At 42.4% G+C, this 72,089-nt stretch overlaps 1 protein-coding gene across 1 annotated transcript; it reads right to left on the bottom strand.

Moving 5' to 3' along the window:
• Positions 1-21,082: 21,082 nt before the first annotated feature.
• LOC131248770 (tubby-like F-box protein 8) lies at positions 21,083-63,665 on the bottom strand. The gene is made up of 4 exons (XM_058249217.1): positions 63,069-63,665; positions 47,726-47,813; positions 23,451-23,571; positions 21,083-22,060 (listed from the first exon to the last, which is right to left on the bottom strand). The coding sequence occupies exons 1-4, from the start codon at positions 63,417-63,419 to the stop codon at positions 21,334-21,336; spliced, it is 1,287 nt and encodes a 428-aa protein (XP_058105200.1). The 5' UTR covers positions 63,420-63,665; the 3' UTR covers positions 21,083-21,333.
• Between the last annotated feature and the right edge of the window lie 8,424 nt (positions 63,666-72,089).

The following is a 72,089-nucleotide window of genomic DNA, read 5'->3' as shown; positions in this document are numbered from 1 at the left end:
ATGTAAATGGGTTAGCACGAAGACTAAACAAACTGAAATCAAAATATCCTAATCCTAAATTCTATGAAAGCAATAAACCTAACTACACATCCATCAGACTAGGAGGTCAATCCTAGTACACGGGATCAGTCAGAGGCATGGACATGTCCTCTGAATCAAACTTCTCAACAAATGGCTTGAGACGATGTCCATTCACTTTGAAAACATTGTCATTTGTCAGATTCTTTTTCTCGATAGCCACATGAGGATAGACATTAGTAACAGAAAAAGGGTCAGTCCAACGAGATTGAAGTTTTTCTGAAAAAAGATGTAACTGAGAATTGTGTAGAAGGACTTTTTTACCGGTTATAAATGATTTTCTAAGGATGTTCCTGTCATGGAACACCTTCATCCATTCCTTTTAAATTCTCGAGTTCTCATAAGCGTTGTTCTAGATTTCCTCAAGTTCATTTATTTGGAGCTTGCACAGCGAGCCAGCATTGTCCAAGTTAAAGTTTAGATTTTTGATAACCCAGTAGGCTCTATGCTCCAGCTCCACAGGCAAGTGGCAAGCTTTCCCATAAACGAGTCTAAAGGAAGATATTCCAATGAGGATCTTAGAAGTTGTATGGTAAGCCCATAAGGAATCAATCAAGCGAATTGACCAATTCTTATGGTTAGGGTTAACCATTTTTTTTCAGAATTTGTTTAATTTTCCTGTTGGAAATCTCAGCTTGCCTGCTTCTCTGCGGGTGGTATGGAGTGCTCACTTTATGAGAGATGTCATATTTCTTCATTAAGTTCTCAAATGGCCTATTACAAAAGTGTGAACCTCCATCACTAATGACGAGGCGTTCCAAACAGGGAAATGATATTTTCTTTTAAGAATCGAATGACCGTTTTATGATCATTGTTCCAACAAGAGATCGCTTCAACCCATTTAGTGACATAGTTTACTACTAACAAAATGTAAATATTCTTAAAGGATTAGAGGAATGGTCCCATGAAATCGATGCCCCAGCAATCAAATGTCTCAATGATAAGAATGGGGTTCAAAGGCATCATATTTCGATGGGACAACCCTCCCAATTTCTAACAACGCTCATGAGCTTTGCAAAACTCATGAGTATCTCTGAACATAGTGGGCCAGTAAAAGCCACACTGCATAATTTTGATCGTGGCCTTTTTAGTAGAAAAGTGACCACCACAGGCCCGAAGCAATAAAAGGAGATGACACTTGATGTTCATTGTTTGGCACACATCTCCTTAAAATTTGGTTTGGACAATATTTAAACAGATAAGGATCATCCCATAAAAACTTACATACCTCGACGAAGAATTTTTTTCTTATCTTGCACAATGCAATATGTCGACGTGAAACCAGTGGCAAGATAATTCGTAATGTTAGCAAACCAAGGTAATTGGGAGAGTTTAAACAATTGTTCATTAGGGAACATATCATATATAGGAGTTGGCTCAAGGGAATCGGAGAGGTCAAGCCTAACGAGGTGGTCAGTCACTACGTTCTTTACTCCTTTTTTGTCTTGTATTTCTATATCAAATTCCTATAGTAGTAGGATTCATCTTATCAAGCGAGGCTTAGCATCCTTCTTAGAAAGAAGGTACTTTAACACTGCATGGTCTGTATAATAATGATCTTAGATCCGATCAAGTAGGACCTACATTTGTTCAAAGCGAACACTACGGCTAAGAGTTCTTTCTCCGTGGTAGAATAGTTCACTTGGGCAAAATTTAGATTTCTACTCGCATAGTGAATCATGTAGGGCTTCTTCTCTTTTCTCTGGCCTAACACCACCCTAATAGCATAGTGAGACGCATCACACATAATCTCAAAAGATATGCTCCAGTCGGGTGGCTGCATGATGGGTGCGGTAGTCAACATGCTCCTGAGCTTAGTGAAAGCTTCTTGGCATTGTTCAGTCCACTCGAATGGAGTGTCCTTTTGAAGTAAACTACATAAAGGATGAGATAGGTGACTAAAGTCCTTTATAAATCGTCTGTAAAATTCAGAGTGTAGGGTCACAAAGTAATAATAACTCGGTAAGGCCGAGGTCGAACTCACAGGGACTAAACTTATACGTATTCTGAAAATAACTAGAATTAGAAAAAGATCTAAATTGAAATATGAATAATTAAGAGTAATGGTGAATAATGTTGATTAAAACTTATGAATTTAAAGGTGAAAACTAGGGTGCCAAGGATCCACTTGTAGCTATCAAGATGTTACCTTTCTTGATTCAATAAACACAATTGGAATTGGAGTCTTATCTTATCCAATTGGAAGATAAAATAATTTAAATCAAATCTGAGCTTTTCATTAACATAATTCTCAATGAAAGAGAATTGTAAAGATTGGAAGGGATTCCATCACCCTACTGTGAGACTCGTATCCTAACCCGTACCGTTCTGTAGGCTTTTGCAGTCCTTCCAGTCGAATTCCGGTGACTCGTGACGCGTAGATAGCAGTTGCGCGTAATCCTGAGTTGTATCCCGTATTCTAAAGTCAGCTCGACCTGAGACTTGTACCTTTACGACCATGCCGTCACCACGGTTCTGACGCCACATCTCGCACGTTGATGTGATATCCTAGCTAGAAAATGTGGGCCCGCATTCAGTTTGAGGAAATGTCACACATTTGCAAACCTAAGAAAACATGTCCCATCAATCACATCAGTCATGTCAAGTACATATCTCATCCTCAAGTACAAGCAACCCCTAAAGTCAACTCTCTCTCTCTCTTACACAACCCATACATGTCAAGTACACCCATCACTCACCATCCCTCTCCCTCTCTTACATCATCTCTCTCTCTCTCTCTCTCTCTCTCTCTCTCTCTCTTTCTTAAACCTATCTCCCAAGTAACACCCATGAGAGAGGTGGACGTCCAAGCTTCCATGGAGAAAGAAGCTTTGTGTGGCCCACCTTCCTACCACCCAATCCCACCCTCAAGCTTCATCTCAACAATTGAAATTCATCCCTTGGAGCTCTAGAACGTATGGGTGGAAAGAGGAGTTCAAGATCTAACGGTGGGTGTTCATAAACATTTAGTTTTGATGATTTGAGGGCCCACTTATGGTGGGACCCATCTTGATGTTTGATTTGTATCAAAGAGGGGCCCATAGTGGCGGGGTCCCTCCACCATCTGACGTCTCTCTCTCTCTCTCTCTCTCTCTCTCTCTCTCTCTCTCTCTCTCTCTCTCTCTCTCTCCCTCCTTCTCTCTCCCTCTTGTGATGCCGTCTGGCCCACCTGATTTATGTGTTTCATCCAGCCGTCCAGCTGGGACGGTGGATCCCACCTGATGCATGTATTTTATCTAGTCGTCCAACTGGGACAGCAGGCCCCACTATGATGTATGCCTTCCATCCACATCACTCACAGATTTTGGACGGTGATGGACACCATTCTGAACGGTGTTGTGGCCCCCACTATGACGTATGTGCAGCATCCACACTGTCCAGATAGCTGGACAGTGGCTCACACCAAGATGTATATGTTTTATATTCAAACCGTCCATCCATTTTGATGGTGGGCCCTTAGTGGGACCCACCTGACGAGGAAGCTGATTGGCTGATGTACCTCACATCAGCCATATAGCTGATGTACTGACGTCTGCATGGCCGTAGGGTCCACACCTAATATATGTGTTGTTCATCAGCACCGTCTATTGTTGGACGGTGCTGTATAGGGCCACCATGATGCAACATCCAGGCCGTCTGGGGCATGGACGTTGTTGTCCTCATAAAAAAATAATAAGATAATGATAATAATAAAATATGTAAATATTATATCAATATAATATATTATATTTGATGATGGGACCCACCTTGTTTGGAAACAAATTGGCTGGTGTGCGCTGACAGCAACTATATTGCTGTTATCATGACGTCAGCAAGTTCTATGGGTCCCACCTATATTGACGTCAGCAGATTCTGTGGGACCCCACCGTGATAAATGTGTTGTATCTGGGCCGTCCATCTACTGGACGGCTAGCAGCCACGACTATTGCGTCACGGTAGCAAGTTCTGTGGGTCCCATCTGGACCATGGACACCACCATGATGTATTTATTTCATCCACACCGTCCAGATTGTGTTGGACGGTGCTGGACAATGTTTAGATAATGTTGATTTACATGTCCAATGTGGATAGTGCTGATCTACATGGACAATGTTTGGACAATGCTGATTTACATGGACAATGTTTGGACAGTGTTGATCATCATTAGTGAGCCATGTGCCCCATAGAATGATAGTGTACAGTGATACACATGTTACACCTGTAACTATTGAAATGATTTTTGGTGTAATCCAAGCTCTCTCTTGAGGCCCATTGGTGAGGCCCACCATGAGGCCCATCTTGATGTATTTGTGGCCCATTCATTAAGGCCCACCTTGATGCAATTGTGGCCCATGTGATGAGGCCCATTGTGGTGTGTATTAGGCCGTGGGAGTGGCCCATTGTGATATATTTTCGGCCCATATGATGAAGCCCATTGTAATGTATTTTCGGCCCATTTGGTAAGGCCTAATGAGATGTATTTTCCGACCCATATATTATGGCCCATTTAACATATATGGGGCCCATGTATTGCTGCCCATTGTGACGTACATGAGGTCCATGAGCGAGGCCCAATGTGATGCATATGTAGCCCATTTAGTAAGGCCCATTATGATGTGCATTAGGTCCATGGGTTATGGCCCATCGTGATGTATTCGAGGCCCATGTGATGCGGCCCATCGTGATGCGTATTAGGCCCATGTGATGCGACCCATTGTGATGTATGTGGCCCACCATGATGTAACCCATTATGACATGTATGAGGCCCTATGTGTTGTATATGAGGCCCATATGATGAGGCCCGATGTGCTGTATAAGGCCCATGTGATGCGGCCCACTTGATGTATAAGACCCTTGTGAAAGGCCCATTGAGATTGTATGTGGCCCATTGTGATTGTATGAGGCCCAATGAAACTGTATGTAGCCATTATGATTGTATGAGGCCCTTGTATGATGACATGGGCCCACAATATGTTTGGCTCTATGCGGGCCACTCCTTGGAAGCAATGTTGGTTAAATGTCCACATTGATGGGCAATGATGGTTGAATGTCCTCATTGTGACCTTCCCTTAGGCCTTGTTAGGCCCATTCTCATCATTTTCTAAATGGGTTGACCCTAATTATTGAGCCTCATAGGAAGTCTAGTTTATTGCACGATAGAGAGGGTAAGAAAGCCCACTTATTGCACTTAGACTCGGATCTACCCTCGGTAGGGGATATTGTGACATTCCATCACTGTGATCACATGTGGACGGGTGCATGTGGGCGAACACTGAGTGGGCGAGGCATGAGGACCTGAGCGAGGTACCAGTGATTGTCAGGCTACTGTGCACACAGTGAATGCAGAACTTTATCTCACATCAGGAGCATCGTCCGATGTTGTGGTGGCTATAAGTTGGATTCTTTCCTTAACTATCATGACGCGTTTTAAATCAGTGAGCTTATCTTGATATTTGGACTAGATCTGTCGTCCTTCTGTGGACCTCCATTATTCGTATGCATGTTGTGATGGATGATTGATTAAAACAGATGCCATTGGGCTGAGATATTTATGAGACTCCTTGTGAGATGGAGTTACCCCCACATGATCACGCGATACGCGTAGGTTTGATGTATGGCCTAGATGAGGTTGATGGTATTCGTGGCTCTTCAAGATTTGCATATTGCATTGCATCATCGGCATCTGATATTTAGCTCTCTATGATTTTGCATTTGCATAGTCGATCTACATTGCAGAGTTGTTCTACATTACTTCTTTAGTATATGATATTGGTTTATGTTTTTGCATCGCATAGCCTGGATAAGGCTGTTGGTATTTATGGATTGCCAGTATTTTCGCTTACTCTGATATCTATATGCTTGACACGTGCATTGCATACACTTTCACCACCTTTAAGCTTTCTATAAGCTTATGCATGATAGATGCGTTCAGGTGGCGTTAGGTCGCAGCAGCATTGAGCTTGGAGTGTGCAGCGGACTCCTGGAGCTTTAATTTTTGACATATGTATTTCCCTTTCAGCATTATATTCAAATATTTATATTAATGGATATGTGATGATAATGTTGCCTTTGTGATCTGAGTAAACTTGTGGTTATGCTTCTTATGAGATAAATGTACATTGGAAAATCCTCCTTATAGGATCTCAGGATCAGAATTTGGCGTATGAACGCTGGGAGCCGAGAATGGGGTACTACGAAGGCTGTCGGCACCGGATTCCGTGATCGGGAATTTTGTGAGTCCGGTTTTCGAGTTTGGGGCACGACACCTACCATGCCCATGAAATGATGGTGAACAACAGGATTTACCAATCTCACTATCTCAAAACAGGAAAAGAAGATATCCAAAGCTATCACAGTATCTATTGTAATTTGAGTCACAATAAATCATAGAAAACTGAAAATATTCCATTAATATCAAACTAGAAATTAATGAAGTTCAATAAGAACAAGAATCAAAGCAAAATAAACATCCCAACATGCTACAAGCTTCACCTCTTAGTCCTAGCTAAGAGTTTAGCCAACCATAGACATGATTGAAACCAAATCTCTTAAACAAAGCATGAAAAATAAACTAGGGAAGAAGAAAAACTCTTTGTCGGCTACTCTACCCTTGTGCTATGCTCATTGAGATCTTTCTAAACCCTAGAAGATGCTCGGAACATCATAGGGAGTCCTATTTATAGTTGTGGAACTCCAACTTTTGCACCGAGTTGGAAAAATCTAGAAACCACCTCAAATTTACACACTCTGCATAGTTTTCCAAAATAGACTTCACTCTACGCAATTTTCTAAAATGAACTTCGAGTTTCAGATTATGCTTTTTCAGGACAATTTCAGGAATATGTTTATTTTCAAGACAATTTTAGAATTCCTTTTCTTCACTTCAAATATTTGATTCTCTTCATTCCTCGCTTGCGTTTCTTGGATCTTTGACATGTAAATTCTTCATTAATAACTTCCAAATCTCCAAATCTTCATTTAATAATCTTTTGAGTATAAATCTTTCTTTTGGCATCAATTTCACGTTAAGCTCTCGAAATCACCTCGCACATGAAAACATTAATAATTAAATTGATTAATCACTATCATGTCTATAAAACCAAGGTATAAATAGGGGAAAATATGCAATATTTCACACTCAACAAAACTCCAACGCCAAATCGCATCATCCTATCTAATGCAATGCGGCGAACGTGTATGTTATCGAGTAATTATTAAGTTTCATTCATCCAACATATTGGCAAAGATAGGAAATCGATGTTATATTAAGTCCTTATTCGGATCACGTGGCTCATTGTGGCACGTAGCGACTCCTCACTAGTGTCCCTTGATCCAAATTTTGGTATCACCCGTTTATATTATTAATCAATAATTCTAAAGGTACAGCATGATACCCAAAGGCATGAGGATCAACCTAGTATGGGACGTCACCCAAACACTGAATATGATCACTCAATTTTTAGGTACGGGCTTGTCATGTAAAATCAAATTATCACAAAAAAATGGCTCATCACCCAATTTCATTCATGCCTGGGTCGTTCATACGATACTCTGACATGGAACCATTGTAAGGCCCGTATCCTAGACCGTACCATTCCATAAGATTTCACGACCTCCCAGTCTGTATCTAACATTTACGAGTGAACCTAAGTCACGTCCTATAAATCGGAGTTGGCTCGACTCGAAACTTGTACCCCTGTGACTGCACCATTGTCGTGATTCCAATGTTGTGTCTCACACGCTGATGCAATACCCTGGCCAAAAGATGTGGGCATGCGTTCATTTCGAGAAAAATGCTGTGCGTGCGAATTTCGAGAGAATCTCTACAACATATCTCATCAATCAAGTCAAGTACATCATCTATACCCCATATCACCTCACCCTATCACAAGTATAAGCACCCATTCCCTCTTTTCCCCTAGTCAACTCTCTCTCTCTCCTCACCCATTCCTCTTTTACACAAAATTCAAACTAACTCATGCCTTTCTATCCCCTTTCTTACAACACCCACTCCACCCATCCCTTATCAATCCATCACTTCTCTCTCTCTCTCTCTCTCTCTTTTTTTCTCTCTCTCTCATTCTCTAACAATTCTCCAAACTCCCAAGAGAGCTTCCAACGTCCAAGCTTTCACAAAGCCAAGTGTGGCCCCCTTTCCTATCCTCTCATCTCCCATCTCAACCCTCCATTCTTCATCAACCTCCATCAAGATCAAAGACAAGGAGCATAGGAGTCTGAGGAGCTAAAGAAGGAGGCCACATGTGCATGATCCACCGTTGATTTTGATATTTAAGGGCCCACTTATGGTAGGACCCATCTTGATGTATGCATTATATAGGGAGGGCCCATAGTGGCGGGGTCCCTGCCCTCCTCTCTCTCTCTCTCTCTCTCTCTCTCTCTCTCTCTCTCCCTCTCGCTCTCCCTCTCCCTCTCCTTCATTTCATGGTGATGATGAGGCCTTGTGGCCCACCCAAATGGACCCCACCATGAAGTATGTATTTTATCCAGGCCATCCACCAAGTGGGCCCACATAGGTGGTGAAATTCCACTACAACGTGAGTATGGGGTGTGTAACGAACGTTGCTGCCAGCGTCAGCAAGCAGTGTCCCATGTTGCATGTGTTTATAGGGAGGAGTGTGGGACCCGCAACAGGCCCCACCCATGATGTATTTAATCTGCACCGTCCACCCTATTTCCCAGTTCATTTTAGGCATGAACCAAAAAATGAAGCTAATCCGAAACTCTAGTAGGCCACACCGTCTAAAATATTATTTTAATAGTGAGAAATTGATAGGGCCTGCTGTGATGTTTATGCGTCAAAACATATCCAATATTAAGCTTATTAGACCCATCATGAGCCCAGGGACCCAACCGGCGAAGTAGATCCTCTTGATGTGGGCCCACCTATGAAAAACTACAAGAAAAATAATAATAACAATAAAATATAGCAGACGTTACTACTGCTGCTGTCATCTAGAGGATACTGCAGCAGCGTCTTGTTGCTTGTTGTAAGGGCAGGGGCATGGGTCCCAGCCACAAGCCCCGCCGTGATGTATGTTGAACATCAATACTGTGAATTTGATGGGTCCCCTTTAAATAATGGGGCACCCCAAAAATCAGCCGTACACGGAGCTCAAGTGGTCCACACTACAGAAAATAGTGGTGAGTTGAACATCTACCATTAAAACTCCTTTGGTCCCAGAAGTTTTGGTTAAATATGAAATTTGTTTTTTTTCCTCTTTATTTAGGTCTGTATGACCTTATTGACAGATTGATGGGAAAAAAATGTTATGGTGGGCCCTGTGATTTGTAAACAGTGGAAATCATTATCTCCACTGTTATTTATAGTGTGATCCAAATGATCTTTTGATCATTATCACCACTGTTATTTGTGGCATGGTCTAGATGATCTTTTGATATGATTCATTTTTAGATAATACTCTAAAATGATTTCTAAAAATAGATGAATGTTGTAGATGGTGTGGCCCATCTTGATGTATATGAGGCCCATTGGTGCAGCCAGTTGATGCGGCCCACTTGTTGTATATTGAGGCCCATTGGTGCGGCCCATTAATGCGGCCCACTTGTTATATATTGAGGCCCATTGGTGCGGCCCATTAATGCGGCCCACTTGTTGTATATTGAGGCCCATTGGTGCGGCCCATTAATGTGGCCCACTTGATGTATATTGAGGCCCATGGGTCGTAGCCCATTGTGATGTATTTGGGGCCCATGGGTCGTGGCCCATGGTGATGTATATTAGGCCCGTATGAGCAGCCCATTGTGATATAATTTTCAGGCCATGCGTTGAGGATCATTGTGATGTATTTTTTACTCGTATGATGAGGCCCATTGTGATGTATTTTCGGCCCATTTGGTAAGTCCCAATGAGATGTATTTTTCAGCCCATATATTGCGGCCCATTTGACATATATGGGGCCCATGTATTGCGGCCCATTGTAATGTACATGAGGTCCATGAGCGAGGTCCAATGTGATGCATATGTAGCCCATAAGTGAGGCCCATCATGATGTGTATTAGGCCCTTGAGAGAGGCCCATGGTGATTATATTGGGCCATTGTTTGAGGCCATGGGCCCACGGTACGTTTAGCTCTATGTGAGCCACTCCTTGGGAGCAATGTTGGTTAAATGTCCACATTGTTAGGCAATGATGGTTGAATGTCCATATTATGACCTTCTCTTAGGCCTTGTTAGGCCCATTCTCACTTTCGATTGTCGAAACCGATTCCGATTGTCGAAGCGGATTTCGATTATCGAGGTTGATTCCGATTGTCGAGTCCAATTCCTATTATGAGTATGTGACAGCATAGCAACATGATACATATCCATACGCATCATCTGCATGTTTGTTATGAGATGTGGTTGACTGCCTGACTCCTGCATCTTGCATTGTGTGATTGTGATTACTGTACGCCCTAGCGACACGGGGCTATGGCCTCCATAGGTATGTCGTGGATGACTAGATGGGATACCAAAAATGCTTGGTTTGAGCATCTGGGCACTTTGGATGTCCGTGGGTGAAAGTCCATAAACCTCCATGGCTAGGAGACGCCCCAACACCTAGACCGAGTGGATACTTGAGCTCCCGAGTGTCGAATACCAGTAGGCCGCTTTTCCTACTATGTTGTGGTCGGTTGGGAGGGGGTGTGGCCTTATCCGCCCGAGTGAGGGGGCTATAAGCTAGGCTGAGTTTGACCAGCTCCCAAATGGGTCTGCTATCGACGAGCTAGGTAGGCATTGGTACACTATTGGTAGGCGGGTAGTGAGGTCATTTCCACTCGCTGAGCAACACGGCCGGCCAGGGCGATAGCCAATTTGGAGTGTACTAGACCCCGATGATGATCCCAGAGATGTACAGTACTGATTGGTGGAGTAAGAGTTGCATACTCAACATTTTACTCATTCATTCATTCATTCACTATCAACTCGGGCTAGTGGTGCGCAACTATTTGTTATGTGTACTTTCGCAATGGCTAGGATGTCGGTTGGGGCGCGCGACTAACCTGAGATCAAGAGTTTACCACATTAAGTTTGACTATCCAAATTTAGGTATGAGACTGGTTTGGATAGAAGTCCTTTGTGATGGACCCCGTAGGCTGTAATACTACGTACTATCATCCCGACTTCACACTCCAGCTTAATCATTTCATTCGCACCACATGTTGTAGTGCATTCACAACATTTAACATTTCGGGTTACTATGTTTCTGCATTTATATGGCTTAGATGAGATTGATGGTATTCGTGGCTCATCAAGATTTGCATATTGTATTACATCCTCGGCATTTGATATTTGGCTCATTATGTCTCCGCATTACATAATCGACCTACATTACTTTCTCAACATATAATATTGGACTATTATGTTTTTACATCACATAGCTTGGATAAGGTTGATGGTACTTATGGACTTACCAGTATGTTTTCGCTTACCCTGATATCGTATGATTTATGATCTTGCCAGTATTTTCGACATTATATGATTATGGTGTTGTATTGAATACTTGGCACTTATCTTGTGCACACACTTTCACCACCCTCTAAGCTTTCTATAAGCTTATGCACGATAGATGCATGAAGGTGGCGTTAGGTTGCAGCAGCGTTGAGCTTGGAGTGTGCAGTTGTCTTCTGGATCTTTGATTTTCGATATATGTATTTTCCTTTCAGCACTGTATTCAAATGTTTATATTAATGGATATGTGATGATGATGTTGCCTTTATGATTTGGGTAAACTTGTGGTTATGCTTCTTATGAGATAAATGTACGTTAGAAAATCCTCCTTGTAGGATCCCATGATCGAAAATTTAACGTATGCGCGTTGAGAGCCGAGAATGAGATACTACGTAGGCTGTCGGCACCGGATTTGGCGATCGAAAATTTTGTGAGCCCGGTTTCCAAGTTTGAGGCGTGACAACTATTAGCCAGGTAATTTGACAGGGGTCGTTTGAACAATAATCTTTCACCTCTATCAATGCTCATTGATCACTATGGGGAGGCTCGTCACCCCGGCATAGGTCAATAACTCAGACACGGTGTCCCATACCACCATGCTCGACTCATGAGTCTTAGTGGGATCATATCGTACTGACAGTTATGAATGGACTCATCTATTGGGAACAGGGTATCTTAGATTCAATTTGGTCGTGTCATACATTGTGAACATACATGATCAGTTGGTTGTTAGAATGATTTAATTGACATGGAAGAATTTCGATGCAACTGGCATTAAGTGCAAGCATATCGTGTAGTCCAGCTACTGTCGGTCATCCGTATTCAACCCGAGTCGATTGAACAAGCTTAGGGTGGTTGACCTAACTCAGACCACCCCTTAGTTCGGGTGGTTAGCCAACTGACCTAACATCATAGCAATCTTAAATATCATTACGGACTTAACAATTCATCATCCCATCATAGCATAGGTTTAACGACACTACTTAGGCATTTCATCGAACATGTGAGCATAATAGAGTAATACATTCACTTAGGCATTTCATCAAACATGTGAGCACCAATGGGATAATGCATTTGATCACTTCATCGAACATGTGAGCAACAACAACACAACTCAACAACTTAGACATTTCATCAAACATGTGAGCATCTATAAACATCACATAGCATATGTTGAAATCAAATCTAAAGGTGGATATATTAACATACACTAAGTCATCTACATCAACAAATCATTAATTGAGACACTTAAGGGTCGATAAAAAGTAACGTTGGAATCTCCGATTTTATACTCCTAAGGTTAGGGATTTGGAGAAAATCACAAATTCCTATGCAAACACCAAGCACTATATGAGATTCATGCAATTCATCCTAAAAAATCATAAGTTGGGAAGTAGGATTTGTTTCTTACCTCCCATTCGCGAGTAGGGTGAATTCAGTGGAAGAAAACGATTGAGGCTAGGGCTTTGATTGGAAGAAACAGATAAAAGGAAGCACCAAAACCTCTGCACTCCTACTCTCACTCTTCTTCTCTTTTTCTTTCTCTTTCTCTCCTTTGGCAAAGGCAAATTCATATGGGGAGAGGGGGTGTGAAATGAGTGGGTATTTATAATACCAGAAATGGTACAAATGGGCTTTATTCATTATATTAACCCTTGAAGGGATTGTTTCCCATTAATGGAACCCGACAGAAGGCATATGGATCAATCTAAACCATGTGATAAGTGTCCCACAAAGCAATCTACATTTGGACACAACCATCCAATGATCGGACGTGTGGACCAACCGGGAAGACCCTAACTTAGATCAACGGTTACCAATGATCAATCAGGGCCGTGGCTATACGGATATGTGTGGAGAAATATCTTTAGTCGGTACCCTGAATTTAGCCATGAACCAACGGTCTAAAAGTTAAAACTTCGTAAAAAAGCAATGGGTTAGTTTCATTTAAATTTCAGGTTTTCACTTAAGGCATTCACACATCTCATGCACTTGGCTTGTGGGTCCAAATTGAGCAATTCAAGATACAACCTTGGCTCGATGTCTCGCGATAGACATCAAGCCCACTAAGACGAATGTCTTTCTATAGCCTTGGGTTTAGTGGCCCGCTAATGAACGGTCTGGAGCTTATTCAGATAATCAATGTATTTATGAAATGAATTGGGTAGCGAGATTTCTTATACGTAATTATTTGAATCTAGATTAGCTAAGTCCATAGTGTGGCCTACTCGTAATTAGAAAAGGGGTGATTCGGTCATATTCACTTTAAACCATTGGTTCATAGGCTAAATGGGTAGCTAGGTTGATTTGGTTTGCTAATTAAGATCCAACCCCTAGTTATCATGGCTTTAGTTAGGTTTTTATTTAGTTACGGTTGTCTCAATTAGTCAGTGATAGGTGGATCCTTACTCTTGCTCCAGTGGTAGACTCTTAGGAGTTTCAACACCCGGTCAAGGGTTCAAGTACCCATAGGTGGTGAAATTCCACTATGGTGTGAGTATGTGTACGTGCGTGTTTTTTTAAAGATTATTCAGTGATAGGTCGGCTAGATTTGAACCCTATGTGAACAAATCGTGGAGCTAAACTCAATGTTTAAGTGATCGGTCAGATTCGTTGGCTTCTTACGGTTGATTAATCGGATTTGTGTGATTCTTTACCGGTACTACCTGTAATACCCAGTCCATTCCATACCAGTTTCTATGCATATATGCACGATGATCGACACCCTTAGCTAGACCTAGATTAGCCGTTCATAGTACACACCCAACTGACTAGGATCTCAAGACCTTAAAACTTATCTCATATCGACCGCCCCATCGTCGCGATCGTGGAGGTACCACCCATGCGTCGGTATGATACTCCGTTAGTGAGATACGCCGTGAAGAATAATAAGTGTATCATGTGCACATGTCACCATGTATTTCATTCCACACATGTGCACAACATGTGTCACGCACACATGTACATGCCACACATGGGTGAGAGAATCTCTATCCATGTGTGTGATGTCACATACCCATACCTCTTCTCTCTTATGTGCATGAAAAGTCAACCTTTCTCCATGCCATACACTATGCATGACATCACCACACCATGCCATCCCATGCTCCTTTAATCCACCATTAATTACAAAGTATGAATTAAGTACCATAATCCTAGCCTAAGCTAATATTAATCACATTAGCTTAACTTAACTAAAATTTTATCCATTTCTTTATAAATACCCCTCCATCCCTTAGCGTTTCACCATTTTTCCATAAGAGAGAGAGAGAGGAGTGATCTTGGTGGGCCATTAACTCCATCAATCCCATACCTTCCATCCATCTCAACCATCAATTCCATCCCTTCCATCCATCTCAATCATCCATCTAATTCATCAAGGTGAGTACACCCTCCCCACTTATTTTTATTTTTGTTTTCATTGTGTTATGGATGATGAAGATAGTATGATTGATGGTGAAGATAATTACTATAATGATGATGATGATATTAATGGTGTGGATGTATGGGAGAATATATACAAAACTTAAATTGTCATAGGCTTCATGTTGGACCCATTAATAGTGGGCCCCACTAGAATTTTGTATGCCATCCAAACCGTCCAAGTGTAGCTCATTGAGCTGGCCCCACAGGCACACCCATGCACACATGTGCACATATGTAATTTAAAAAAAAAAAAAAACAAACAAAAAAAGAGAGAAGGAATAGAGGATGTTGCTGTCAGCGTCCAGAGGACCGCTGGAGCAATAGCGTCCCAGCTTGCTTGAGGTTAGGGGTTGTGGGCTGACAACGCCCCCCGTTCTTGATGTATGTATTCAATCCACACTGTCCATCCAATTTCCCAACTCATTTTAGGCGTTGAGCTAAAAATGAAACTAATCCAGTTTTCTAGTAGGCCACACCATTAAAAATCATGTGAAGACATGTTAAAACATATAAAAGTACTTGTTGGGGCCCACTTGAAATTTTTATACATTTGAAACTGGGACTGGCCCCTCCACCACGTGGGACACACACAACAGATGAATTGGATCGTCCTGTTGTGGGCCCCAAATATGAAAAAAAATATAATAAAAATACAAAAAAAAAAATTCAAAACAGTCGTGACCCTGTTGCTGTCAGCGTCTGATGCTGCAGCAAGCAGCGTCTGCTGCTGACGCTGGAAGAAAGTGGCCCCCATCACAGGCCCCACCTTGATGCATGTCAAATATCAGCACCGTGCATTTGATAGATCCCCTTTAAAAATGGGCCACGCCCAAATTTCAGCCGTACATGGAACTCAGGTGGCCCACACCATCAAATAAATAAATAAATATAAATATATGAAGTTGAATAAATCAGCAATTTTCATGGGTCTGATCATAAGGTATATGTTATATCCAAACCATCCACCCATTTGGTGAGCTTGTCTTAAGGCTTGAGAAAAAAAAAAGGAAAAAAAAAATAGAAAGATCTAACTATCAAGTGGGCCACACTACAAAAGCAACCGGGATTGAATGTCTACCCTTGAAACCCTTTTGGGTCATAGAAGTTTTGGACTAATATGAAATTTGCTTTTCCCCTTAATTCAGGACTTGTGACCTTATGAACAGATTGGATGGAGAATCAACGTTAAGGTGGGCCCTGTGAATTGTTTAACGGTGAAATCATTATCTCCACTACTGTTTGTGGTGAGGTCCAAATAATCTTTGGATATGATTCATTTTGAGTGGAAAATGCTCTAAAATGATATCTAAAAATAAATGAATTATGTATATATAATAAATAAATCACTTTGGGGCCCATGTAACTTTGATCTCCTTGAACCTTTCATACAACTTGGAACTTGAGTATATAGAATTACTTCTGGGGTCCACCTGAAATTTTAATGCATATGAAACTTGGACTGAAGCCTTAACCAAGTGGGACCCACATAATAGATGGACTGGATTTATGAACCACATCTCTGTGGGCCCAGCAAATGATTATGAATATTTAATGGAGGGTAAACCTCTCAACTTGTGTGTGGTATGGCCCACTTTGATGTAGGAGTTATGCCACTTAATCCACCATGGTTATGACATGATATATATTTAAGATCCTCACCGTTTATATATTTTATCAACCCTTTTGACGATATGTTACCAAGACTCAGGCCCATCCAATGATTCGATAGCCATACATTATGAAATAATGTAAATTGAACTCTCATCACCAAAAAGTTATTATGGGTCATCCTGATGATGTATTAGATATTCAACCCATCTAGTCCATGTACCGGGTCCCCTTTAGGGTATTGTCCGAAAGATCAGTCAATCTAACCTGAATTGGACCATACAATACAAGGCTGCGAGAATAAGGACCTAACTATTGAATCCAAACTAAGGCCACCATGGTGTATTTATTCAATCCATACGGACCATCCACTTCCTCATATCATTTTAGGATTTGGACTAGAATCAAGGTAGACCTAAGCCTTAAGTGGGTCACACACGACTTAACCTCATGGGAAAGCCCCATGAGCTCCACCACATAGATCTCATTGTAATTCCATTGATGTGTGGGCCCAAGAATGTTAAGGCCCACTTTGAATGAACACCATGTGGGCCCATCAGTGGTAGCCTTGTTTGGGCTAACCATTGGGCCTTTTCGATAAGAGTTTATAATCTCCATGTGTTGAACATATGACGAACTAGTATTATAATTCTTGAAGTAATGATGATTAATCCCTTAAATGGGCTGATTGTGGACAGCCTTTGATCACTTGGTACTTTGGTTAGAGCGTGGCCCTAAGTAATAAGATCATGTGACTTGTGTTTAAACCCTTAATCATGTTTAATTATAACAAATATGTAGACTCTAGTGGTGTGAGGGTGTGATATACCTGTTTGGTCCATTAATCATGTAGGTATTTGATGTATATATAACCATCTCATCATAGACAATGGTGGGGTATATGTAGTATATGTAGTCATCTAATTGTGTGAATGTGAAATACGTATAAGGCCACCTAACCATATGAAATCAAGTGGTATTGATGGCTATTCAACAACGTAGGTTTGTGCTTATCGATATAGATACCGCCACTTGAATCACATATAACCAAGTTGTACACTAAACCAAATGTAATGTAAGGTTATGTTACTCAAGCTAATGCTATCAAGGTCCTGGATTCTATACGCTGTGATCTCTAAATCGTAATTAGTACAATGAAATGTGACTCTTGGCCCTTAACCATGCAACACCAAATATGAGCTATTAACTATGTAACGTGTGATATAAGACCTATCATAATTGGTGTAGCCCTGTATTCGTGGCCTATGGGTAAGGCCCATTGAAATATATTTCCGGCCTATGTGATGTGGTCCATAGTGATGTGTATTAGGCCCAGGTATGTGGCCTACCTGTGAAATAGATTTGAGGCCACTTGCAATGTATTCGAGGCCCAATGTGATGTATTTGAGACCCATGGTTGTGGCTCATTGAGATGTACTTTAGGCCCATGGGTTGTGGCTCATTATGATATATTTGAGGCGCATGTGTAGGGCCCACTTATTATGTAGTTGAAGCCCATGAGTCGTGAAGCCTGATGTGGTGTATTCATGGCCCATGTGATGAGGCCCATTGCGATGTGTAAGGCCCATATGATACGGCTCAATGTGATGTATATGCGGCCCATGAGTGAGGCCCAATGCGATGAATGTGCGGCCCTTGTGTGAGACCCAAAGCGATGTATCTGAGGACCGATGTGATGTATGATTTCACCATGATGTATGTATTGATGTTTATGTGGGCCATTCCTTGGGGAAAATGTTGGTTAAATGTCCACATTGTCGAAGCCGATTGTTGAGGCCGGTTATTGATACTGATTATGAGTATGTGACAGCATAGCATCATTATACATGCCCATACACATCATCTGCATGTTTGTTATGAGATGTGGTTGACCATTGCATATGTCGTTGGGCAGATTGTTATGAAACTCCCTGATAGGCGGAGGTTATCTCACATGAGTGCATGGTATGCACAGGATTGATGCACGACTGTATTGTATGACTCATGCATCTTGCATTGTGTGCCCTAGCGACATCAGGGCCATAGCCTCCACAGGCATATCGTGGATGGCCAGATGAGACCCCGAAAATATTTGGTTCTAGCATACAGGCGCCATAGATGTCCCTGGGTGAAAATTCCTAAACTTCCGAGGCCAGGAGACGCCCCAACGTCGAGACCGAGTGGATACATGAGCGCCCGAGTGCCTAATACCAGGAGGCCGCGTCTTTCACTGTGTCGTGATCGGTTGGGAGGGGGTGTGGCCTTACCCGCCCGAGGGTAGGGGGCATTACTAGGCTGAGTTTGACCAGCTCGTGAATGGGTCCGCTATCAACGTGTCGGATAGGTATTGGCAGACTATTGGCCAGGCGGATAGTGAGGTTTCTTACGCTCACTTGGACTGTGCTGCTATGAGAGAGACAGTGCCATTTGGAGTGTACTAAACCCCAGTGATGATCCTAGAGATGAACTATACTGATATGTGGACTTATTGAGCAGGAGTTGCATACTCATTCATTCATTCATTCACGATCCACTAGGGCTGGTGGTGCGCAACTATTTGTTACGTGTACCTTCGCAATGGCCAAGATTTTGGTTGGAGTGCGCGACTAACCTGAGATCAGGAATTTACCACATTGAGTCTGACTATCCAAATTAGGTATGAGACTAGTTTGGATAGAAGTCCTTTGTGATAGACCGCATAATCTGCGATACTACGTACTATCATCCCGACTTCACTCCAGTATAGTCATTTCATTCGCACCACATATTGCATTGCATTAGTAACATTTAGCATTTCAAGTTACTATGTTTCAGTATTTAGATACGACTGACGGTATTCGTGAACTCATCCGGAACTGTATATTGCATTGCATCGTCGACATCTGATATTTGGCTCTTTATAACTCTTCATTTGCATAGCTGATTTATATTGCGTACTCTAATATTGTATGACTCATGGACTTGTCAATATTTTTGATATTGTATAATTATGGCATGACAATATGATGATGATGATGTGATTACGGATGCATGTAATATGATTATGGCTGTAGTATGATTTCCTTGTAGCATATTTATCTTACTTGCATGTAGGACACACTGCACACACGTGTGTACTCACTAGGCTTTTTGCCTAAGCCTCCTATTTTCCTTTTTTTTTCAGGGCTGGAGTAGCTTGGAAGACTTTGCTTTCTCGATGCATTGCATCTATTTTTCGATTTGGTAATGTTGACGTTGTGTACATTTGGAAAGCATTGTACTTGTAACAATTAGGATTTCTATTGGAGAGTGTTGCTTGGTAATTTGATCATGGATCTTTATGCTCAGGTATTACTATATATATATATATATATATATATATATATATAATTCAGTCAAAAATCTTCCTTGTGGTGCGCTGAACTCGGGACTTGGTGTATGGAAGTCGAGTACCGAATTCGGGGCATCACAGAAGCTGTCTGTCCCCGAATTTGGGGCGTGACACTACCCACGTATATGCTCATTTCGAGCATCAAGATTTAGTAAGTGACAACGTAGTCTAGTCATATCGAAAAATTTTAAGGATTTTTAAAAGTTTAAAATAGCAAAAATCTGGGACATCACATTTTTATAGTGTGGTCCACTTGATTTTTAGATCCATCTTATTTTTCGGCTCAAACCTTATGATGAGCTCACGGAGTGGACGGACTGTTTAAATATAACTTAATTTTTTTTATTTTTTTTTTTAAGGATTATTTTTCAGTTTGTTCATCTTTTGAAATATAGATTTGAGTCAGAGCCCTTGCTGAAATCACTCCTGCTCTTTCATGGGAGGAGAAAAAGGAGAGTTTTAAAGATGGAGCATGGCCCAAAAACTCCCCTGGTTAGATGATCGTCTCAGTTTACTCATTAGCCATCAAACAAAAGATCAGACTTCCAATTTCATTTCTCAAAATCAGAAAATTAAGAATATCGAATCAACATAATTTTCCAGCTACTATCCAGCTGTTGTGGGGCCCTAGCCCATAATCTGTATGGGCTTCCATTCAGAAGATGAGTTACAGGGCGTATGATCTAAAGTAGAGGCAAAAGGATAGGGACCACACCCTTGAACGCGCCTCTCCTTGACACTGCTGGTCTTCCACTAGTCAGTCACCTGTGATAACCCAGTCCATCCAATTGGCTGTCCCATCATGCCAATCCGTTCTGGGATAGCATTTGGCTTGTGGCTCACCAAGCATGAATCATAGCCCGAAATCACACTGATCAGGTTAGGCATTCAATTCCTGACAAGGACTACGGACACCAGCCCATTTAGTTTTTCATCCATGCCACCGATTCCAAAGGTTAGGATTATCTGGATTGGGGCGCATATATGCCACATTTTGGTGTACGGCCTGTCATTTCCCTCATTATAGTTTTAGCTCTAAGATTCATCAATACAAAATCCTAGCCATGGGTGTTTTATAAAGCGTTATTTCCCATGTAATGATGAACAAACCATCAACGAAATTAAAATGAAGCAAGCCAGCAGCAGAAGTTTCAAAAAGCAGACGAGATAACAACCATTTCACCATCTTACAGCAAAGATTACATCATTTAGCTGTTACAAGATTTCATCAAAGCCATTTCACTGACTGCTGCAACAGTGTACTATGTCCCATCACTGTGGCAGCCAGCCAATCCCTAACATAAATTAACAGACCTTTTATCAATCATACACAACAGCAACAGTGACAACAACAATGAAAGCAGCAACATCCTATAGTACCACTACAACTTGTCCCTATCTCATTCACAGGCCAGTTTGGTATCAAAGCTGCTAAGGCATATACCAAATGCCTGAAAGGCAGACAATGGGTAGCGATAATCCATTGTAAACAAATCCTTGCCTATCTTTCCAAACTGGAGGATGATCTTATCATGCTCACTGGACCCTGCCTGAGAAGTTCCAGCCCTGGCACTGTCTGCTGATTCCCCAGAAGAGGCAATCAGCTGGAAGTTCTTCACTGAAGCGACTGTCACCCGTCCACGGAAATTTAGGCACCAGCACTGGAGCTGCTCATGCCACCTCGGAGGCTTGTTCTTCAGGATGAGTGGCTCCTCCTTTCCAAATACATCGACCAAGACTTCCGTGAACCGGGTGCTGCCGGAGAATCTGGATGAGCTGACTGATTTGAGATCTCCAGCAATGTGGTCCAAGGACTGAGAAAGAGAGATGCCAGAAAAGGAGTCGTCCAAGGAGCGAGGGAAGTTGGAGTAGCTTGGAACAATACCATCAGACTCGAGAGCAGAGGCAGGAATGGAGTGCATGGTGCAGCGCATGCGGCGCGGGCCCCGGGTGCCGAGCATGTTGAGCTCGTAGGCAATGTGGGCAATGCCGTAGCTGCCTGATGGCAGCTTGGGTGAGACTTTCCGGCTGTAGAATCGCCGGCTGGAACGGCCTGTTGATGTCACAGCCCCACGGTAAGGGGGTTGGCTGTCATAGATGGCAAACTTGGTACCGAGAAAGTTTGACCTGAAAGGAGGTGAAAAATGGAGAAATGAGAACAAATCATTGTGTGACATTTTTAACTGCTGATAATGAACAGAATCCATAAAATCAAAAGAAGGGGTTTCATTGGTTCAAACGAAATAAAGCCTAAACATGGCAAAAAGCTATAAAATGAAGTGGAAATCATGTGAAAGAATACAGTTGAAATAAAAGATCAAGAAAAAGGTCCTGGCTTGCTTATCAGGTAAAAAAAAAGGTCCTGGGCCCTGGCTACTGAATGACAAAATACAAGTTTTCATTTCTCATTTCCTTTATTTTTTTCTTTTTCTTTTTTTGTATTTCAGAAACAACAACTGATCTTTCGTCGGATTATTTTGAGGACAGCTTCTGGTGGTCCAGTGGAATGGATAAGAATAACAGAAGATGAAAACCTCCATGAACACGGCAATTTCAGGAACAACAGGGATTTCTGAGAGATGAAACGTCATCTTTGCACAAAAATAAATAAATAAACCCTGCAAGTTTAGAAAACCAATGAATATTGAGAATTTAATAAATTTTCTAATGCATGCAAGGGTAACTCCAACCTTAAGGGAAGCACATCGATTCATTCATCTGGTACACAGCATTAAATTGGACCAAGTGGCACAATGGTCCACAACCTAGACAAATCATTGGGCGGATCCCTTTGTTGATTGCACATGATACAAAACTCTCACTAATAGACAATCTTAACCATTCAAATCGTATACTACAAATAGCTAAACAAAAATAATTGGCAACTGTCAGCATGGAGGGCGACAAGGTCCAATCATACAGTAGGATCCTCCAATGCGTAAGGGTTGTGGAGAGTAGTCCATCCTCTGCAGGAGCCACCCAATGGACTGTCCAGATCATTGACCAATGTGTCATGTATGGTGTGCTGCATCCAGGATAGATTTACCCTTTTAACGTTTTGGCAATCCAACAACTAGAAAGGGCACCAAGTCACATAGCTGAAAGATCCATTAAATATGTTCATCAATAATAGAAATACTGAACCATGATTCCGATGAGGAATGAACACACAGCTAAGGAACAAAATCATACATGGAAATAGAGAGAGCAAACAGCTACCCCTAATATATTGAATCCATGCAAACTAAAGTACAGTGCACAAATCATAAATAGTAGTAGTGGTGGGGGCTGCAGTGACAATAATGACAATGACAACAACAAGAATAATAATATTAATAACATTTTCTGCCAGGATAGAAAAGTAAAACAACACAAATAATCTTTAGCAAGTCTGATTACCAGTTCAAATCAGCAACACTGCCAATATGGCCTTGTTGAGAAGATCCCTTCTGCACCACATCAAGGATGGGTGCATACTAGAATTCAACCAGTCCAGGTGCAACTCGGTGGTTCTTACCTCAACTTTCCAATGTAGCTGACACTGTTTCTGGAGATGTCTTCCGCATCCAATGATATGATGTACTCTGCATGAGTAGGCCGCCTCACCTTTCGCGCAGCAAGAAGAAATTTACCGGTCTCTGCAGCCAAATCAACAACATTACTGTGGAAATATGTTGCAGAATCAAATTACCCTGTTGAGCTCAAACCATGTTTCAACTTCCGAATTCTCCAGAATCTATTAGGTGTTTTAGAATGGTGATTCTCTAAGCAAGTTTCAAATAACCCAACAAAAATGGTATTTGAATTCTTCAGATTCAAAGTAACATCATATTCCAGATTTCAGTTTCTCTTCCCAGAAAAGCACAACCCTCATTTGCTGAAATAGCAAGGTACTAAAAAAATTATCCATTAATATATATATATATATATATATATATATATATATATATATAGACACACACACACATTGCACTAGTGGTAAGGATTTGAGAACTCTACAATGGGAGATTAGTGGGTTAATTAGTCTTTGACACAGGCATAGTTATCAAAGGTTGTCCAGGCATCTTGGTGGAATTCTAGCAATGGGTTGAATGGATTGCATGTAATACTTAAGATGGAGAAGCTGCCATGACATTCATGTCTTTCGTGCAGATGGGTCTTACACTTGCATTCATTACTTCTCCTCCATTTATGCTGTTTATATGACAGCCCTAGAGTTTAAGAGAACTTGAGTTCTCATTGTCAACACTGAGCAGAGATGCCCTTCTTTTTTGTTGAAAGGTAACACTGAGCAGGGATGCCAACCATATATCTGACAAAATGGTAACTGGTTTAATACCTCCGGCAGGATTAAAAAAACAAAAACAAAACAAAACCAAAAAAGAACTTTGCAGCATTTTCTGATCAAACTGTCATAAGGGTAAAAAAAAAAAAAAAAGAAAAAGGGTTCAGAAGAAACCCATAACTTTTGAATTAACCACACAAAGGTTGCCCATGGCAGTCTCGTGTTGACCAGCTGTGGCTTTAGCTCGTGTTCTGCCCACCTGAATATCTCATATTAAAAGATCCTTACCATCCAAATTCCAATCTTTGGCCTTTCTTCCATGGACATCCATCGGCATCCATGACAGCAGATCCAGCTATGTATTCCAATTGGTGGTGAGAGAGGGAGAGAGGCAGGGGGAAAAGAGTTCAGCCATGGCTACAAATTAGGGAGTCTGACTCGGGTGGAAATTGCCAACCATCAGTTTAGTGGAACCAACATCCAAGGCCGTTGATTGGATTAGATGATTTTTGTTGAATTTGGTTTCCACAGGAACTTGAAAGCCGTCAAGCTTGGGTTGCCCAGATGCTTGAACCATCAAACTCAAATTCATAAGCCGAAAGTTCCACACATCCAAATGACCCCTAGGAATCAAGTAACATCTGTTTGCAAAACCTAATGCAAATTAATCCATACACACCTTGGGGTTAATAGTGAGGTATCAAGGTAAAAAAAGGAGTGAAAGATACCTCTCTAGTGAGCTAAATGGATATTTGCGGAGGCATGCTAAGAGTACTTCATGTACATGCACCCCATAATGTAACGTAGATGCAGAAAATCACCACTTTCTTGAAGTCATTTGCTTTTTTTGTTTCTAAGAGAGATTATATTACCAGCAGTGTTTTCAGTAGCGCCCGTAGCGTAGCGGTAGCATACGCTACGTAGCATAGCGTAGCGATTTCGCTACGTAGCGTTACAAATAGTGTTTTTCCCCTGTAGTGTGCGCTATAGGGGTCGTAGCGTATGCTACGGATACGTAGCGTGTAGCGCAGGTAGCGTGCGCTACCTGTTTGGTATTTTTTTTTTTTTTTTCCAGTGCAGGAAACAGTGGTGAACTCACACCACAAGCCAAACTTAAGTTAAAAAAGAAAAAACCTAATTCGAAAGGGCTTCCACCCCCAAACCGAAGCAGCCAACGCAGTTGCTATCCCCACCCTTCCATTTGGAGACCAAAAATCCTCTCACAGGGCCAATCCGACGCTGCCGACGCTGCTCCTCTCCCCACCCTTCAATGTTGAGGTCGAAAATCTGCTGTCAGGCGCAAACCGACGCTGCTGACATTGCTCCTCTCCCCACTTTTCAATCTTGAGTTTGAAAAACTTCTTCCAGAGGCTAACATTTGCAGTTTTCACTGATTCAATCTCATCTTGAGACAAAAATAGGTAAGCTCCTTCCTTTTTCTTTTTTTCTTTTTTCTTCTTCTCCTCTTCCTTCTTCTCCGTCTTCTTCTTCTCGAACTGCTGCGGATTCTTCTCCTCTCTCTCTCTCTCTCTCTCTCTCTCTCTCTCTCTCTCTCTCTCTCTCTCAGTTTCCCCCTCTTCTTTTTCATTTCCGGAATAGACTTCGTGGCTGTTTCACAGCCACGCACTTATTATTATTATTATTATTTTGTGTTTTGCGGTGCACTTGCACTATTTTGTTACACGGTCTGCTGTAATGTTTATTTTCCATCTAACCTGTTAATTGGGTCACACTGACATGGATGAAGGGAAAACACACATATCAGCTTGATCTAAAACTTCTGTAGCCCCCAATAAATTTTTAATGGTGGACATTTAATTATTATTGTTTCTTATGGTGCGGTCCACCCGAGCTTTGGATTTGCCTCATTTTTGGGCTCATGCCCTAAAATTATTTGGCAAAATGGATGGACGGTGTGGATATAACACATTTATCACGGTGGGGCCCAAAAAACTTTGACACTTGTGTGCTACACTTCACAATCCGAGTCCCGCCTAATTCGGGCCCTTAAAAAATTGTACATGAGACATGTATTAACTTAAAAATAATAAGACCCTATCCATCAACTTCTTACTATTTAATATTTATCATATATATATATATATATATATATATATATATATATATATATATATATATATATATATAATTAAAAAATAGAAGTATTGTGTAGCTTACGCTACACGCTACGCTATTTTGCTACACGCTACGGAGGGTTGAACGCTACGCAACATGCTACCGCTATTTAAAACACTGATTACCAGATTATCAGGGAAATTAAGTTCATCCCAGGCATACTTGTGCTTTTGTTTGTACAAGTGGGACACATGGTCAGTTATCCAAACTGTTGATTTGATTAACCCCTCCATAGATGGTGGTCCTAGCAATCCACCTAATGAACAGTCCCCTTCGGGGCTTGCAAATAGACAAATCAAGAAGGAAACATGAAAGCATTCCACATGCACTGGAAAATGAAAAAGAAACAACATTGGATTGCTACAAGCTTCCAATTTGGAACTTTGTGCCCATCAGATCAAGTCTCACTGACTGAGCAATGCCCACTTGTACAAACAGCCCAAGGATACAGTGGATGTCCTTTGCTTGAGGATTCTATGACTGCTCTAAGGCATTGTCTGGATGCATGGACAGGGTTCTCAAGGGGAAGTCCATGTCTGTGGATCTCTTAAACCCTGGTCATGAACTTCAATGGACATCGAGATTTTACACATGGATGCAGCAATAGAGGCGCCATGGATGTTCAGATTTTGAGTTTGGATGGCGCCTATTTCAAGTCATGTTGCACAAGAATGTACTGCAGCCCGCAGGAACATATATTGAAGAGGTTAGTTGTGGTAGAAGTGCCAACATGGCACACATGCACTAGATCCAAGACGTGTAATAGGTGGACCTAGAATGCAAACATGCTCTCTCGAAATCCATGCCATTTACCGTTGGATTGCATATGTTGGAGCAGAGGCAGTAGGGATGTGGAACAGTGAGCAATTTTTTTGTGGTAAGCTCTGTCCATGGATAACTGCATCACAACCTATCACATGGAGGCCAATAAGTTCTATTCTTGCAAAAACATTTCCCTTACAGCCAGACATTGGAAACCTCCACAGGATATGGACATCTGTCTTAACTAGATCATTCCATGCATCCAAATGGCCTCAGAAGAAACCCCAAAAACATAGAATGCATAAAGTAATCGAACTACTACTGGTCTTGTGCTGTTCTACAATGTGTTATTTAACAAAAAGAAGGCCTAGATGCCCCATCTTCGCACGTGCCAGCGTGGCACACTTGTGTTAGATCCAGCACATTCGTTGGGTGGTTTGTAGGTGAAAGTTCCTTAGCCCAACAAATCCGGTGGTCCATTTATTAGGAGGGCAAAACAAGTATGAAGAAATGGATGGGCATAAAGATGATAACCAATGCTCTACACTCAGCATGCATGCACCAACCAATGAGTGGCGGGCCTTATTATTATTATGTAATTGGTAGGCTGGCCTGATTTTAGGAACACTCGCACCATTGGGAGACCCTTCTATGAACACCCCTGATCCTGCGCACATGTCACATTGGCATGAGTGGTGCGTTTGTGTCTCCAGTTGATAGTGGAGCATATGGAATTAGCAGTACTCTAGTGGTAAATCTCCCTTTACCATTAGCGCCTGTTTGGTCCGTGGGATTAAATGGCATGGAATTGTATTAGATGGGATTAACACTAGTATTGTCCAATGATTGCATGTCTCGAAATACCATGGTATTTGGGCCATCCAATCTCCATATTTGGGATGAAATTCCTGCTATGGAAAAAAACACTGGATAAAGCAAAATGTGTAGGCTTGGACCCTTGTAGATCCCCCTTGTTGAATGCTTGACTTTAAGTAAGATGTGGAAGTTTTGTGAAATTTTCTAAATTAGTATGATCTAAAGTCTAAAATCTTGCATATCATGTTTAATTTCCATGTCTTGCATCAAATTTGGTATCGGAGCTTAGGTTTTTCATAGGGGATTGAATTGCATGTTTAGGGTTTAGTCTACTCACGTTTAACTTGCATTAAATCTCATCATATAGGGTTGTTTAGGACACATCATTCACATTAGGGGCTGCTGAATTTTCTGCTGTCAGAAAATCCCCAAATTTCTTGGCTGAATTTTCTGTTGACAAACTCCTTGCGCAGTTAAGTTGCTGGAATTTTAGTAGCATTGTGTAGTTTCCCTCATATAGAGTCCAATAGGATCATTTAGTCTCATTTAGGTGCATATAATTGTGTTAGAGGGTCTTTGAGTTGAGTGAGTGGTTGTATGCCCACACGTACTGGTCGTAATTTTGGTTTGCACCCTATACTAAACATGGAGCAATTGCAAGAATCAATGAATAATTTAACCCGGCAGTTTGAGTCTTTGGGTAAGCGCTTAGAACAACGTATTAACCAACGCTTTGAATAACTTAATGTGCGCGTTACCCAATTCGAGACCTTCGCCCGGGCAAACCCCACCATTAGGGAATATGCCCAATCTCAGGCACGTGGTCAGGAGGATAGACCTAGGAATGGAGGTGGTCAAGGAATTGGTCATGGGCGCGTACCTGTACACCCACACCGCGAGGGGCATCATAATCATTATGACCTAGATGCGCAACTCCTCGAGGGAGTTAGAGTAGAGGCCCCTGCGTTTGATGGCCACTTGGACCAAGGTGTCCCATATCGGTATCGGTTGGTGTAACGGTGACCTCCAAAACCGATACGGATACGGGGGCGTAACGGTGATACGGGGGCGTAACGGCCCGTAACGGTGCAAAAATTTTTTTTTGTCAAAAAAATATGAAAAAATATGGATTAAATCCGGAATATTCTAAGCATTCCAAATATGCATTCATTTATAAATTGGAACATGTTTATGGTGGTGTAACGGTCCACTCTTTGGTGAGAAGTTGTATCGGACTATCTGATGAATTTATGAACCAGATAACCTGAATTTGACTACAAAATTCATATATTTAATTTTCTAACTATCTACTATCAATGATAGATATATTAGAATGAATGTAATATGAAAATATCTTACATTTAGGTGTTTGCAATTATTTTTGAGGGCCAAAATTCATGCGTAAATAGAAAAAAATATAAAAAAAAAATATAAAATGGCACCCCAAATATGTAAAATGCACATTAACATGTTCTACTTTGATTAACACATCATATGACGTCATTAAAACAGCAAAAGAATCATTAAAAAATGATTTTTCGAATTTTCAAAAAAAGGGCCGAAATAAATGCGTAAATAGAAAAAAATATAAAAAGAATATAAAATGGCACCCCAAATATGTAAATTGCACATTAACATGTTCTACTATGATTAACACATCATATGACATCATTAAAACAGCAAAAGAATCATTAAAAAATGATTTTTCGAATTTTCAAAAAAAGGGCCGAAATAAATGCGTAAATAGAAAAAAATATTAAAAAAATATAAAATGGCACCCCAAATCTGTAAAATGCACATTAACATGTTCTACTATGATTAACACATCATATGATGTCATTAAAACAGCAAAAGAATCATTAAAAAATGATTTTTCGAATTTTCAAAAAAAGGGCCAAAATAAATGCGTAAATAGAAAAAAAATATAAAATATATAAAATGGCACCCCAAATCTGTAAAATGCACATTAACATGTTCTACTATGATTAACACATCATATGATGTCATTAAAACAGCAAAAGAATCATTAAAAAATGATTTTTCGAATTTTCAAAAAAAGGGCCAAAATAAATGCGTAAATAGAAAAAAATATATAAAATATATAAAATGGCACCCCAAATCTGTAAAATGCACATTAACATGTTCTACTATGATTAACACATCATATGATGTCATTAAAACAGCAAAAGAATCATTAAAAAATGATTTTTCGAATTTTCAAAAAAAGGGCCAAAATAAATGCGTAAATAGAAAAAAATATTAAAAAAATATAAAATGGCACCCCAAATCTGTAAAATGCACATGAACATGTTCTACTATGATTAACACATCAAATGGCATGATTAAAACAGCAAAACAACCATTAAAATTTGAATTTTCGAATTTTAAAAAAAGGGGCCAAAATTCATGCGTAAATAGAAAAAAATATTAAAAAATTATTAAATGGCACCCCAAATCTGTAAAATGTACATTAACATGTTCTATTATGATTAACACATCATATGACATGATTAAAACAGCAAAACATATTAAAAAAAGTATAAATACCTATTTTTGACGAATTTCTGAAAAATGGCCCACCGAGCTTTGATTCAAAAAAATCTGTGATATAATGTGTTTTTATCTCAAATACCTAGCTAAGGTTGGTCGAAATTAGTAGTAGAAGGAGTGAAAAACAGTTTGGAAGCAAAAGGTTTCAAAAAAACAGCAAAAAATGAGCTAAAAATGGAAAAAAAAAAAGTTACCGTTACGGGCCCGTTACGGGCCCGTAACGGCCCGTTACGGCCGTTACACCCCGTAACGGGCCCGTATCGGCCGATACGGGTACAAAAAATCGTATCGGCCGATACGGCCCCGAAACGGGTAACGGTTCGCACCGTTACCGTTACGTATCGGCCGATACGGCCGATACGTAACCGATTCGGCACACCCTGACTTGGACCCTAAGGCTTTTTTAGATTAGTTGGCGGATCTGGACCACTATTTTGAGTGGTATGACATGTCGGATGCTCATCGAGTCCGATTCGCCAAGATGAAGCTTGCGGGCTAAGCAAAGAGGTTTTAGGCTACTGTAGAGCGAAAGAAAGAAAGGTTGAGGGAGCTCCCAATACTCCATTGGGGAGAAATGAAAGAAACTCTTACGGAAAAATACCTCCCTTTCTCTTATCACTCGAGGTTGGTTGAGGAATGACAGTCTCTTCGACAAGATTCCATGGGTGTTGTTGAATACATTGAGAATTTCGAATAGTACTTGACCCGATGTAAAGTTGATGAGGACCTCGTACTCGCTCTTGCTCGGTTTAAGACGGGCCTCCGCTCTGACATTAGGAGAGAGTTGCTCGTCAAGGACATAGACACTCTTGAATAGATGTATCAAGTAGTGTTAAAGGTCGAGCAATACCTCAAAGCATCTGTGGGAAGGCGGTTTGAGTTTCGTAATTCTAGCGCTAAGGCCAACCCTTCTGGGGCTAAGCCCAGCACTAGATATCAACACAGGCCTTCCAATGGTTCTCAATCTAGGCCCAGGGATGATAATGGTAAAGAGGTTGTCGAGTCTAGTTCGCGCAAAGTGAGGCAAGTAGGTGTTTTAGATGTCAGGGGTTTGGTCACTTTGCCCACCAGTGTGGCACGAAAGAGGGTACCAAAGTGTTCCTTATTAATGGGCAAATAGAAGTAGTGTCCCCAGAAATGACGGCGAAGGTGAAGAATATGAGCCATCAGAAACCCCTAGTGATGAGGAAGAGGGAGCACAAGAGTTTGCGACCCTCGCAGTTGTGCGTTGCGCCTTTACACAAGCCAAGAATACTAATAACTGGTGTCGCAGCATGATCTTCTATACTTACGCAAAATGTGGTGAAAAGAGCTGTAAGATGATCGTGGATAGTGGTAGTTGTGCCAACGTGGCATCAACTAGCACTGTGAGCCATTTGGGCTTGAAGCTTGAATCCCATCCTCAACCCTATAGAGTGTCTTGGGTTGATGAAACTTTCATTCCAGTCTCGCACCGTTGTCTTGTTCCTATTCAGTTTGGATCATATAAAGACACTTTGGTGTGATGTTGTTCCCATGGATGTTAGCCATATTATTCTGGGTAGGCCTTGGCTCTGTGACAGGGATGTCACCATATTTGGTCGTTCAAATGTGTGTACATTCTGGTTTGAGGGCAAGAAAGTCAAGCTAAACCCACTTCCGCCTAAGAACATGACTGGAAAGGAGTCCACCACACAGAGTGGTGTGAGCGGCTCAAAAGAATTGAAGGAATCGAAGTCCAAGTCTAAGCTTCTCTATATTTTAAATGCCAAGGACTTTGAGCGAGAGACTGAGTCAGACTCGGTAGTGTATGCCCTTGTGGCTAGGGAGAGTGCACCAGAGGCTAGCGTAGAGTTACCCACTGAAGCCATTTCGGTAGTGGATGAGTTTCGTAATGTCTTTCCTGAAGATCTACCGAATGAGCTTCTCCCTATGAAGGATATACAGCATACCATTGATTTAGTCCCTGGAGCTACTCTACCAAACCTTCCTCATTACAGAATGAACCTAAAGGAGCATGCAGAGTTGAAGAGGCAGTCCTAAAAAAGGGTTTAATTGGTGAAAGCATGAGCCCGCGTGTCGTGCCCGCCCTTCTTACACCTAAGAAGGATGGCACATAGAGGATGTGTGTTAATAGTAGGGTCATCAACAAAATCACAGTCAAGTATCGGTTTCCAATACCGCGTCTTGATGACATGTTGGATATGATGGCCAATGCTACAATCTTCTAAAAAATTGACCTCAAAAGTGGTTATCACCAAATCTGTGTACGCCAAGGTATCCCGTATCGGTATCGGTTGGCGTAACGGTGTCCTCCAAAACCGATACGGATACGGGGGCGTAACGGTGATACGGGGGCGTAACGGCCCGTAACGACGCAAAATTTTTTTTTTGTCAAAAAAATATGAAAAAATATGGATTAAATCTGGAATATTCTAAGCATTCCAAATATGCATTCATTTATAAATTGGAACATGTTTATGGTGGTGTAACGGTCCACTCTTTGGTGAGAAGTTGTATCGGACTGTCTGATGAATTTATGAACCAGATAATCTGAATTTGACTACAAAATTCATATATTTAATTTTCTAACTATCTACTATCAATGATAGATATATTAGAATGAATGTAATATGAAAATATCTTACATTTAGGTGTTTGCAATTATTTTTGAGGGCCAAAATTCATGTGTAAATAGAAAAAAATATATAAAAAAAATATAAAATGGTACCCCAAATATGTAAAATGCACATTAACATGTTCTACTATGATTAACACATCATATGACATCATTAAAACAGCAAAAGAATCATTAAAAAATGATTTTTCGAATTTTCAAAAAAAGGGCCGAAATAAATGCGTAAATAGAAAAAAATATAAAATGGCACCCCAAATATGTAAAATGCACATTAACATGTTCTACTATGATCAACACATCATATGACATCATTAAAACAGCAAAAGAATCATTAAAAAATGATTTTTTGAATTTTCAAAAAAAGGGCCGAAATAAATGCGTAAATAGAAAAAAATATAAAAAAAATATAAAATGGCACCCCAAATCTGTAAAATGCACATTAACATGTTCTACTATGATTAACACATCATATGGCATCATTAAAACAGCAAAAGAATCATTAAAAAATGATTTTTCGAATTTTCAAAAAAAAGGGCCAAAATAAATGCGTAAATAGAAAAAAATATAAAAAATATATAAAATGGAACCCCAAATCTATAAAATGCACATTAACATGTTCTACTATGATTAACACATCATATGATGTCATTAAAACAGCAAAAGAATCATTAAAAAATGATTTTTCGAATTTTCAAAAAAAGGGCCAAAATAAGTGCGTAAATAGAAAAAAATATTAAAAAAATATAAAATGGCACCCCAAATCTGTAAAATGCACATTAACATGTTCTACTATGATTAACACATCAAATGGCATGATTAAAACAGCAAAACAACCATTAAAATTTGATTTTTCGAATTTTAAAAAAAGGGGCCAAAATTCATGCGTAAATAGAAAAAAATATTAAAAAATTATTAAATGGCACCCCAAATCTGTAAAATGTACATTAACATGTTCTACTATGATTAACACATCATATGACATGATTAAAACAGCAAAACATATTAAAAAAAGTATAAATACCTATTTTTGACGAATTTCTGAAAAATGGCCCACCGAGCTTTGATTCAAAAAAATCTGTGATATAATGTGTTTTTATCTCAAATACCTAGCTAAGGTTGGTCGAAATTAGTAGTAGAAGGAGTGAAAAACAGTTTGGAAGCAAGAGGTTTAAAAAAAACAGCAAAAAATGAACTAAAAATGGAAAAAAAAAAAAAGTTACCGTTACGGCCGTTACACCCCGTAACGGGCCCGTATCGGCCGATACGGGTACAAAAAATCGTATCGGCCGATACGGCCCCGTTACCGTTACGTATCGGCCGATACGGCCGATACGTAACCGATTTGGCACACCCTGGTGTACGCCCTGGTGATGAGTGGAAGATGGCCTTCAAGACGAAGGATGGGCTATACGAGTGGCTAGTCATGCCTTTCGAGCTGACTAATGCCCCAAGTACTTTCATGCGTGTGATGACCCAAGTTTTGAGACCCTTCATGGGGAAGTTCCTGGTCGTCTACTTCGATGATATTTTGGTTTATAGCATGACCAAGGAACAGCACCTCAACCATTTGAGGCAGGTCTGTGGGATCCTTAGAGCCAAGAAATTATACGCCAACCTAAAGAAGTATGCATTTATGTCTAGTAGTGTTATCTTCTTAGGTTTTATTGTGTCAGTTGAGGGTGTATCGGCGGATCCCAAGAAGGTCAAAGCCATTGTCAATTGGCCGGAACCCCGCAATATTCACGAGGTTCGTAGCTTTCACGGCTTGGCCACCTTCTATAGGCAGTTCATTTAAAACTTCAGTTCCATTATGGCACCCATCACGGATAGCATTAAAAAGGGAGAGTTTCGATAGATGAAGGCAGCCGCCTCGAAAGCCTTCAAGGAGATAAAAGTCAGGATGACGGAAGCTCTAGTCACGCGACTTCCGGATTTTTTGAAAGTTTTTGAAGTCGCATGCGACGCGTCAGGAATCGGCATAGGAGTACATAGTCAGGAAGGGCACCCTGTTGCCTTTTTTAATGAGAAACTAAACGAGGTGAAGCAAAAATATTTCACCTGTGACAGAATTCTATATGGTAGTGCAATCACTGCGCCACTAGCGTCATTATCTATTGCCGCAAGAATTCGTCTTATTCTTAGATCACGAGGCCTTGAGATATCTAAACTCTCAGAAGAAATTAAACCCTAGGCACGCCAAGTGGGTTCGATTCCTTCAAGAGTATACTTTTGTGCTTAAGCACAAGGCCGGTGTAGAGCATAAGCCTGTCGACGCGTTGAGTCGTCGAGTCGCATTACTCAATTCCATGAGTGTCGAAGTCACGGGCCTCGAGCGTGTCAAGGAGGATTATTCTGAGTGCTCAGATTTTGGAGTCATGTACGCGTCGTTGTTAGAGAGTCCGTCAGGGACTAACAGTGAGTACTTGATTTTAGACGGATATTTGTTTAGGAGCGATCGCTTATGCATACCGCGCACCTCCCTCTGCGATTTTCTTATATAGGAGTTACATTCTGGAGGGGTTGCGAGTCATTTTGGTCAAGACAAGACCATTACCCTAGTGGAGGATAGGTTCTATTGGCCAAGCCTCAAGCGAGATGTGGCCAAAATTATAGGGCAATGTCGTACTTGTCAACTGGCAAAGCAAAAAAAACAGAATACGAGACTATACACACCTTTGCCAGTTTCATTCATTCCTTGGCAGGACATCAATATGGACTTCGTGCTTGGGCTCCCCAAGACTATTCGGAAACATAATTACATATTTGTTGTCGTGGACCGTTTTTCTAAAATGGACCCTCACTTCATTCCTTGTTCTAAGACCTCTGATGCATCTCATGTTGCCAAGTTGTTCTTTAGTGAGGTCGTTAAACTTCACGGGTTACCAAAAACCAGTGTCTGACCGTGACGTGCGATTCATGGGTTATTTTTGGAAGACACTATGACATATGATGAATACTAAGCTCCAATTTTCTTCTGCCTACCACCTTCAAACCGATGGTCAGACTGAGGTGGTCAATAGGAGCCTAGGGAGTTTGCTCAGATGTTTAATGGGGGAGCACACCAGGACGTGAGACATCGTACTACCTATAACTGAGTTTGCATTTAATAGTTTTGTCAATAGATCCACATGTTTAAGTCCTTTTGAAGTCGTTACTGGTAATAAACCTAGAAAGCCTATTGATCTTGTCCCTATGTCACTGTCTCATAGGCCATCAGAGTCTGAAGAGTCTTTTGCGCATAACATTCATTCATTGCATCAAGAAATCAAGTGAAAGATCACTACTAGTAATGAACATTACAAACTTTCTGCAGACCAGCATAAACGTTTCAAGGAATTCAATGTAAGGGACTATGATGGTCCGCATCAGACCAGAGCGGTACCCTCAGGGAGCTATTCGTAAATTACACGAGCGTAGCGTTGGACCATTCAAAATTATAAAACGAAAAGGTCTCAATGCGTATGTGGTAGATCTTCCACCTTCCATGGGAATTAGTTTCACATTCAATGTGGAGGATCTAATTGCTTTTCAGGAGACCCCTGATACATTGTCCAGCCTTTCGCCTAACCATTATGATTCCCCAGACCTTTCCTTTGATCCATGGCCTCTCCACAACCCTTCTTCCTAGCCTCTACATCCCATACCTACCCTTCCCAGACCCAGAGAGGAGATAAATGATTATTCTGTACCATTAAATAGTATCAACGTCGGATGGCGGGTTTCAAAAGTACCTGGTTAAGTGGAAGCCACGTCCAGCTTCAGATAGTACGTGGCTCACTGAGGAGGAGCTTCAACGAGTTGATCATGACATTTTGGAGCAGTTCAAGAGTTTTGTTTCGCTAGTGGCGAAATCTTTGCAACCGGGGAGAGTTGATAGGGACATCTTGTGCACACGCACGCTCCCCTACACACGTACGCAGGAGGGCCCCGCCATCGATCTGGATCGATGACAACATCCAGGGAGGGCCTCCTAGTTAGAGGACCGTGTTTTAGTTCCTTTAAGTGGACTCGATCGTCATGTGGATCCCACCATTGGATCTCATTATCGTGGTCCACTACTCTAGATGATCTAGTACTTTCAGTTTTGCTTATTATTGTTGTTAGGAATATCATGGATGGTTTAAATTGGTTTGATTAGTTGTTATTTTTGTTACTTGGTCATGCGGCTTTTGGGGTATAGGTTTTTCTTATAAATAGGCAGCCCTTTGTAGGTTTTTTTCAATGAAGATGATTAATAAAATTCTGCGTTTTCCTGCTTCTCTAATTCTCTGAGTTGTGGAAATCCAATTGGGTACAGGTTTTTGGGGTATAGGTCATGCGGCTTTTGGGGTATAGGTTTTTCTTATAAATAGGCAACTCTTTGTAGGTTTTTTTCAATGAAGATGATTAATAAAATTCTGCATTTTCCTGCTTCTCTAATTCTCTGAGTTGTGGAAATCCAATTGAGTGTGAAACCCTCCCTTCTTCGAAGAGCTAACTACCATGGTGCGAAGCCACACCCATCTCAAATCGCCCCCATCTCATACCCTCTATATTTATCATCTCTCACAACCATCTACTCTTCATATCCACCTTTATTTTGTAGCGAATCCTTTTTTACAGCAAATTTTCAAAATCAGGCCCTGCAGGAGGGCCGAAACTTCAGCAAAGCACCGTGTTCAAACCAGTCATCCGATCGCCTTGAAAATTGGTGTGTGGGTGGCCCATCCCTGGCTAACCAACCTCTAGTTGGCCCTTTTTGGGTTCGTGGTCCCCACACACGTGCGGGCTGCAATCTACGCACATGCGTCAGGCTAGCCAACTATTCACACATGTGGATTGATTACAAGTTCTCTCTTTCCTCTTTTTCACTCCTCTTTCACCTTATTTCCCTAACCTAAACCCTAGATTATCCTAAATCCCAAGTTCTATTCCCCTTTTACAACCTTAGGGCTTCCCGAATTGAAACATATGAATCCCTTGGATTGGGTAAATAATCTTTTGCATGTGTGGGTGAATCTACTCTCGTTCGTTCATTGTTTGGTCTATAATTTTAATTGATCCAGCCCTAGCATGTGTAGGCTTGGACCCTTGTAGATCCCCCTTGTTGAATGCTTGACTTCATGTGGGATGTGAAAGTTTTGTGAATGTTTCTAAATTAGTATGATCTAAAGTCTGAAATCTTGTATATCATGTTTAATTTCCATGTCCTGCATCAGGGTTGGGATCAATTCTCAGATTTTCAGGTTCAGTAGCAATTTTTTTTAAAAAAATTTAATAAAATTACTAGGCATAGAAAGAGAAGAAGAAGGTCGGAGGGCTAGAAATAGAATTTAGAAGAAGAGAAGAGATTAAGGGAAGAGAAGAACTTACCACAGAGATAAAGGGGAATGAGGCACCAAGCTTTCATAAAAAAAAATATTATTAGGTTTAGGATAGAAAACACCATATTTATAAAATTAGGATTTAAAAGAAAATGACTAAACTACCCCTATAACAAAAGAAAAAAAAATGCGTAAAACAAAGCTTTCTAAATAAAAAATAAAAAATCTTGCATAACAGATCAATCTTCTAACTCATCCTACACGTGTGTCCTCCTAATGTGGGGCCTTCGATTAATCCAGGGACACATGTAAGGTCTTCAAAATCTTCCTTGGTTGTGCCATGAACCATCAGCGAGCCATAAAGATGTATTCGTTAGCCGCTTTCATTTTTGATAAACTTTGAAGGGTCTGATGTCCTCATCAATGTGTTTCTCGAGAATGTTCGGATCAATCCGCTACAGTTCCGCTTCTGTAAGTCATGTGGAATCGGATGGTGGCTTGTTCTTCCATTTGACAAGGTACCTTTAGAAGCCCCCCATCTCATGTGAAAACAATCTCTTCATCCACTATCCCTTCAATCTCTTCCTTATACTCAATTGATGGTGGAAGGGGTGGAGTGGGTTAAGAAGTAAAGTCGGAAAGTGGCCAAGGGTGGGAAGAAGAAACAATGGAAGGATTAGGACAGAGGACTAGATCTTCCACATTGATCGTCAGATTTATTCTCATTTCAGGTGGAAGATCTACCCTATATGCATTAGACCGAATTTTACACAATACTTTGAATGGTCCAGTACTGCGAGCTTGTAATTTCTTAGCGGAACCCGGAAGAAACCGCTCTGGTCTAATCCTAACCATTACATAATCCCCCTCATTAAATTTTGTCCACCTACGATGTTGGTCAGCTGAACATTTATAATTATCATTACTCGCATTTATTCGATGTCTAACATGTGCGTGCAAGTCATGAATGTGTTGTGCAAATGCATCGGCTGACTCAGAAGATCTTTGGGTAACTGATATAGGTAATAAGTCTATGGGCATCCGAGGTTTGTACCCACTAACAATTTCAAATGGACTCAACCCTGTAAATCTATTAACTGAACTGTTATAGGCGAACTCGGCTATAGGTATAATCAAATCACAAGTTTTCACATGTTCACCCCCTAAGCATCGTAAGCGATTTCCAATGCTGCGATTAACCACCTCAGTTTGGCTATCAATTTGGGAGTGGTATGCAATAGAAAACTGCAAACGTGTTCCCATAATGTGTCATAGTGTCTTCCAAAAATAGCTGGTAAATCTGACATCACAGCCAGACACTATGGTTGTAGGTAAACCATGGAGATGGACCACACCATCGAAAAAGACCTTAGCGATATTAAACATATCCGAAGTTCTAGAACATGGGATGAAATGCGTCATCTTAGAGAAGCAGTCCACAACAACAAAAATAGAATCGTGCTTTTTAATCATCTTGGGAAGCCTAAGCACGAAATCCATGCTAATGTCTTGCTACGGAGCATGTGGCATTGGTAATGGTGTATATAATCTAGAAATTTTCTTTTGCGGTTTCGCCATCTGATGCGTTCTATACTGTCCTAAAATTTTGGCGACATCTCGCTTGAGACTTGGCCAATAGAAACGATCCTCTACGAGGGCAATCGTCTTATCGCGGCCAAAGTGGCCAACTATCCCTTCCAAATGAAGCTCCCAGCCGAGGAATTCACGGAGGGACATATGGGGAATACATAAACGATTTCCTTTAAAAAGGAATCCATCTCTCAATACGAAATCCCTCGCACTTTGCTGATCACTCGAGAGTGACATATAGGTACCCTAAAATCTGGACATGTGGGGTACTCGTCTGTCAGTTGCTCAAAGCCAACAACTCCTAAACTCAAAGAATTGAGCAACGCCACTTTACTGCTAAGGGCATCAGCTGATTTATTCTCTACTCCGGCCTTGTGTTTCAAGACAAACAAATACTCTTGAAGGAACGCAACCCACTTAGCATGCCTTGGGTTAAGTTTCTTCTAAGAGTGAAAATAACTTAAGGCCTAATGATCAAAGAATAAGACATTCATGCGGTAGGAGGTAGTAACGTCAATGTCTTAAAGATTGCACTACCGCATAGAATTCCTTATCATAGGTAGAGTATTTTTGTTTTGCCTCATTCAGTTTCTCATTGAAATAGGCAACAGGATGACCCTCTTGACTTAGGACTCCACCTATACCAACATCAGACTCATCACACGCAACTTCAAAGACTTTAGAAAAGTCGGGAAGGCGCATGACAAAAGCTTCGACCATCTTGCCCTTAATTTCTTTGAAAGCCTTAAATGCGGCTTTCAACCACACGAATTCTTCCTTCTTCATACACTTTGTAATGGGAGCCATAATCGTGCTAAAACTCCTAATGAACCGACGATAGAATGTGGTTAAGCCATGGAAGCTTGGCACTTCATGGATGTTCCTCGGTTTGAGCCAATCAACTATGGCCTTGACCTTCTTTGGATCTACACGCATCCCTTCTGTTAACACTATAAACCCTAAGAACACAACCTAATTGGACATGAACGAACACTTTTTAAGGTTAGCGCATAATTTCTCTGCCCTAAGAACGCTATAGACCAACTTCAAATGTTCAATGTGTGATTCTCTAGTGGTGCTATAGATAAGGATATCGACATATCATCGAAGTACACCACTAAGAATTTCCCCATGAACGGCCTCAAGACCTGGGTCATCACCCGCATGAAAGTGTTGGGTGTGTTAGTCAAGCCAAAAGGCATGACCAACTACTCATATAGCCCATCCTTCGTCTTGAAAGCTATCTTCCATTCATCACCGGGGCGTATACGGATTTGGTGATACCCACTCTTGAGATCTATTTTGGAGAAAATGGTGGATTTAGCCATCATGTCTAACATGTTATCAAGCCTAGGTATGAGAAACCTATACTTGACCGTGATTTTGTTAATAGCTCTACTGTCCACACACATGTGCCAAGTGCTGTTTTTTTTAAGGTGTCGGTAAAGGGGGTACGACACACGGGCTCATGCTCTCCTGGATGAAACCCTTTCGCAGGAGCTCATCTACCTGCTTCTTCAACTCTGTATGCTCTGCAGGGTTCATCCTATGGTGAGGAAGGTTTGGTAGAGTCGACCTAAGGACAAGATCAATGGCACACTAGATGTCCCTCATGGGTGGCAACTCATTCAGCAAATCCTCAAGGAATACATCTTTGTACTCCTCTAAGACTGGGGCTACCTCGTGGGGTAACTCTACTGGTACTTCTGGTGTAGCCAGTCTAGCCACTAAGGCATACACCGTCGAATCCTTCTCAGTCTCTCTTTCAAACTCTTTAGTTGTGATGATGTGGAGAGACTTGGGTGTGGATTTCCTCACTTCTTCAGGCTCACTAGCCTTCTCACCTTTCTTCTGTGCAGCGTTTTGTGGTGGCATAGGATTAATTTTGATCTTCTTGCCATTATGCATGAAGGTACACGCATTAGAACGGCCGTAGATCATGACGTCATTATCGAATAGCCACGGTTTGCCTAGGATGATGTGACCTATATCCATGTGCAACACATCACACCACAGTGACTCCTTATAAGACCCAAACTCGATGGGTACAAGACATTGATGGGTGACAGGAAGGGAAGTCTTGCCTACCCATGAGACTTTGTACGGGTCAGGATGAAGGGTGGCCTCTAACTTTAGACAGCCTAAGGTGCTAGTAGAAATTACATTCTGGCAACTCCCACTGTCCACTATTACCTTACAATTTTTCTTGGACACTTGGCGATCACGTAGAAGATAGTGTTGTGACGTCAATCAACACTACTTCTAGTCAAGGCTAGCACACACCTGACAACTGCTAGTGTGGCATTATCACCCACCTCATCCTCATCACTCAATGATCCTAGGAGTTGATATTCTTCAACTTCAGAGTCGCCCTAATCATACTCGCTATCCTGGGAATCGCCTATGACTAAGGCTTTTCCTTTGCTGTTAGTGGGACACTGAGTTGCAAAATGGTCAATATTCCCACATTCGTAGCATCGCACATTCTATCCTCCACCTGGACCAGCACCAAGGACATCTTTTCCGCTGTCATCCCTAAGCCTATGCGGAACATTCGCCTGCGTCCTAGGTTGATTACTAATGTTAGGTCTAGTTCCCTGAGAACAAGTCCTAACATTAGAGTCTCGGGAATCGAACCATTTTGTGACAGGAGTCTACAAATACTGCTCTAATTCCTGCACCACTTGGTAAATCTCGTCCAAATCTGTCACGAAACGAGCCCAAAGCTCACGCTGAAGATCCGATCGAAGGCCCGTCTTGAAATGCATGAGCGTTTCTAGAGGGTCTTCCTCAATGTCACACCGCATCATGAATTCCTGAAATTTTGCAATGTATTCCATGACAGGCATGGATCCTTAGCATAAAGATTGTCATTGTTCCAGGAGCTTCTGGCGATAAAAGAGAGGGAGGTACTTCTCTCTTAGCATAGTTTTCACCTCGCTCCATTGGGTAACGAAAACTCCCACCTGTTCAATCTTACGCTCTTTATTGGTCCAATACATCTTCGCTTGCCTCACGAGCTTCATTTTGGCAAACCACACTTGTCGGTTCTCTAACATCTCATGCCACTCAAAATAGTGGTCCATGTCAACTAACCAATCAAAGAATACCTTGGGCTCAAAGCGACCATCAAAGCTCGGGGCATCAATCTTGACATACTGTACGGCCTACTCGTCATGATCAAAGCGGTCCTGATACGCCCGTTCTCTACCCACATGCTCGCCATTGGTGGGGGTTTGTCTAAGGGCTGGCTCATCACCAACACCACCTGCCTGCGACTGCACATCTCCCCCAACAGTGGGGTTCTCCCTTTGGGATGCCTCTAATCGCTCAAGTCTAGCTTCGGTGGCGGTAAGTTTTTGTTCAGTATTTTTGTTGGATGTCTCTATGACAGTTATCTTTTGGAGTAATTGAGCGAAGTGATCAGTTAATTGCTCGTTACTCATGATGGGGTGTTGGCCAAAACCCTAACCACTTCTAGTGGGCATACACCAAAAAATTGAACTCGATTTTCCTAAGCTCGACTCTAAGGTTTGAAGAGACCTCAATATGGATGTATGATCATATTTCTATATGATGTATGAATGCTGCAGATTTTCAGATTTAACTAGAATGAAAACACAAATCTGGAAATTCAGATTTATATCTCACAGGACTGTGAATCTGAAAAATCAAGTTCGCAATTTCTGTGGGATGTAGATCTAGAATTATCTAGACAATCCTAGATGAGAAAACAGATTAACTTAAGTTCAGATAACTCGATCTAACAAAAACCATGCAAAACCTAAAGCTTTGATACCAAATTTGATGTAAGACGGTCTAAACTAGAATGCATGTGTAAGCACAGAAATTATCCAACAAAATAAACTAAGCAAATCAATTGAAATATTCACATTCCATATCATAGTAAAGATAATAACAAAAGAAACATGCAATGGTTGTAGACCATCATCACAATCCTACGGTACCGTATTCAAATCATGCGTAGATTGGATCCGGCGAGGGAAGGGACCTCCCAATCTTGCATGGTTTCAATTTAACAATCAATGCAGCTTCTCCAGTCCAGGAAATCAAAGGATTTCTGAAATAGGGACGGTTGGAAAATCTTAGAAAGGGTTGGGATCAATTCTCGAATTTTCAAGGTCAATAGCAATAAAAAAAAATATTAGGCATAGAAAGAGAAGGTTGGAGGGCTAGAAATAAAATTTAAAAGAAGAGAAGAGATTAGGAGAAGAGAAAAACTTACCACAAAGAGAAAGGGGAAGGAGGCACCAAGCTTTCATTTAAAAAAAAAAAAACATTATTAGGTTTAGGATAGAAAACACCCTATTTATTAAAAGAACATGACCCTCTGCTTAATTGCGCTTTGGGGCATAGGAATGTTAGTTGGGCTAGGGTTAGCACCAGGCAGCAGGACTCTATTGGCATCAAAGGTATTACATAACAGTATCAACTGGTGTATTGGCCAGCTTGCTGGCTGATATGATATGGGCCATATTGGCCGATACAGCCCTAGTTTTGGCAATACATACCTATAATGGCCATAATTGTTTTAAGAAAAAACTCTCAAAAGTTATTGGTAAAATTCAAAAAAAAAAAAATGTAAGGATCCCAAAGAAGTTTTTTTTTTTTTTTTTAAACATATTTTTTATGGCATAATAGGCCATTCTTTGGTAAGAATGTTGTCTATAGGACAGTATTAGCTTGACCTATTGAAAGTTGACCAAATATGCCCTAACTGAACAGAAATCAGGCATGATTTAGTGGATTAGGCCAACATATAAATACAAGAAAAAATGGAAAGAAAAAAAAAAAAAAGTAATGGTTTACAACTACTTCCAACATTTCCCAAAATGGTCTACCCTGCTTCAATTCATCAAATCCTACTTAAATTTTGTGATTTAATCCTCAAAATATGACTAGATCTAGTTTAAAATTAGTTTCTAAGCTTCCTTGGTTGAAATGAAGAAAGAAGTGGGAAAATGAGAGAAAATTGAAATTAAAGTTTTCAAAGTTGCCTCTTTCTGGTCGTATCAACCTTTAACGGCTGTATCGGCCTTGTAATGGTGCTGAAATGGCTTTTTTTATGGACTGATTAACCCTCATATTGTGTAATGGGAGCGAATGTTTCCTTTACATATCAGCCAATTCAACGATACATAACCATATTTTAATACCATTGTTGCCATGTGAGAATTGTCAATGTGAGCCTCTGCCATTGCCGGTTCTAGAGCTCAAGTGAAGGAAGAAGACTCATTGTCCTGTGGGCAACCTTTCAAAATCTTCAGAAAATTTACCATTTAAAACCTGACCCCACATTTTCAGGAAGGCTAAGACGTTGACAACGATGATGATAACAGGTGAGACTACATCAATGTCATCCCTCCATTAGTGCATAACGACATCCAAATCCTTGCTTTGTCATTGCTATGGGATCGGAACTTTGAAAGAGAAACAAGGACTAGTGTATGGGAGGAGGAAGATGGCACACTTTCAAGTCTCATGCTCATCATTGATAGGAGCCAATCTGAATTCAAGTAGTGTTCAATTCTTGAGTGCATCTTTAGCCATTTTTACCTCATGTTTTGTGCCATTAGGATCTCACTTTGGACTTTGGAAAGCAATCTGCAGGTTGAGGGAAGAAACTAGGCTGGGCAGCTAGCTCAGGCAAGGTATTCAATAATGGAAATGGTGGCCATAATGGTCAGCTTTATGGCTGTTAATAATTAATATACGGGCTGTAGCGGCCGTTACGGCTTGTAACGGTAAAAAAATTTAAAAATAATAATAATAATAAAGGGAGAAAATGCATCAGCCCTATATTGAAACGTCACAGCCAATAAAGGTCTGTTATGGGCCTTTTTTTTTTCAGAACGGCTGTTACAGCCCTGAATCCCATAACAGGTCCCACCATTACCATTAAGAAAGCTGTTACATAATCATATTTGAATACCATGAGCTCAAGTCCAATCTGCTTTAGCCTGAACCTCCCAACGCCCATAAAAATGTCAGGTTGGGTAACTGGCCACTAGGGTTGGTCTAGTGTTGGGCAAAGATCCTAAGTTACTTGGTAAGGGTGGGTTGGAAAAGTCATGGTCTGGCTCAATTATCCTACCAATGTTCCTGGGAAAGGGAAAAGGTCTTGCACCAATCATCCCATTAATCATTTTACTTCTTATCCTTCTCTTCTAATTCATCTCATAAGAGACATCTATTTTAGTAAAAGCATTTACCTCCTCCCAAGTGTAAACATGAAGTGGAGGAAAAGAATATTAGAAGTGCCTTAAAGATATTGATGCAATCAAATGTGTGACATGCAATAGATCGAGGGTCCCCACTTGATCACACATTTGGGACGTGTGAACCCCACTTGATCACGTGTTTGGAACAGGTGAGCCCCACAAGATCACACGTGTGAATGAGGTCATACGTGTGGGTGGGCCATAGTCTTGTTTATAGTTCTTTTTGTTTTCCTTATTTAATAAAAGAAAGGAAACGACCAAGATACTTTCACTTAAAGTGGTAGTGGCCTAAGCAAGAGGATATTTTGGTCTTTTACCCATAATCAGGTTTCTTCCTCTGTATCAATCCTGTATAAGGCTTTTGCCTTCAGAAATAAAAACAAATTTTTTTTTTTTTTTTATTTTTTAGTTTTTTTTTTTTTTTTTTGGTGGGGGGAGCCTTGGGAATATGCGTGATCTCTAGTTATCTAATAGAGGGCTGTGGGTTCTCCCACGATGTTTTGGGTTGCATCAAGTTGCAATCTTGGTTTCTGGATCTTGATACAATTGCACCCATCTGGGATTGCATTGGATATGGTACTTGGGTTTTGATCGGACCGCCAAAACAAAAGCATGTGGTAGGCTGCAAGTTGGACCTTTTAATCATTTTTCCTTTTTCTTTTTGATAATTGGTTGCAAGTTGGTCTCTACCTTAAGGTTTTAGCCAAATGGTTCAATAGAGAGACACAAAGATCAATGAGGAGAGAGCCTTCACTCAAACCTAAGGCATAGGGCATATAGAGAAACTTGTTGTGGTAGCCAAAATGACCTCCACTCATTTGATGCAAACAACGATTGACATTTCCATCAGTTGGATGTTAAGAATGCCTTCCGTCAAGGAAACTCAGGCAAATCAAATGTGCCAATGCAAATATACAAGTACAAATATATAAAGATAATTGAAAATATATATATATATATATATATATATATACATATATCATCATCATCATCATCATCATGTAAATTTCATTGCATTCAAGGTTTTAATTTTTTAAAGGATGGGAGTACCACCAATAGGAGTGGTAAATTGAAATGAATGCATCTGAGGGAACTTGTAATTAGATGAGGAAAAGTATACTTAGATAGTTCCATCACGTGCAATGGAAACCAAGAACCACACCGGTTAGGAGTGGGTACAAATTGAAGGCTCCAAAAGGGAAAGGGCAGGCATAAAAAGACATGGGTGGAGGTGATAAGAAACGACTTGATGACTTATGGTCTAACTGAAGTTATGGCTCTTGATAGTAAGATATAAAACATGCATCTCTGACAGTTGGTTCAATACGCATCTGACGCGACATGGCTATTTGACATGGCTATTTTGTTTAGAAAATGGAGTGTCCTAGTTAAATCAACAAAAGGTAGAACCCAAGCAATAACATGCCACAATTTATGCAAAAAAGATGAGCAATAAAAACAGAGTCAATGACACTTCATGAAAGGTAATACCAGGATTAAGGCCCAAGTAGAGTTGGTAAGTGGAAGTCGCCTTATTCCTCTTGATATAGCATTGAATCGGCCCAGTCCGAGGTCCAGACTGCAAGACCCAAATATTCAAAAACAAAATGACATAAGTTCACCATACAATTTCAATACTAAACGCATGCTCACACAAAACTATATGAAAAATCCAATTTATATTATATCCTGGTAAAATGAGCTGCTCTTTTCTTTCATTTTCTACATGAAAATTATCTTGCCAAAGCAAAACTAGCCTAAACCAAGGAAAAGGAAAAGGAAAAATTATGTCTATTTTTTAAAGGTAATTAAAAGAATTAGAAGCAAAAAGAGCAAGAGAAAAAGGGGAGGGGAGAACGAAGGAAAAAACATAAAATTGCATCAAGAACACAACCAATCACAATAAGACCAATCAACCAAAAACCCCCACAATCTCAATTGCCACAAACACTGAAAAACTTTTGTTGTATTGTATCACCCAAAACCCCAAAACTCCAATCTTCAAAATATAAACTATTATGGGTAAAAATGGACTGACCAAGAGTGACTGACCCAAAGCGTTCCCGAGGAAGTAGCTCGGCTCTGATGATTGGGCACGATATCTATGAGCAGCCCGACAGTCCGACCATGAGCAGATAAGTCCAAGCTGCCAACGAGCTCTTGCTATTACGACCAAAAAACTATTGTACGAGCTAGTACGACCTACACATCGAAAGCAGGCTCGACCACGGCCCGACGTCCTACTTTGGAAGATCGCCCCCAGGACGGCTTCAGACCTCGAACCTAAAGGTCGGCCTCAGCTGGTCGACTTCGGCCACCTATCCCGGTGTTCCCAGGTCCCAACTACTCAACCTTATCGCTAAAATCGTTCCGAGATCTCTGCCGAGGATCTCAGAAGACGGCTACAATACGCACCTACCAAGTAGGGGAATTTTCCATCTATGTAACTAGTACCAGAGCTATAAATAGAGCCTGAAACTATAGAGAAAGGTACGCCCAAAAAACCTAATTCGACTAAGACCCAATTCCTGAGCTCTAACTTAGGTATCAGAGGGTCGCCTGCCATAATCAGGGTCTCCATTGTCACTTCATCTTTGCAGGTATCCGAAGGCCCGACAAGGAACGACTAGATTTTTGCATCAACAGTTGGCGTCATCTGTGGGAACGACAACAAAGCCATTCCCATCTCCAATTCATTTGCAATGGTGAAAGGAAAAAAAGAAGGCCTTACCTCCCATTGCAGCGCCCACACCGGCTTCAATCGATCTGTCTGTCGACATTCGAAATCCACCCTCTTAGCATCAGGTGGGTTCTGCCCTCACAGTACCTGCATCCAGATCCCGTAGTCGTGGTGGTCGACTTGCCTCCTTAGAAAATCAGGTCGAGGCCTTAAATGGCAACATGAACCGACTGATGCAATTCCTGGAGAGGCAAAACCCAGATCCCGCTACCACCGAACAGTCCCGACCTGCGCAGGTCCCCCAGAACCCTCGCGAATCCAGAATATAACTGGGGCAACATAGCCAAGCGTCTATTCGAACTGCAAGAACTACCAAGCTCGACAACTCCAACTTGCACCATACACTGGAAAACCGAAGATGTGGAAAAGCTCCCGAAGCACTTCCCAAAATAGGAGAAAACGAGGTCTCATGGGAAGCAGAACTGGACAAGCTGCGAGGTCAGATTGGTGATATCCACCAGGCCTACCGTGCACAAATCCCGACCTCCATTGAAGTCATGCTAGAGGAAACTGAGCCGCCGTATACCGACAACATCATGGGGGCCCAACTCCCGTCAAGATTCCTAATGCCACAGATCACCCTATATTCCGGCTTTGGCGACCTGGCCGAGCAATTTGGAACTGTTCCGAGCATGGATGGAGCTCCACGACGCGTCAAACTCAGTTATATGTCGAGCATTCTCCCTGACTTTGTCAGGAGCAGCACGGAAGTGGTATCAATAGTTAAAGTCGAAATCCATCAGCTCTTTTACACAGCTCAGCAAGACCTTCACTACACAGTTTATTGGAGGGAAAGATAGGTGGAAACCCACAACCCACCTCCTTACTATTACTCAAAGGGAAGACGAGCTGCTGAAGGATTATATCACGTGCTTCAATCAGGAAGCAATGTAAATGGAAGGTTATTCGGATCAAATAGTTATGGTCGCCATGATATCCAGCCTAAAGGAGGGCAGATTCCTCTCCTCAATAGGCAAGAATCCTCCGGCCAGTTTAGCAAATCTCCTTAACCGAGCACAAAAATATTCTAACGCCGAAGAACACTTCAGCTCGCGTAAAGCCACTCGAAGTGTTGGAAGTTCGGCTAAAGATAAAAAGCCCAAGGAACAAGAGCAACCACCAGTTGCTTGTAACAAGAGAAGAAGAGATGACGACCCGAGCAAGAACCAATGCCCAAACTGAAGGCCGAAAAGCAGATTCCGCTCCTACACTCCTCTAAACGCTACCCCCAAGCAAGTTCTCATGGAGGTCCACGACTAAAGGATCTTGAGATGACCGAACAGGATGAAGACTGATGCTGACAAACAGGATAAACGGAAGTACAGCCACTTCCATCGTGACCACAGTCATGCTACTAGCGACTACTTCGACCTCAAGGAAGAGATCAAAGCTCTCATCTATAATGGGCATCTGCAAGAGTACATCTATAGGAGGGAGGAGCAACCAGATCATAGGACCGAACAGCAAAGTCACAGTAATGATAACGAAGCAACAGGAGAAATCCACACCATATTCGGCGGGCCCGCAGGAGGAGGTAACTCTAACAGAGCACATAAAGTTCATGCTATGACATAAGTAGCAGCAGTTCGGGGCATCACATTAACCTCACTAGCAAGCCCCCGAAAGAGCAGAAGATCCCTTGCAACCTAACGTTTGCCGAGGAGGATGCCCGAGGAGTCCACAATCTGCACGACGACGCCCTGATAGTGGCCATGACGGTAGCCAATCACAAAAGTGCACCGTATCTTTGTGGACACGGGCAGCTCGGCCGACATCCTCTTTTCCATCACCTTCAACAAGATAGGAATCGGAAGATCCTGACTCTGACCCATCCAAACTCATTTGCTTAGATTCGCAAGAGAAAAGGTCACCTCTGAAGGAAGTATACAACTTCTGGTGACTACAGGGGAAGGAAGAAATCATACAACAATGATGGTTGACTTTATGGTGGTCGATTGCCCCTCTGTCTACAACGTCATCCTTGGACGGCCATCCATCAATGTCATGCAAGCAATAGTCTCAACCAATGTTCGAAATATCGGTATCGCGCAATGTATCGCACATGAGGGATACAGATACATATCGGTTATCGCACGGGATACATCGTTTGTATCACGTAATTTATCACACTTTTTGGGAAACATGGGGAAACATTTAGAAAATAGTTGAATTTTTCAACGAAACTTCATGGATTATTAAAAAATACCTTAATACATACTTTTAAATCATAAAATCTCAAAAAATAAATACACGTAATAGGTTTCCTTTGTATAGGGTCCTAAGCTATGCGCTGTCTGATTGAACTAATGCAACTAAATTCGTGGGCAATTATAAACTTTACATATAGTTAGTAGATATTTAATTGGTTGAAAAAAAAATATTCTAACCTCTGAGGACACTTAATTGTTAAAATAAGACTATTGGACACAATTACCATTATGTGGGTCCCACCTTGATGTATGTGTTGTATATCTACGCCCTCCATCCTTCTTGCCAATTCATTTTGGGCACGGGCCTAAAAATGAAGGAGATCAAATTCTCAGGTGGACCACACCACAAGAAATAATGAGGCAAGATGGACGTTTAATCCTCACTGTTTCATGTCGTGCGGCCCATTTGAGCTTTGGATTTGCTTGATTTTTTGGCACATGCCCTAATATACTCTTGAAAAATGGATGGATGGACTAGATTTATTATAAACATCATAATGGGACCCACCACAAGCCCCACAAGACCGTTCATCTCTAACTAGTTCCCAGCAGAATGCAGATTGCCTACTACCGCCAATATCTACTGGATGGTGCTCTGTGGGCCCCACCATAATGTATGTTTTTTATCTACTACGTCCATCCATTTTTCCAAATAAATTTAGACCATAATGCCAAAAATGAGGCAGATTAAAATCTCATTTAGACCACACCACAAGGAGAAGTGGAAATTGAACGCCCACCATTAAAAACTTCTTAGGGCCACAATCGTTGAATGGCAAGTCTTTAGATGAATCTGATATTTGTGTTTTCACTTCATCAAGATCTTTGTGACCTAATCAACAAGTTGGATGGCAAATAAAAATTACAGTGGGCCCTAGGAAGTTTTTAATGGTGGTTGTTCAATTACAACTTATTTCTTCTCGTGTGGTCCACTTGAGATTTGGATTTGCCTCATTTTTAGGATCATGCTCTAAAATAATACGAAAAAATAGATAAATGGCATGGATATAACACATACATCATGGTGGGGCCCACAGAGTACTATCTAGTAGCCACCTGTCAACTCGGCACGGGCAGCATCAATAAGCAATCCGCGTATGTGCTAATCCACCTCAACAACAACGTGGGTGGGACCTAACCGTGGGACCCACCATGATGTATGTGTTTATCCAAACCATCCATCAATTTGGAAAGATCATTTTAGGGCATGAACCAAAGAATTATGCCAATCCAAAGCTCAAGTAGACCCCACCACAAAAAACAGTGGGACAATGACGCCCACTGTTGAAACTTCATAGGGCCTACCATGATGTTTATTTGAGATCCAACCTGTTCACAAGGTCACACAGACCTGGATGAAGGGAAAACAAATATCAACTTGATTGAAAACTTTTTTGGCCCCTAAGAATTTTTCAACGGTGGGCATTTAATTCACACTATTTCATGTGGTGTGGTTCACTAGATCTTTATATATGTTTTTTTTAAGATCAAGCCATAAAATTATCTGATAAAATAGATGAACAGTGTGGATGTAAGACATATACATTACAGTGGGCCCCCACAGTTAGGGATCCATCAAATGGATCCACGAAACCGCGCTCGGAGTTGGGTACTCCCCAATCCGCGCTACACATGTAACTAGCAATGTGGGTGGTACCCTGACTGTGGGCCCCACCACGATGTATTTGTTGTATCCACACCGTCCATCCATTTGGAGACATTATTTTAGGGCATAAGCCAAATAATGAGGCTGATCCAAAGCTTAAGTAGACCCCACTACAGAAAACAGTGGGGAAAGTGACGTCCACCGTTGAAATTTGACAACTTACTGTGGGACCCACCATAATGTTTATTTGAGATCCAACCTGTTCATAAGTTCATGGAGATACGGACTTAGGGAAAACACAAATATCAAAGTGAAAAAAGAACTTTTGTGGCCCTCGGGAAGTTTTTAATAATAGGCGTTCAATTCCCACTGTTTTCTATAATGGATTCATTTGAGCTTTGGATATGCATAGTTCTTTGTCCCGTGACTTAAATTGATCTCTCGAAACAAATGGATGGAATGGATATGAAATATACACATCAAGGTGGGCCCCACCGTAAGGGCTGCATCATCTTTAAGTGTAACCGGAGTTGCACCTAATCCAAGAGAACTCAAGTCAAAAGACCGAACCTCTTCTTCCCCGTGAAAGGAGCAGCCCACAACCTTTGCGATTTGGAATCCATTCAAAATCCCCCAAAAATCTCTCTACCTTCTTTCTTTATTTCTTTCTATTTCAAAATCCGTACCCAAATCCCAAAAACCTAGATGAAAATGTAGTTTCTTTCAAAGTTATTCTCTTCGGAAGAAAAAAAAAGGGGGTTTTGGACTTATCCGGTGATGTCGGCCCGCCAAATCCAGTCGAAGGCCACCCCTTTAAGCAGATTTGAGGTAAGAAATATTTTTTCCTTTATTTATTTATTTAGTTTTTACAAATATGTGGAATGGTAGGTGGCTACAAGAAGATATTGACAAATATCGACGCTATCGTGTATACAATCAAGGGAAAATTTACAATAAATGCCGAAATATAATCAATATCAGCAATATCGCACGATATTTTAGGATATTTGTGCGATATATCGCACGATACATAGGATTCCGGGGACTTTTTCTATTTCTGAGAGACTTCTTAAGGGTTTCGTATCGATGGCCATCGATAACGATAACATCGGCCGACATATCGGCCGATAGTATCGATATTACGAACACTGGTCTCAACCTACCATCTCATGATGAAATTTCCCACCAAGTACGGTGTTAGGTAGGTCGGGGGAGACCAGCACAAGGCCCGCCAATGCTACTCACAGCATTAAGGGGAGAAGTGCGGCAGCATACAATGGCCATCACTTCCCTCGACCCTCGAGAGGAATCACTCGAGAGAGGGTCCCCCATAGAAGACCTGGTAGTTGTTCCTCTTTGCGAATCCGACCTGACCTGCACCATTTAGGTCGGTTCGCTACTAGCTCCAGGCCCACGAGATGAGATCGTCGATCTACTAAAGCGATACGCTGACGTCTTCGCATGGTCTCATCGGGACATGCCCGACATCAAACCGGAGGTAATGGTCCACATATTAAATGTGGACCCCGATCACCAACCAATAAGACAGAAGCGGCGAGCATTTGAGCCTGAACGATATGCCATCATCGGTGAGAAGGTCGGGAAACTCCTTGAGGCTGGATTAATTGAAGAAATATACTATCCTAACTGGATCGCCAATGTCGTTCTGGTGTAGAAGGCCAACAGGAAATGGCGGGTATGCATTGATTACATAGATCTGAACAAGGCATGCCCCAAGGATAGCTTCCCTCTCCCTACGATCGACCAACTGTTCGACAGTATGGCAGGGCATGAACTGCTCAGCTTCATGGACGCCTATTCGAGTTACAATCGAATTGCTATGCAACCGCATGATAGATAAAAAATGACCTTTATCACCAATAAAGGGCTTTACTACTATAAGGTCATGATGCCCTTTGGGCTGAAAAGTGTTGGAGCCATATATTAGCAACTCATCAACAAAATGTTCACCGAACAGACATGGAAGTATATGTTGACGACATGTTGGTCAAAAGCGTAAAAGCGTAAGCCACATGACCGATCTCGAAGAGATGTTTTCTATCCTGAGGAAATATCAGATGAAACTAAACTCGATCAAATGTGCCTTTGGGGTGAGCTCGAGGAAATTCCTCGGTTTTATGGTCAACCAAAGGGGAATCAAGGCAAATCCCAACAAGATACAAGCTCCATTAAATATGAGCTCACCCAAAACTATGAAGGAGATCCAATGCCTCATAGGCAGAGTCGCTACCTTTAGCAGGTTCGTCTCTAGAGCTACTGACGAGTGCCTTCAATTCTTTCAACAACCGAAGGGTAAGGCAAAACCGATGTGGATAGATGACTGTGAGCAAGCCTTGCAACAGCTTAAGCAGTACCTGGGGTCACCCTCTCTACTCTCCAAGCCCGAGCAAGGGGAGCCACTGCTGCTTTACCTGGCCATTTCACCCACAACAATAAGCTCAGCCCAGATATGAGAAGTCGGAAGCAAACAACTTCCCATCTACTATGTCAGCAAAGCATTAGTCCCGGCCGAGACTAGATATCCCAACGTCGAGAAGCTTGCACTCGCCCTAATATTATCAGCACGCTGCCTTTGCCCTTACTTCTAGGCCCATACCATCGTGGTCCCAACCAATCAACCCCTTTGCCAGATACTCCAGAAGCCTGAGATCTCGGGAAGGCTAACGAAATGGGCGATCGAGCTCGGCGAGTCTGATATCAAGTATCGACCCTGGACTGCTATAAAAGGCCAAGCGATGGCCGACTTCATTGTTGAGTTCATTAACGCCGAACTACCAAAACAATCCGAGGAGGTCAAGGACGTGTCCAACCCCCACGTGTGGACACTCCATGTTGATGGGTCCCCCAACTCTAAAGGTAGCAGAGTGGGAATTATTCTTGTCGGGCCCAATCAGACCTGTTGATCCAAAGCAGGAGGTGTGCGTTACTCATGTCAATGTGATTAGATGACAGGTACGGGTTGGGTCTCCAGAGGTTAAAGACCTTACACATGTGTTCGTGACATGTGTAAGTGGCTTGAATGAGACATTTGGACTGTTGGATCGCGAGGATGGTGTGATCGGGACCGTTGGATTGTCACAGCCCACCTTCATTGCACCACCTTCACGGCACTATGATCGGGGCTCATCGTGCATCTTGAATTTGAATTTAGTATATGAACATTCAAGTTATTTAAGTTTTAAGATAGTTTGCACACAATTTTTGTGTAAATTTCTTTCTTTTTTTAAAAAACTTTTTTTAGTAGGGGTATTTTGGTAATTTCATGTAATTACGAATTTATAAAGGTATTTTACCCTAAACCTAAAGAGGCTATGTGATGTTTTAAGGAGAGAGAGAGAGAGAGAGAGAGAGAGAGAGAGAGAGAGAGAGCTTTTGCTTCTAACGATTTCGTCTTCGACTTCCAGTGATTGGAAGAGGGCGTGAGGCCCAGGGAAGTGATTTCTCATCCTCTACTTCTCTCTCCTTCTTTCTTTTCTCAAGGTGCTCTCTTCTTATTCTCTTCCTTTTCTCCTAAAATTTCTATATCTAGAAGCCAATCCTGTTTCTTTTTATCTAAATCATTAGATCTTAAAAAATTTTCAACTCCACATTTACATATTTTGACATTCTTCAAATCCCATCACCTAAAGCCTGAATTTGAACCACCAATTTTTTTCTGAATTTTTCAGATTTTCCAATTTAGAAAATTCTTATTTTCTGTATTAGAAAATCCACTTGGATCGTTAGACGGACCTATTGCAAGACAAAAGTTATATCTTTCATCGGATCCAACTAAATTCAGATTTTAAAATTCAATACTTCGTATTTGTGATAGATGGCCATAATCATTGCTGCATTAACCTTATTTCTTTCTTGTATTTATGATGTATAAGGCTGATATTTTATTTGTTTTTAAAGATTGCATAAATCTGCCCCTTTCAAATACCACGTTCATTTAAGGTTGGATTAGGCCATCCTACATCTCTTGCACAATACGCCTTAAGATTCGGATTCCCAACGTCCAACAACGCGGCAGAGTACGAGGCCCTCCATGCCAGACTTAGATTGGTGAAAGCCATGGGGGCTCAAACTCTAAAAATATATAGCGATTCCCAGCTCATCATCAACCAAGTCGCCGACGAATACCAAGCGAAAGGGGAGAAGATGATCGCTCATCTCCAGAAGGCGAACGAATTCCTCGAACAATTCGGCAAATGCGAACTCAGTCTAGTCTCCCAGACAAAAAATCTCTGAGTAGATGCCTTGGCAAAACTAGCGGTAGCAGCTGATGATGACATCGCCAGATCAATTCCGATCGAGTTCTCATCAATCAACTTGAGCTAGAGAAAGTGCTTCCCCTGGTAACAACTTCGACCTGGATAGACCCAATTATAGATTATATCCGGGAAAACGAGCTACCCACCAACAAGCTCGAAGCACGATTAGTTCTGGTCAGAGCGGCTCAGTATACCATGATAGGAGACGTTCTCTAAAAGAAAGGGTTCTCCTTACCGTACCTGAGGTGTGTCCGACCCGATGAGGCTGAATATGTTCTAAGAGAAATTCATGAAGGGGTCTGCGGTAATCACTCGGGAGGCAGAGCACTCGCACACAAAGTAGTCCGGCAAGGATACTTTTGGCTAACCATTCAAGAAGATACCAAACAATACATATGGAAATGCAATAAGTGCCAGAGGTTCACTGCGATACCCCGACCACCACCCGAGCAACTGACTCCCATGGTCGGCCCTTAGCCATTCGCCCAATGGGGAATCGAAATTATAGGACTATTACCAATGGGTAAAGGTTAGACTAAGTTTTCCATGGTAGCGGTCGACTACTTTACCAAGTGGGCCGAAGCCGAGCCGTTAGCTAAAATCACCGAGCAGAAGATCACTAACTTCGTCTGGAAGAACATCATCTACAGATACGGGATCCCGCACACTATCGTCTCGGATAATGGCAAACAATTCGATAATGTGCGATTCAGAGGACTTTGCGGAAGGCTCGGGATCCTTAACGCCTTCTCATCGCCTCGACACCCACAGGCCAATAGACAGGTAGAGGCAATATATAAAATCATAAAAAATTACTTCAAAACGAAGCTTGAGAAATCCAAAGGAGCCTGGGCCGAGTAACTGCCACATGTTCTCTAGGCATACCGAACTACCGCCCGGACATCAACAAGGGAGACCCCCTTTTCCCTAGCCCTCAGCGCAGAGGCCGTTGTACCGGTTGAAATTGGACTCCCCACCGTGCGGATCAACTCATATAATGAAGATCAGAATGCCAAGCAGATGACATTAAATCTGGACCTACTTGATGAAGAAAAGGAGCGAGCACAGCTAAAGATTGCGACTCATCAACAGCAGGTCGCCTGATACTACAACTCTCGGGTCAAGGTACGAAGATTCCAAGTAGGGGACTTGGTCCTTCGTAAGACCTTCCAAAATACCCAAGAACCCGTCTCAGGAACCTTGGGGCCAAACTAGGAAGGATCCTACGGGGTAATCAGCACAGTGTGTCCAGGGGTCTACCAACTTGAAGATTTGGCTGGACGACCCTTACCTCACCCGTGGAATGTCGAACACTTGAAAATCTACTACTCTTGAGGACTTAGGGAGCCCTCCGACCAAGCGCATGTCATGCTCGGGATATTACCGTTTTATGTCTACATTCACGCATTCTACAATAAAAGAACTTCCCCAAACTTCTCTTTTAAAAATTTCTCGACTGCCCGAACTATGCGACTGATTACAAGTTCTAAGCAGAGAAGATCTCCTCGGGACAGAGGACGACTTCTTCCAGAATCCTACTACGACATGAGCGACCGACTACGAGGACTTCTCTTAGTATAAGGGAGGAAAGTCCTCCCCATAAATCTTATTGTGAAAGAACTCCCCCAGGTCGGGGGGAAGAGAATTTCTTTCCAACCTATGCGGCCGACCAAAAGGACTTCCCTCCCCTCAACGGAAGGGAAGAAAATCCTTAATGAAAAGCCTACTCCATGTCGATGATCTAGAGATCGGCCTATTGGTTGACCCACCTACTCGGTTTACTATGTTCGATCTACTAAGAGCATTCAGAAAATACATAACAAAAACAACAAAATTCACCCCTTCATTAATCAAAAATTGATTACAGAGGAAGAAGGAACAAAAAACTGGCTACAGGTTCATAGAGGGAGGCGAGTGATGCAGGACAATAAACCACTTGCTCTAAAAGCTCGAACTGTTAGAGCATGGTGAATTAATCCTTTATCTCATAGCCCAGGCCCCAAATCCATGGGTTAGGTCCTCAGCCGAACCCTCCTTTTGACCCCCAAATCCATGGGTTCTGTCCCCTCGTGAGCCCCAAATCCATGGGTTCCACCTCACACGGGCCCCAAATCCATGGGTTATGCGGGCCACTCACCCTGAGTGTGCCCCTGCATCCCACAGGCCACCCCACTTGAACCCGGTGTGAAAATGCCCCCGCATTAATCACCCCCGGTGAGGAGTCTCGAACATGAGACCTCCCACTCTGAAACCAATTTGATGTATGACAATTAACCACCTGCTCTAAAAGCTCGAACTAAGAGAGCATGGCGAATTAATCCCTTTATCTCATGGCCCAAGCCCCAAATCCATGAGTTAGGTCCTCGGCCGAACCCTCCTTGTGGGCCCCAAATCCATAGGTTCCGCCTCACACAGGCCCCAAATTTATGGGTTATGCGGGCCACCCACTCCGAGTGTACCCCTGCATCCCACAGGCCACCCCACTCGAACCCGGTGGGAAAATGCCCCCACATTGGCGAGGCTAGTCTGCTCGGGGAGGGTGCTCGGCTTCAGCAACATCCGAAGCCAGATCTTGAGAAGCTCCTTCCTCGAAGTCGCTCAGGTCGAGTTCGGAGAACTTTTCCTTGACGTCTTTGAGGCATTTCTCATAGCCATAGTTATAAAACACCTCCACCACGTCAGCTCTTTCCTTCGAGGCGTTGTACTCTTCCACCATAGCGGCCTTGATTGATGGGATGGAAGCCTCGACTTTGGCCAATTTGGCAGTCGAGATAACCTCAACCTCGGCCAACTTGGCTACCGAACTAGCCTTCACCTCGGCCAGCTCGGCCTCCAACCTTGCGGCCTTGACCATTGCTTCGGCCTGCTCCCTTGTAGAAGAAGAAAGGCGCGACTTTGCCCCCTCTAGCTCAACTAGTGCTGAGCCCTCCTTCAGTCAAGCCTCGTCCAACTGGATTTTCAGAGCAACCTGCTCTTCCCCAAATTTCTCCAGAGCGTGTCGGAAGGCTCCGACCTCAGTTTTCTTGTCCTGGAGCACCGCCTCCGCCTGCTCGCACTCCTCAGCCACTCACCCCATTGATCGGCAGGCGAACAGAAGAGTGGGGACGAGCTTAAACAAATAAGACATGTTAGAAAATATCGACAATTTACAAACGGACACGTATAGATAAGGGGGGGAAGTCTACCTTGTAGCAGAATGCGGCGATTTCGCCCAGAAGAGTCACCAGATGAGTACTGAGCCGCTCGGTGATCTGCTCCTCCGGGACATGCCTAGTCGTCCATGCGACAAGGCCATTCATATAATACCCAGGAGGTAGAGGGCCTGACCCCTCGGCCTCACCGGCTTGCAGGCCCGAGGCATCACCCTCCTCAGCCTGAGCTTGGGTTGTCGAGGGCTAGGACTCCTCGGCGGGGATAGCCTCCTAGGTCAGGGGAGTTTCCTCCAAATCTATCACCTCTAAAACTGCCAACTGAGGAGGAATCGTTGAAGCAGGAGCGCTCTGAGCTCCAACCACGGTGGTGGGGGCCTGTTGTTCCATCGCAAGCCCTTCAGCAATGGGCTCCGACCTCGCCTCCACAGCTGTGGAGAATCCCGCCCGCTTCATCGGAGGTACGACAACCCTCTTCACGGACAACTTTTTCTGGGCCATCTCGGGTTTAGAAGGGGGTCGGGCTCTTTTCTTAGGGCGTGGGAGGTTGGTCATTCCTGTGCGACAAGACACTCCTAGAAGACACTCCTAGTTAATACAAAATAATCACAATCCGAACATAACCTTCAAGAAGATTCTACGATCTACTATCTACCTGATGGAGCGGGTCGAGAAAGTCCGGATTGATGTAGGAGGTCGAGCGTGATCAGCTTGCTCCAGGCCTTATCAACGGCGCTCGTTAACATTGCTCGGTTCACTTGACGGAGTTGAAGGTCGGAGAGAAGGGGCCGAGTCCGAGGAAAACCTACAAAAATGATCACTGTGGTGAGCGAGCATAATTACCAAAGCTAAAGGAATTTACAAGTTCGTTGCTCGGCAATGTCCAACCTGGATTGGTGAATTTGGTGGGAACCCAAGACCGTAGCTTGGCCATGTCAGCAACTGGGGCCTCCCACTCTCCGGACACCCAGAACCATTTGTCCTTCCAATTTTTGTTGGAGGACGAATTGCCAGTGATAAGGGTCCGACCCTTGTTCGTCCATGCCGAGAAGTAGCACTAACTCAGATGCTTAGGGTTGGCCTTCGGTTGGTACATGTATAGAAATTCCTCAGCGGCCAGCTTGGCACTTTCGAGCTAGAACCAAAGAATGTAGGTCCCCAATAGGACTCTCCAGGAATTAGGAATGATTTGGCCCGAAGCCAGCCTCAAGCGAGAAGTGACCTCCAGCACAATGCGATGGATGGGGAAGCGAAGGCCACATTGCAAGGCGACCAGATAGATGGCCACCTCGCCCTTGCGAGGATCGCCTAGGACTTCACTGGGTTCGGGAGCTCAAGTACCACGGTGTTTGGTATTTGGTACTCCAACCTAATTCGAACTAGGTCAGTCCCTCTCAACCTTGACCTAGAGGGGCCAACATCAACGGGCCGCTCAACAGAAGACTGAGCGGTCGCCCTCTCTGCTGGAGCAAGCTTCGTCGCCCAGCCACGACCCAATAGTATTGGAAATGGCAGATCGCAGGGAGCTCCTAACCGAGAATCTACGCTCTTCGGCTCAGAGTCGCCTTGGAAAGCCCTGGGCTCAAGCCACTCGTCCGAAATATCGGACAATGCGGCCAAAACGGAAAGAAAAATGAGTAAAAGGAAAGGAGGAGAAGGGAGATGAGCTTGCCGGAGCAGGATTTTCGACTTACCAAAAATCGCGTAGTCCGGGAAGTCTAAAGGAGCAGCAGCGAAAACGGAAGCAAATGACCGGGTTACTAGGGTTTTCCCCCCTTTTTATAGACATCATCGGCCGCAGGCATTAATTGCCCACATTTAATGCCGCAACCGAGGAGGCGCTACAGCTCACGTTACTTTCCACATGGCGACCACCCAAGCACGATTTTGACCCGATCTCCGAGGCGAGGCCACGTGCCCATACACCACTAGCCGAAAGCCGAAAGGATGCCATATCGGTGCACGCCTCTTCGAGTATGCCGTTTTGATCATTACAGGTCCTCTTTGATCTCCATGCCTGCCGCCTTTCCCTCTCTCCTACAATGATGACAAATCGGTCCAACCTTCCAGACGAAAGACATTGCATGAGTGTCAGTCCCCACTGACTTACTTCTCGAAAGTAGGGCGGCTACTGTTATGGGTAAAAATGGACTGACCAAGAGTGACTGACCCAAAGCATTCTCGAGGAAGTAGCTCGACTCTGATGGTTGGGCGCAACCTCTATGAGCAGCCCGGTAGTCCGACCATGAGCAGAGAAGTCCAAGCTGCCAGCGAGCTCTTGCTATTACGACCAACAAATTGTTGTACGAGCCAGTATGACCTACGCATCAAAAGCGGGCTCGACTACAGCCCGACATCCTACTTTGGAAGATTGCCCCCAGGCTTCAGACCTCGAACCTAAAGATCAACCTCAGCTGGTCGACTTCGGCCACCTATCCCGGTGTTCTCAGGTCCTGACTACTCAACCTTATCGCTAAAATCATTCCGAGATCTTTGTTGAGGATCTCGGAAGACGGCTACAATACGCACCTACCAAGTAGGGGAATTTACCATCTACGTAACTAGTACTAGGGCTATAAATAGAGCCTGAAACTATAGAGAAAGGTACGCCCAAAAACCCTAATGCGACTAAGACCCAATTCATGAGCTCTAACTTGGGCATCGGAGGGTCCCTGCCATAATCAGGGTCTCCATTGTCACTTCATCTTTGCAGGTATCCGAAGGCCCAACGAGAAACGACCAGATTTCTTCATCAACACAAACAAATACCAACTACTGTCTCAAACGACTTAAAATATCATCAAATTGCAACAAAGAAGACGAAAATGAGATGTCGAGTGGTGGCAACATACCTGCTTGAGAGAGACAGGGAATGTGAGCTGGGCGCTGATCTCAGGCGTGCTGACAATCTCCTTACACATGTGGCGCCACGACTGGCACACCGCGGCGCACGCCACAACGTGCTTCCTCGCTGGCCAAACGCTCTCACTGGCGTCCACCCGCTTCATTACGTCTCTCAGCAGCTCCGGTGGGAGGCTCGCCCAGCAGCTTTGCTCGCCACTGAAGTCCTCGGGATCGAAATCGAAAGAGATGCTCGATGCCGATGCCGGCGCGGATCGGTCTCTCCTCCACTCGAAGCTGCTTCGCCTGGAAAAGCTCCCGATTCCATCTCTAACGTCTCGAACGATGTTCTTCAAAGGCATACTACTACCTCCCTCCCTCTTTCTCTCTCTCTCTCTCTAAGAATCGAGAAGTGATTCTAGGGTTTTGATGATCTCTCTCCAGAGAAGGGTTTCTGTGGAATTGTATTTTTATTTTTATTTTTCGTTTCAATTTACTTGATTTTGGCTTGATATTTGGGGAGTGAAGGGTAGAAGAACGGGAAGTTTGAACAGCGGGGAGTCTGCTGCAGACTTTGATTGCTGATGGTTTCGGGGAGTCGTCAGATACAATTGAAAAGTGTGACGGTTCATACACATGCACTAAAAAAGAGTCCGGAGACGCGGTATGCATTCACTCCAATTAAGCTGTGAAATTTGTGGTGCGCAATGTAAATGAAACATCATCTACAAAACAAATTGATTATATAAACTTAACATCTGATTGATTAGACACTTGTTTGATAATTTTAGTACAGTTGAGTATTTTTCATCCTAACTGTCCAGTGATGTCAGTCATTTTAAGTTAGTGATGTTGTGCTCTATTTTTGGCTATCCTCAAAAAGGCCGATGTGAAGGTAACATGTGACATTGCACAAAAAATGGAAGGTGGATAAAAAGATTTTAAAATACTTAAAGTGTTTTTTGTGGAATTATAATTGGTGTAAATTCAATTTTACATGTCATTGAATGGTCAACAAAATAATGCGGCCGAGTTATTCAAAAGTTTAACAAGCAAAGAGATAAATACGGTCCAGCCGTTCAAGATACATAAGGGAACTAAGAGATACAAAACTTGGCCAATAGAAAAGAAACAATCTGGTAAGGTAAAAAAAAGAATGATCTAGAGAAAGGCTTTTCAACTATTACAACCATTACAATAATGGAAGAAACATATGAATAAATATGCTATATAACAGAACTTTATACATAGCAGAAGAAATCCACAAATCAAATATCATCAATCATCTACAAATCTAATACACAATCAAATTAAAACAAATCTATCTTTTATCTCAACTTATCCTAAGAGTATAGATAATCCAGTGGCGATAATTCTTAGCTATAGCTTTTAGTTGTTATTCAAATCTACGCTTATACACTGGATTTGTTCTTTATCCAATATCATGTAGTTTTTTCAAGAGACGCATAGTTACTCTTAGTGACCGATGCAAGCTTTTCCTTTTATTTGATTTGCACTAGTATATTAAAAGTCCTTTCCTGTGGAAGGCAAAGTGCAACCCATCTTCTGAGGAAGAATCTCACCCTTCAACTATCACCTGATCATTATAAAATTCTGCAAGTGGCTGAGTAAGTGACCAATCTTCCTAGATTCTGGTCATACACATTCATATTGGACATATCTGCTTATTTCGACACTTGGGGTTGAAGTTGATCGATTTGAATTGAGCCATTATATCAATTATGGCATGCCCGCATACGTTACACATGACAAGAAATGAACCGAGCGCCAATAATTTAGGCACGCCCAGTGGGACTTAAAAAAAACTACTAGGTTGTCATCAGTATTCATTTTGCACCAACCGTGCAAAAAGAACAATTTTGACATGCAAGTATACTTACCGATACAGTAATTTCTTGGAATCATTAGCCGAATGGGTGGTCGTAATGCTTCAGCAGCCACTACTAATGTTGTTGTAGCCAACAAACTTCCTACTCACAAGGAGGAGTTACAAATTCAACAAGTGCCTAAGTAAATCAACCACCTAGTCTGATGCCTGTTCCACCAAGTCCACATAGATCATCGACATCCCTGGGTTGAACTTCTCGAGATTATGTTAGCGGGGATAGTTGATATGTAAAGGGGGATTCAACACATCACAGAATTATCGCAAGTTCATGATGAACTGTAGCACCCTGTACTTTTTTGTACTCAAGTGTTAATAGGAAAATCTAATGTAGTTTATGTGTGTGGGGGATTAGGTTTAACTTACACTTGATAATTCAAATTTTACACATGAAAACATATTTCTAGATTTCCAATTGTTAGGAAATTTTGTACAACACCTTATTAGGAAAATTAAACCATCCATGATCAATATCGGGACCTAAATTATTTGATCCATTGTTCAACGGGTCCACAACATCGTATCGAGCAATTTATCACCGAATCGTGCAAATCAACCACTTGATTATGAAAACAACCATTAAAATCCATATAAATTATACTAGAAACCTTTATAACCATTGATGATTAGATGTGAAACAATCCTACCCCTAAATTGTCAAGAATTGACAGTTAAACTATATATTTGAAGCAGTGCGGTCCACTTGAACAAATGAATCTGCGTGGTCTTTGAACTAATATCCTAACATGGTTTAAATAGATAGACAAAGTGGATGTTGGAAAGCATCACTGTGGCCCCCACACCCACTATGTGTGTACACTAGGGGTGGTGCACCTGATGTGCACCGAACCAAGAAACCGGTCAAACTAGGTTTGACCGGTTTGACCCATGCCTTTCCAAAATTAGGAGGTTTGACCTGTGCCTTTCCGAAACTAGGAGAGAAAACTCTCTCTCTTGTTTCTCTGTTTCCTGCCAAGTAGGATTTAAACGGACACTGTCCATTTTGATTTCATTTGGCCCACCACCAAGACCCACTTCAATGATCCGAGCTATACATCTTATAGAGCTCATAGTTCTGATCAAACCCCACATGCTTGTTGTCACGCCCCAAACTCGGAAACCGAGGTCACAAAATTCTTAATCGCCGAATCCGGTGCTAACAGCCTCCGTAGTACCCCATTCTCGACTCCCGGCGTACATACGCTAGATTCCGATCCTAGAATCCTACAAGGAGGATTTTTCAACATACATTTATCTCGTAATAAGCATAACCACAAGATTACCTAAATCACAAAGGCAACACCATCATCACATATCCACCAATATAATCATTTGAGTACAATGCTAAAAAGGGAAATACATAAATCGAAAATTAAGCTCTAGAAGACCGCTGCACGCTCTAAGCTCAACGCTGCTGCGAACTAACGCCTCCTGCACGCATCTATAGTGCATAAGCTTATAGAAAGCTTAGTGGGTGGTGAAAGTGTGTACACAAGGTAAGTGCCAAGTAAGCAATATCAAAGTAATCAGAGTAAGCAGAAATACTAACAAGTCCATAAATCATATAATATCAGAAATACAACAAGTTTATAAATCATACGATATCAGAGTAATGCGAAGACATGCTGATAAGCCCATAAATACCATCAGCCTTAACCAGGCTATGTGATGTAAAAATATAATAAACCAATACCATATACTAATGAAGCAATGTAGATCAGCTATACAATGTGGAGACAGTAAGCCAAATACTATGTGTTGAGGATGCAATGCAATATGCGATGCGAATAAAATGACCAAGCTGAAGTGTGAAGTCAGGATGATAGTACGTAGTATCGCAAGCTACGGGGTCTATCACAAATGACTTCTATCCAAACCAGTCCCATACCTAAATTTAGATAGTTAGACCCAATGTGGTAGACTCCTATTCTCAGGTTAGTCACGCGCCCAACAGAAATCCTGGTCATGCGAAGGTACACAATAATTAGTTGCGCACTACCAGCCCGAGTGGATAGTGAATGAAATGAATGTATGAGTATGTAACTCATACTCAATAAGTCCACGTATCAGTACAGTTCCTCTCTGAGAAATCACCGGGGTCTATTACACTACAAACCAGATTACCGCCCCATTGCGCGCAACCAGGTGAGTGGAAGAGACCTCATTATTCGCCTGCCAATATCAGGCCCGGCTCATCGATAGCGGACCCATTCCTCGAGCTGGTCAGACTCAGCCTAGCATTGCCCCCTCCTCTCAGGTAGTTAAGGCCGTACCCCCTTCCAACCTACCACGACAAGTGGGAGACTCGGCCTAATGGTATACGACCCTCATACGCTCATGCATCCACTTAGTCTAGACAATGGAGCAACCTTTGGAACCAAGGGGGTTTAGAGACTTTCACCCAGGGATATCTATAGCACCCCATGTAGAACAGATTTTCGGTGTCCTATCTGACCATCCACGAAATACCTGTGGAGGCTACGACCCTGATGTCGCTAGGGCGTACAGTAATCATAACACACAATGCAAGATGCATGAGTCATACAATCCAGTCATGCATCAATCCTGCATATACCGTTTACTCATGTGAGAAAATCTCTGCCTATCAGGAAGTCTCATAACAACATGTCCAATGTCATATGCAATGGTCAACCATATCTCATAACAAATATGCAGATGATGTATATGGGCATGTATCGTGATGTTATGCTGTCACATACTCATAATCGGTATCAATTACTAGCACCGACAATCGGTATCGACAATCAGCCTCGACAATGTGGACATTTAACTAACATTACTCCCAAGGAGTGGCCAACATAGAGCCTAACATATAGTGGACCCATGGCCTCACAAAGGGCCTAATATACAACACCCTGGGCCTCACTTAAGAGCTTAATACACATCACGATGGGCCTTTCACATGAGCCTAACATACATTACAATGGGCTTCATCGCCTGACCCTCAAATGCATCACAATGGACCTCATCACATAGGCCTCGACAATCGGCCTCGGCAATCAAAATCGGCCTCGACAAACGAAATCGACATCAACAATCAGAATCGACACTCGAAATCGGACTCGACACTCGATCTTGACAATCAGAATCGACCTATACAATCGGCCTCGACAAATCAGAATCGGCCTCGATACTCAGCCTCGACAATCGGAATCGGCCTATATAATCAGAATTGACCTCGATTATCAGAATCGATAGATAACGGCAAATCGTTCACGTCAATTGGAATCGGCAATCGGTCATGATAATCGGCCTCGATCGCTAATCAGCAATCAGCCACGACAATCGGAATCGATCGATAATCAGAATCGGCAAATCGGTCAGTCAATCGAAATCGACAATCGGTCACGAAACTTGGAATCAATCGATAATCAGAATCGACAAATCGGTCACGTTGATCGGAATCGACAATCGGTCATGACAATTGGAATAAATCGATAATCAGAATCGATAAATCGGTCACTCAATCGGAATCGACAATCAGTCATGACAATCGGAATCGATCGATAATCAAAATCGGCAAATCGGTCATGTTAATCGGAATCGGTAATTGGTCATGACAATCGGAATCAATTGATAATCAGAATTGGCAAATCGGTCACGTCAATCAGAATCGGTAATCGGTCATGACAATCGGAATCAATTGATAATCAGAATTGGTAAATTGGTCACGTCAATCGGAATCGGCAATCGGTCATGACAATTGGAATCGATCGATAATCAGAATTGGTAAATCGGTCACGTCAATCGGATTCAGTAATCGGTCACGATAATTGGTCGAGCAAGGCCTAAGGGAAGGTCACAATGTGGACATTTAACCATCATTGCCCATCAACATGGACATTCAACTAACATTGCTCCCAAGGAGTGGCCCACATAGGGCTGAACATACAGTGGACCCACGACCTCATACAAGGGTCTAATACAAATCATAATGGGCTGAATAAACGGGCCTAATATACATCACCATGGGCCACGACCCATGGTCCTCAAATACATCATAATGGGCTATGACCCATGGACCTCAATATACATCAAGTGGACCGTATTAATGGGTCTCGTATACACGACAAGTGAGCCCTACACATGGGCCTCAAACACACATCATGCGGGCCCTACACATGCGTCTCATATACATCAAATGGGTCATCCACCTAGGCCTCGAATACATCAAGTGGGCTACACATCATGGGCCTAATACATATCACAATGGGCCTTGTCCTTAGGCCACGAATAGACCCCAATGGGCCTTACCCATAGGCCTCGAATACATCATAATGGGCCTTGCCCAGAGGCCTCAGATTCAAGCAGGTGGACCCCATCATATGGGCCTTAAATACAAGGCAGGTGGGCCCTATCACATGGGCCTCAAAATATAAGGCAAGTGGGACCTGTTACATGGGCCAAAATACAAACAGGTGGGCCCTGCACATGGGCCAAAAAAATACATCATGATGGGCCTCATAGATTAGCCGCACAATGGGCCTCAAGTGGGCTTGGATTACACCAAAATTCATTTCAATAGTTATAGGTGTATCATGTGTATTATTGTACACTATCAATCTATGGGGCTCATGGCCCATCAACGAGGACCAGCACTGCCTAAACATTGCCCATATAAATCAGCGCCATCCAAACTATGTCCAGGTGCATCAGCACCATTTAAACATTGTCCATGTGTATCAGCACCATCCAAACTGTGTCTAGCGTCGTCCAATACAAATCTGGACAGTGTGGATGACATAAATACATCAGGGTGGGTTCCACCTACTGACAAGGAAAAACGGATGGACGTGCGAATATACAACACGTCTTCAAAGCGGGCCCTGCCCGTCCAGAATATAGATGAACGGCGTGGCTAACAGATACATCACGGTGTGGCCCACAGCATCATCCATTAAGTCCAGCACCGTCTTGATGATTTGGACGATGTGGATGAAACAAATACATCACGTGGGACCCACAGAATCTGCTGACATCAGTCCAGCGGTGGGTCTCACCATCTGGACGGCTTGGATGTAACATATACATCCCATGGGACCCACAGAACCTGTTGACGTCAATTCCACTAGCAATTTGATGGTGTGGTGTACACCAACCAATTCGTTACCCATATTAAGGTGGGTCCCACGTGGGACCCCACCACATGATATAAAAGGTATATTATATATAATATTATATTATATTACTATATACAATATCTAAAACCATCCAGCATGTCCAGCGTCCAGACGCTGGACGTTGGGATGGACGACGTTGATATAAACTCATACATCAGCGGCCCTAAAACTTGGTGATGTGCAGGGTAGCAGCAACTGCCCGCTGCACGGGACCCAGTAGATGAACGGCTAGGATCTATACATATCAAGTGGGTTCATGAATGTACGGCGTGGATGACGTACACGCATCATGGAGGATCCCATAGTGAGGATAAAATACAACATTATGGTGGATTCCACCGTCCAGAGAGCTGGACGGTGAGAATATAAGGTACATGCATCCTGTGGTGTCCTTGTGGACAACACTCATCAAGAGGACTTCCACCTATACATAGATGGATGGTGGAGATGTAAAACAAATACATCTGGGTGGTCCCACACCTGCTGGACGATGGGTCTGTCCAGCGGGCTATCCCTGCAATGATCTCTCTAAATGGACGGACAGGATATAACACGTACCTCCTACTAACGCCCATACAACTATGCAGCTGGTGGTCCAGCAGATGGGCGATGAGGGTGTATTACGCATACATCAAGGTGGGGGTCAATGATCACGTCCCACGTGAGCGGCCACCACATCAGGGCCCCAATGTCCCTTTGTGGACGGTGTAGATCAAACATCAAGGTGGGCCATCATATGAAAAAGAAAGAGAGAGAAAGAGAGAGAAAGAGGGAGAAATCGAATGGTGGAGGGACCCCGCCACTATGGGTCCCTCTTTGATTCAACACATACATCAAGATGGGTCCCACATATGTGGGCCCTCAAATCACAAATTAATTAAGAAAAGCACCCACCTCTTCCGCTTCTTCTTGGATCGATGGCAAGCTAAGCTCCTCGGCTTCAACTTTGACGGAGAATGATGAAGATTGGAAAGTTGGATTGGGTGGTAGGGAGGTGGGCCACACATGACTTCTTCCTCACCTTAGAAAACCATGGACGGTTGCTCTTAGGAGCTTGCTTGAAAATGGAGAAATGAGAGAGAGAGAGGATGGGATATGAAGAGAGAGAGAGAGGGATGGGTGTGAGTGATGGGTGAGGTGTACTTGACATGTAAGGGATGGGTTGCTTTGACTTTGGGGTTGCTTTGGTAAGGGAGTGATGGGATATATACTTGACATATGAAGTGATTGATGTGTACTTGATTGATGGGACATGTTGTAGAGATTCTCTTAGGATTGTAAAAGCGCGGCATTTTCTCGAACTGAACGCGGGCCCACATCTCTTGGTCTGGGTATCACCTCGAAGCATAATACGTGGCGTCGGAACTGCGGCAACGGCGTGGTTGCTAGGGTACAAGTCTCGGGTTGAGCCGACTCTGGGATACGGGACATGACTCAAGGTCACGCGCAATTGCCAATAGCAGATCGCGAGTCGCTAAAATTCGACCGAGAGGACCGCGGAAGTCTATGGAACGGTATGGGCTAGGATACGGGTTTTACATTTGCTCATGATGACACGTACGTGTCCACACAATCATGGGCATAAGCGAAGGTGTACGTAAGTTCTTTCTGAAGTCCATTTATGTTGCCTCACTGGTAATCCATGTGCCTACATCCCTTTTCATCTTAACTGTCCATTCAAATCATCCTAGCTCTCCATTCTAGGGGTTCCTTCCTTAGTTATAAAAGGCAGGAAGAAAGAAAAAGAGAGAGGGAGAGGAAGAAGAAGAAGAAAAAGAGAGGGGAGTCTGTTGGGTCAAAGCAAGTCAACTCAGCAGTCTTCTGAGTTAATATTTTGGTTAGATCTGGTGTTGATGCAGTCTGGGTCTAGGACACTAAAATTGGATTGGGCTGGTCCAGCCACAGTAGCTGGTTCATGAAATTGTGAAATCACCTTAGGTCACAATTGAGTTTGATTGTCACCGAGTCGAGTTGACTCAGTTCAT

The sequence above is a fragment of the Magnolia sinica genome, chromosome 6 (genome assembly GCF_029962835.1).
Source record: "Magnolia sinica isolate HGM2019 chromosome 6, MsV1, whole genome shotgun sequence".
NCBI classification, from domain to species: domain Eukaryota; kingdom Viridiplantae; phylum Streptophyta; class Magnoliopsida; order Magnoliales; family Magnoliaceae; genus Magnolia; species Magnolia sinica.
The sequence above is the reverse complement of the archived record's forward strand: the minus strand, read 5'-3'. Positions and strand labels throughout refer to the sequence as shown.

Bases quoted from the DNA above. Each gene is read 5' to 3' on its own strand.
- LOC131248770 (XM_058249217.1), bottom strand. From the start codon at position 63,419: ATGCCTTTGAAGAACATCGTTCGAGACGTTAGAGATGGAATCGGGAGC. The intron at 23,572-47,725 runs GTATTACCTTTC...ATTTGGCTGCAG, and splicing joins CTACTTGGGCCTTAATCCTG to AGACCGGTAAATTTCTTCTT. The intron at 22,061-23,450 runs GTAAGAACCACC...ACCTCCTTTCAG, and splicing joins AGCTACATTGGAAAGTTGAG to GTCAAACTTTCTCGGTACCA.